The sequence below is a fragment of the Monodon monoceros genome, unplaced genomic scaffold (genome assembly GCF_005190385.1).
Source record: "Monodon monoceros isolate NGI ecotype Baffin Bay Population unplaced genomic scaffold, NGI_Narwhal_1 Super_Scaffold_22, whole genome shotgun sequence".
Lineage (NCBI taxonomy): Eukaryota > Metazoa > Chordata > Mammalia > Artiodactyla > Monodontidae > Monodon > Monodon monoceros.
In genome coordinates this window covers 59,643,576-59,705,507 of record NW_021703779.1, presented here as the reverse complement: position 1 = coordinate 59,705,507, position 61,932 = coordinate 59,643,576, and the positions used below count along the sequence as shown (strand labels likewise).

At 41.1% G+C, this 61,932-nt stretch overlaps 3 protein-coding genes and 1 non-coding gene across 7 annotated transcripts in view; 2 read left to right on the top strand and 2 right to left on the bottom strand.

Annotated features, from left to right (window-relative positions):
- Positions 1-2,358: 2,358 nt before the first annotated feature.
- LOC114906699 lies at positions 2,359-2,463 on the top strand. Its single transcript, XR_003796514.1, has one exon. It is a non-coding gene; the product is annotated as a U6 spliceosomal RNA (small nuclear RNA).
- A 29,264-nt stretch (positions 2,464-31,727) lies between these two features.
- On the bottom strand, positions 31,728-35,918 carry ITGB1BP2 (integrin subunit beta 1 binding protein 2). The gene is made up of 11 exons (XM_029240783.1): positions 35,424-35,918; positions 35,122-35,171; positions 34,975-35,031; positions 34,752-34,897; positions 33,792-33,886; positions 33,627-33,685; positions 33,416-33,486; positions 33,197-33,296; positions 32,813-32,926; positions 32,502-32,564; positions 31,728-32,135 (listed from the first exon to the last, which is right to left on the bottom strand). The coding sequence occupies exons 1-11, from the start codon at positions 35,485-35,487 to the stop codon at positions 31,908-31,910; spliced, it is 1,047 nt and encodes a 348-aa protein (XP_029096616.1). The 5' UTR covers positions 35,488-35,918; the 3' UTR covers positions 31,728-31,907.
- Positions 35,919-36,122: 204 nt separating this feature from the next.
- NONO (non-POU domain containing octamer binding) lies at positions 36,123-49,746 on the bottom strand. The gene is made up of 11 exons (XM_029240782.1): positions 49,641-49,746; positions 44,081-44,240; positions 42,747-42,940; positions 41,208-41,509; positions 40,219-40,314; positions 39,827-40,023; positions 39,399-39,483; positions 38,866-38,968; positions 38,244-38,283; positions 37,906-38,015; positions 36,123-37,169 (listed from the first exon to the last, which is right to left on the bottom strand). Exons 2-11 carry the CDS (start codon positions 44,229-44,231, stop codon positions 37,035-37,037), a joined length of 1,413 nt encoding a protein of 470 aa, XP_029096615.1. The 5' UTR covers positions 44,232-44,240; positions 49,641-49,746; the 3' UTR covers positions 36,123-37,034.
- Positions 49,747-61,094: 11,348 nt separating this feature from the next.
- Positions 61,095-61,932, top strand: part of ZMYM3 (zinc finger MYM-type containing 3) — a 15,219-nt gene continuing 14,381 nt past the window's right edge. Inside the window, exon 1 of one of the 4 annotated variants that reach the window (XM_029240910.1) lies at positions 61,095-61,264. The gene's annotated coding sequence lies outside the window, so the exon portion shown is untranslated. Of the gene's footprint in view, positions 61,265-61,601; positions 61,714-61,932 lie in introns of those variants that run through there. The other 3 variants (XM_029240908.1, XM_029240909.1, XM_029240907.1) reach the window with 3 other exon arrangements.

The following is a 61,932-nucleotide window of genomic DNA, read 5'->3' as shown; positions in this document are numbered from 1 at the left end:
GACATTTCTCCAGAGAACACATACAGATGACTAACAGGTACATGAAAAGATGATCAACACCATTAATCATCACAGAAATGCAAATCAAAACCACAATGAGATATCAACTCACACTTGTTAAAATGACTATTACAAATAAAAAAACAAACACACACAAAAAACCCAAGAAATAACAATTGTTGGCAAAGATGTGGAGAAAAGGGAACACTTGTGCACTGTTGGTAGGAATGTAAATTGATGCAACTACTATGTAAAACAGTATGGAGGTTCCTCAAAAAATTAAAAATAGGACTACCATATGATCCAGCAGTTCCACTTCTGGGTATTTATCCAAAAAAACCCAAAAATACTAATTTGAAAAGATGTATGCACCCCCATGTTCATTGCAGCATTATTTACAATAGCTCAGATATGGAAACAATGTAACTATCAATGGATGAATGGATAAAGAAATATATATTATTCAGTCATTAAAAAGAATGAAATCTTGCAATTTGCAACAACATGGATGGATCTCGAGGGCATTATGCTAAGTGAAATAAGTCATACAGAGAAAGACAAATACCATATGATCTCTCTCATATGTGGAATCTGAAAACAATAACAACAACAACAATCTCCAAGCTTGTTGGAGATTGTTTATTTTAAAAAATAAAAATTCTTTTTAAAATTAAAAAAAATTTTTTTTTAATTTTTAAAAAAATTTTAAAAAATTTTAAAATTTACTTTAAAAAATAAAAATTATTTAAAAAAATGAAAATTGTTTATTTATTTTTTAAAAAATAAATTTTTTTAAAAAAGGAAATTGGAACTTTTGTACATTGCTGGTGGAAAGGTAAAAATGTTTGCAGCTACTGTGGGAAATAGTTTGATGGTTTCTCAGAAAGTTAAACATAGAATTACCATATGATACAAAAACTCCACTCCCAAAGAAATTGAAAGCAAGGACACAAACAGATACTTGTACACCAATGTTCACAGCAGCATTATTCACAATAGCCAAAAGGTAGAAATGACCCAAGTGTCCATCAACAGATGAATGGATAAATAAAATTTGGTATATACATGCAATGGAATATTATTCAGCCATAAAAAGGAATAACATTCTGATATATGCTACAATAAATATGAATCTTGAAAACATTATGCTAAATGAAATAAGACAGAAAAGTTCAAATATTGTACAATTACACTCATATAAGGTACGTACAATAGGAAAATTCATAAAGACAAAAAGGGGGCTTCCCTGGTGGCGCAGTGGTTAGGAATCCGCCTGCCAAGGCAGGGTACATGGGTTCAAGCCCTGGTCTGGGAAGATCCCACATGCCGTGGAACAACTAAGCCCATGCACCACAACTACTGAGCCTGCACTCTAGAGCCTGCAAGCCACAACTACTGAGCCCACGTGCCACAACTACTGAAGCCTGCACACCTAGAGCCTGTGCTCCACAACAAGAGAAGCCACTGCAATGAGAAGCCCGCGCACTGCAACCAAGAGTAGCCCCCGCTCGCCTCAGCTAGAGAAAGCCCACACGCAGCAACGAAGACCCAACACAGACAAAAATAAAGATAAATAAATTTATATTAAAAAAAGACAAAAAGTAGAATAGAGTTTACCACAGCTGTTGGGAAGGGACAATGGAGAATTACTGTTTAATAGGTACAGAGTTTCTCTTTGGGATGATGAAAAAGTTCTAGAAATAAATAGTGGTGAAGATTATACAACATTGTGAATGTACTTAATGCCAATGAATTGTACACTTTAAAATGGTAAATTTTGTGTTACATATTTTTTGCCATAAAAAATGCAAAAAGAAAATCAAAGGCCAAAGGAGAAATTCAGAAAATATATTTCAACCCACATAACAGAGGCCTGATTTACCTAGAATACAAACAGCTTTTACAAAGCAATAAAAAAGAGAAATAGAAATAGAAAACTAGGCAAAGGACATGAGCAATACACACACACACACACACACACACACACACACACACACGAAAAGAAATATATGTGACTTCTAAGTATATTAGAAAACAGGGAATTCCCTGGTGGTCCAGCGGTTAGGACTCTGCACTTCCACTGCAGGGGGGACATGTTCAATCCCTGGTTGGGGAAGTAAGATCCGCATGCCACACGGTGCAGGCAAAAAAAAATAAACAAACCAAAAAAAGCTTAACCCTACTCATGATAAAAAGATTGTGTTAAGATACCACTCTTTTCCTAGAAAGATGGCAATATCAGAAAGTTTGATAATATATTGTTTTGGCGAGGCTGTGGAGAAACACTCTCATATTCTGTTGTTGGATTGTAAATTGGTATATTTTTTGTAAGGCAACTTATCAAAAAAATTTTAAAGTGTGCTCACTTTGGCAGCACACATAGTAAAATTGGAACGATACAAAAGATTAGCATGGCCCCTGCGCAAGGATGATATGCAAATTCGTGAAGCGTTCCATAATTTTGAATGCATGTATAACTGAATCACTTTGCTGTACACCTGAAACTAACACAACATTGTAAATCAACTATACTCCAATAAAAATTTCTTAAAAAAGAAAAGAAATTTTAAGTATATATGCCTTTTTATTGGTAAGTAACAGAAAACCCAACTCCAATAGGCTTAAACAATAAAGAGGATTTAGGACTTCCCTGGTGGCACAGTGGTTGAGAGTCCACCTGCGGATGCAGGGGACACGGGTTCGTGCCCCGGTCCGGGAAGATCCCACATGCCACAGAGCGGCTAGGCCCGTGAGCCATGGCCGCTGAGCCTGCGTGTCCGGAGCCTGCGCGTCCTGAGCCTGTGCTCCGCACCGGGAGAGGCCACAACAGTGAAAGGCCCGCATACCGCAAAATAAATAAATAAATAAATAAATAAAGAGGATTTATCAGTTCAAATAACTGCAAATTCCAGGGGATGAGTGAGCTCTGAAATTGGTTTGATTTTGTGGATCAACAATATCACCAGGGACCTAATTTCCTTCCATCTGTCAGTTCAGTCATCCAAAGTGCGAGCTCCACTGTAAATCTGACTCCCTTCTTGGTAGCAAAAGGGCTGCAGCACTTGAAGTCTTCACATCAGCTACACCATACTGTCCAAAAGAAGAGACAAAGCTGGCTTTTGTTCTCTCTCAGAAGAGCAAACAAAAACAAAAAGAAACCCTTCTTCCCCCAAATACTTCAAAAAATATCCTCTAACATTTCACTGACTTGCATCATTGGCCCATTCCTGAAATTTCCCCTTGACAGGACAATAGTATACATTGATTGGCTAAGGCCTGGGTTGCTTGAACCAATAACTGAGACATGGGGGATGGACTTACCCTGACTGGGTTACATGTGTGGTGCACCCCCTCCAGAAGCTGGGAGTGAGATCAATTCTACCCCCTTCAAACTTTATGACTGCTAAACAATGGGGAAGATATGGAATGGATGTTGGGCAGGGATAACATCAACCACTATATACTTTGATACAGCAACCATACTTCTAGGAATTTATCCTAAAAATATGCTGACCCATGTGTACAAATAAGTATGTTCAGGGAGATCATTTGTAATAACAGGATATTGGAAACAACCAAAATGCCTGGGACTGGTTAAGTAAATTATGATGTAGCCATACAAAAGAATAAGGCAGATATAAATGTATTGATATGACACAATCTCAAAAATATATTAAGTGAAAAAAGCAGAGTGAATAGCCTGCTACCATTTGTGACAAAAAGAGAGAAGAAATGGATATATGGATATGATATATTTTAAGTGAAAAAAGTATGATAAACTCCCATTTTCATCAATAACCAGACAGATAGATATCCAAATGCATGTGCACACACACATATATACCCATTTATACTTGTATATCCATGGTTTGCATAGAATATATCTGGAGGATAAGCAAGAAACTGACAGTGGGGTTCTCTGGAAAGGGAACCAAGGGAACTAAGGAATACGGGTAATATATAACTTTAATTGTATATCCTTTTATATTGCTTGAGTTGTTTTTTACCATGTGCATGTATTTTTAGTTAAAAAACAAAAATATTTATTAGTTATAGGTTTCTATTTTTTACCTGTCAGATTGTCAAAGATAAAAATATTTTTTAATAGTTTTATTGGTCAAGATGGCATAGTAGGAAGACTCTGAGCTCACTTCCTCTCACAGCCACACCAAAATTACAACTATTTACAGAGCAACTATTGATGAGAAAGGCCAGAATCTAGCAGAAAAGATCTTCTACAACTAAAGACATAAAAAAGGAACCACAATGGGGCTTCCCTGGTGGCTCGGTGGTTGAGAGTCCACCTGCCGATGCAGGGGACACGGGTTCCTGCCCCGGTCTGGGAAGATCCCACATGCCGCGGAGCGGCTGGGCCCGTGAGCCATGGCCGCTGGGCCTGCGTGTCCGGAGCCTGTGCTCCGCAACGGGAGAGGCCACAACAGTGAGAGGCCCACGTACCGTAAAAAAAAAAAAAAAGAACCACAATGAGATGAGTAGGATGGGCAGAGTCACAGTACAGTCAAGACCCACACCCCAGGGTGGGCAACCCACAGATGGGAGAATAATTACAATTGCAGAGGTTCTCCCCATGGAGAAAGGGGTCTGAGCCCCACATCAGGCTCCCCAGCCCAAATGTCCAGCATCAGGAAGATGATCCCCCAGAAAGTTTGGCTTTGAAGGCCAGTGGGGCTTACTTTCAGGGGAGCCAGAAGGCTGTGGGAGACAGAGATTCCATTCTTTTTTTTTTTCTTTGCAGTACGTGGGCCTCTCACTGTTGTGGCCTCTCCCATTGTGGAGCACAGGCTCCAGATGCGCAGGCTCAGTGGCCATGGCTCACGGGCCCAGCCGCTCTGCGGCATGTGGGATCTTCCCGGACCAGGGCACGAACCCGTGTCCCCTGCATCGGCAGGCGGACTCTCAACCACTGCGCCACCAGGGAAGCCCAGAGAGATTCCATTCTTAAAGGGTGCACACAAAATCTCACACACTCCAGGACCCAGGGCTGCAGCAGTAATTTGAAAGGAGCTTGGGTCAGACCCATCTGCTGATCTTGGAGAGTCTCCCAGAGAGGCAGGAGGCAACTGGAGGTCACCCTGGGGACACAGACACTGGTGCTGGCAAGTGCCATTTTGGAATACTCCCTCTAGTTTATTAGCCTGGGGACCCAGCCTTGCCCCTGCCCACTAGTCTATAGGCACCCATACTGGGATGCTTCAGGCCAAGCAACTAGCCAGGCAGGGACAGCCCCACCCACCATCAGGCAAGCTGCCTTAAGACCCCCTGAGCCCACAGCTTCCCCTGGACACAGCCCTATCAACAGAGGGCCCAGGACCCAGCCCCATACACCAGAGCACAGGCACTAGACCCAGGACCCCCAGGGCCCTGTAGCTAGAGACCGCAGGACCCAGCTCTGCCCACCAGTGGGCAGGCACCAGCTTTAGGACACCCTGGTACCTGGACCCACCCACCAGTGAGCAATCTCTAGCCTTGGAACCAGCCTCACCCACCAGTGGGCAGACACCTGCCCAAGGACAACTGCAGCCCCACAGCCTGCCATGGCAGGACTCAGACCACCCACCAGCAGGCTGGCACTAGCCCTGGGACCCACTGGGCCACGCCCTTACCCACCAGCAGGCCAACACCAGCTCTGAGACATCTTGAGGGCCTCAGCCAGCTGCTCTAGGATCCATCCTCAATCACCAGTGGGCTGACACAAGCTTCAGGACACCCCAGACCCTGCAGCCATGTCAAGAACTGGCCTCAACCACCAGTAGTCAGACCCCAGCTCTGGGACCCCTGGGCCCTTCAGCCAGAGACCCCAGGACCTGGTTCTACCCACCAGTGGGCTGACACTAGCCCCAGGACCCAGCTTCACCCACTGGTGAGTGGGCACCAGTGGCGAGATCTCCTGGACTCAAACCCCACCAACCAATGGGTGGACACCAGCCCCAGGATCACCACAGCTCCACAGCCTGCCTTGTCAGCTGAAACACCAGCAGGCAGAGAGTAGCCCTGGGAACCCCACAGACCATGACCCTTCCCACCAGCAGGCCAACTCCAGCTCTGGGACACCTTGGGCTCCTCAGCCAGTGGCCCTGGAATCCATGCCAGTGGGCTGACACCAGCTTCAGGACACACAGGACCCTGAAGCCGGAGACACCAAGACCTGGCTCCACATACCAGTGAGCTGGCACTAGCCCTGGGACCCCCTGGGCCCTAGCCACACCTACTAGCAGGCCAGCACCAGCTCTGAGATGCCTTGGACTCCTCAGCCAGCCACCCCAGGATCTAGCCCTATTCACCAATGGGCCAGTACCAGCATTGGGACACCTGGGAACCTGCAGCCAGCAATGTCAGGAACCAGCCCCACTCACCAGGAGGCCAACACTAGATCCAGGAACTCCAGTCCCACAACCACCCACCCTAGAACAAGGTTCTGCCCACCAGTGAGCAAGCACTAGCCTGGGACCCCCCAGGGTCCCTCAGCCAGGATCTCATGACCCGGCCCTGCCAACTAGCAGCTGGTAGCCTCCATGCAATGCAGGGCCTGACAACCGGTCAAACCAGGGGTGAGCCATGCCTATGAGATCACCCACAGTAGTCAGCCCACCATAACAGAAGGACCCACCCAGCCAACATAGGGGGCACCCCTAGAGCATATAGCTCTGGTGATAACAGGGAGGTGTGCTGCTGGGACACATAGGATGTCTTCTACAAAAGGCCACTTCTCCAAGGTTAGGAAACATAACCAACCGCCCAGATACATAGAAATAAAAACAGCAAGTTAGGCAGAATGAGGTGACAGAGGAACATGTTCCAGATGAAGGAACAATATAAAACCCCAGAAGAAAAACTAAGTGAAATGGAGACAGGCAATCTACCCAATAAGGAGTTCAAGGTATTGATTGTAAAGATGATCAAAGAACTCAGGATAAGAATAGATGAAGAGAGTGAGAAGTTAGAAGTTTTTAACAAAGGGTGAGAAAATATAAAGAAGAACCAAACAGATGAAGAATACAATAAGTGAAATGAAAAATACACTAAAAGGAATTAACAGTAGACTAAATGATACAGATGAATGGATCAGCAAGCTGGAAGACAGAGTAGGGGAAATCACTGAAGCAGAACAGAAAAAAGAATAAAAAGAAATGAGGACAGTTTAAGAGACCTCTGAAACAACATCAAGCATACTAACATTCACATCACAGGGGTCCCAGGAGGAGAAGAGAGCGAGAAAGGGTCACAGAACATATCTAGAAGACATAATAGCTGAAAACTTCCCTATCCAGGGAAAGGAAACAGATAGCCAGGTCCAGGAAGCACAGGGTCCTAAACAGGATCAACCCAAGGAGGACCACACCAAGACACATTGTAATTAAGATGGCAAAAATTAAAGATAAAGATAGAATATTAAAAGCAGCAAGGGAAAAGTAACAAACACCATACAAAGGAATTTCCATAAATCTATCAGCTAACTTTTCAGCAGAAACCTTTCAGGCAAGAAGGGAGCGGCACAATACATTTAAAGTGAAGAAAAGGAAAAACCTACAACCAAGACTACTCTACCCAGCAAGGCTTTCATTCAGATTTGATGGAGAGAGCAAAAGTTTTACATATAGGCAAAAGCTAAATGAATTCATCACTACCAAGCCAGCTTTACAAGAAATGTTAAAGGGACTTCTCTAAGTGAAAAAGAAAAGGCCACAGCTAGAAACATGAAAATTACTAAAGGGAAAAACTCACTGATAAAGACAAATATAGTAAAGGTAGTAAATCATCCATGTACAAAGCTGTAGGAAAGTTTTAAAATAAAAGTACTAAAGTAATCTATATCCACAGTAAGTCATTAAAGACTACACAAGACAAAAAGATGTAAAATACAATGTCAAAAAAGCAATAATAGGGAGAAGGGAGTAAAAATGCAGGGCTGTTAAAATGCATTTGAAATTAAGAGATAAGCAGCTTAAAGTAATCACATATATGTGTATGTACATGGATTATATATATATATATATATATATATATATATATATACCTGATGGTAACCACAAACTGAAAATCTGTAATAGAGACACACACAAAAAGAGAAAGGAATCATCCAAACTAACACTAAAGATAGTCATCAAATTACAAGGGAAGAGAACCAAAGAAGAAGAAAGGATAAAAAAAATTACGAAAACAACGCCCAAATAATTAACAAAATAGAAATAGGTACATACCTATCAATAATTACTTTAAATGGAAATGGACTAAATGCTCCAATCAAAAGACACAGAGTGGGGACTTCCCTGGTGGTCCAGTGGTTAAGACTCTGCACACTCCCAATGCAAGGGGCTGGGTTTGATCCCTGGTAAGGGAACTAGATCCTGCGTGCCACAACTAAGACCCAGCACAGCCAAATAAATAAATAAATATTTTTAAAAAATGACATAGCATGGCTGAATGGATACAAAGACAAGACCCATATATACACTGCCTATAAGAGACACACTTCAGATCTAAAGACACACACAGACTGAAAGTGAGGGGATGGAAAAAGGTATTCATGCAAATGGAAATCAAAAGAAAGCTGGGGTAGCAATACTTATGTCAGACAAAATAGACTTTAAAACAAAGACTGTACAAGAGACAAAGAAGGATGTTACATCATGATTAAGGGATCATTCCAAGAAGATACAACAATTGTAAATATATATACACCAAACATAGGAGAACCTAAATACCTAAAGCAAATATTAACAGACATAAAGGGAGAGATTGACAGCAACACAGTACTAGGTGATTTTAACATTCCACTTACATCAATGGACAGATCATCTAGACAGAAAATCTGTAAGAAAATTCTGGCCTTAAATGAAACATTAGTCTAAATGGATTTAATAGATATATATAGTACATTCCATCCAAAAACAGCGGAATATACATTCTTTTCTAGTGCACATGGAACGTTCTCCAGAAGAGATCATATGCTAGGCCACAAAACAAGTTTCAATACATTTAAGAAAACTGAAATCATATCAAGTATCTTTTCCAACCACAACACTATGAGTCTAGAAATCAACTACAAGAAAAAAAAATTGCAAAAAAACACAAACACATGGAAACGAAACAATATGCTACTAAACAAACCAATGGATCACTGAAAAAATCAAGGAAGAAATTTTTAAAATATCAATACCTGGAGACAAATGAAAATGAAAACACAATGATCCAAAATCTATGGGACACAGCAAAAGTAGTTCTAAGAGGGAAGTTTATAGTGATACAAGCTTACCTCAGGAAATGAGAAAAATCTCAAATAAACAACCAAATCTTACACCTAAATGAACTAGAAAAATACGAACAAACAAAACCCAAATTTAGTAGAAGGAAAGAAATCATAAAGATTAGAGAGAAATAAATGAAATAGTGACTAAAAAAAACAATGGAAAAGATCAATGAAACTAAGAGTTAGTTCTTTGAATAAAAACAAAAATAAACAAACGGGACCTAATGAAACTTAAAAGCTTTTGCACAGCAAAGGAAACTATAAACAAGACAAAAAGACAACCCTCAGAATGGGAGAAAATATTTGCAAACGAATCAACGGACAAAGGATTAATCTCCAAAATATATAAACAGCTCATGCAGCTCAATATTTTAAAAAAACAAAAAACCTAATCAAAAAATGGGCAGAAGACCTAAATAGACATCTCTCCAAAGAAGACACACAGATGGCCAAGAGGCACATGAAAAGATGCTCAACATCACTAATTATTAGAGAAATGCAAATCAAAACTACAATGAGGGACTTCCCTGGTGGCGCAGTGGTTAAGACTCCACGCTCACAATGCAGGGGGCCTGGCTTCGATCCCTGGTCAGGGAACTAGATCCCACATGCATGCTGCAACTAAGAGTTTGCATGCCACAACTAAAGGAGCACACGTGCCACAACTAAGGAGATGGTGCACCAAATAATAAATAAATAAATAAATAACTACAATGAGGTATCACCTCACACCAGTTAGAATGCGCATTATCAGAAAATCTACAAACAACAGATGCTGGAGAGGGTGTGGAGAAAAGGGAACCCTCTTGCACTGTTGCTGGGAATGTAAATTGATACAGCCACTATGGAAAACAGTATGGAGGTTCCTTAAAAAACTAAAAATAGAATTACCATATAACCCAGCAATCCCACTCCTGGGCATATACCCAGAGAAAACCATAATTCAAAAAGACACATGCACTTCAATATTCATTGTAGCACTATTTACAATAGCCAGGTCATGGAAGCAACCTAAATGCCTGTCAACAGAAGAATGGATAAAGAAGATGTGGTACATATATATACAATGGAATATTACTCAGCCATAAAAAAGAACGAAATTGGGTAATTTGTAGAGATGTGGATGGACCTAGAGACTGTCATACAGAGTGAAGTAAGTCAGAAAGAGAAAAACAAATATCATATATTAATGCATATACATGGAACCTAGAAAAATGGTACAGATGAACCAGTTTGCAAGGCAGAAATAGAGACACAGATGTAGAGAACAAACATATGAACACAAAGGGAGGAAAGTGGGGGTGGGGTGGGATGAACTGGGAGATTGGGATTGAAATATATACACTAATATGTATAAAATAGATAACTAATAAGAACCTGCTGTATAAAAAAATAAATAAAATTAAATTTAAAAACAATTTTTAATTAAAAAAATAAAATTGTACCCTACAAACTTGCCATAAAAAAAGTTAGTTCTTTGAAAAGATAAATGAAATTGATAAACCTTTAGCCAGACTCATCAAGAAAAAAAAGGGTCCTGGGCATCCCTGATGGTGCAGTGGTTAAGAATCTGCCTGCCAATGTGAGGGACACCAGTTCGAGCCCTGGCCTGGGAAGATCCCACATGCCGTGGAACAGCTAAGCCCGTGCACCACAACTACTGAGCCTGTGCTTAAGAGCCCGCAAGCCACAATGACTGAGCCCACGTGCCACAACTACTGAAGCCTACAGGCCTAGAGCCCATTCTCCGCAACAAGAGAAGCCACCGCAATGAGAAGCCCGCGCACCACAACGAAGAGTAACCCCCGCTCACCGCAACTAGAGAAAGCCCGCGCACAGCAATGACGACCCAACATAGCCAAAAAAAAACAAAAAAACAACACCACAGGAACGAATAGGATCATAAGAGATTACTACAAACAACTATATGCCAATAAAATGGACAACCTAGAAGAAATGGACACATTCCTAGAAATGTACACTCTCCCAAGACTGAACCACGAAGAAATAGAAAATATGAACAAACCAATTGCCAGTAATGAAACTGAATCAGTAATAATAATTTAAAAATCTCCCAAAAAACAAAAGTCCAGGACCAGATGGCTTCACAGGTGAATTCTACCAAATATTTAAAGAAGAGTTAATACCTATCCTTCTCAAACTATTCCAAAAAATTCCAGTGGAAGGAACACTTCTGAATTCATTCTACAAGGCCAGCATCACCCTGATACAAAAACAAGACAAGGATATCACAAAAAAAGAGAATTATAGGCCAATATCATTGATGAACTTAGATGTAAATATCCTCAACAAAATATTAGCCAACCAAATCCAACAATACATTAGAGGATCATACATCATGATCAAGTGGGATTTATTCCAGGTGTGTGAGGATGGTTCAATATCCACAAATCAACCAGTGTGATACACCACATTAACAAACTGAAGAATAAAAATCTTATAATCATCTCAAAAGATGCAGAAAAAGCTTTTGATAAAATTCCACATCCATTTATGATAAAAATAAACTCTCCACAAAAAGTGGGTATATAAAAAAAAGGGAAATTCCATGGCAATCCAGTGGTCAGGACTCTGCACTTTCACTGCCGAGGGCACAGGTTCAATCCCTGGTCGGGGAACTAAGATCCCACGAGCCATGCAGCACAGCCAAAAAAAAAAAATGTAGGTGTAGAGGGAACATACCTCAACATAATAAAGGCCATAAGCCCACAGCTAACATCGTACTGAATGGTGAAATGCAGAAAGCATTTCCTCTAAAATCAGGAATAAGACAAGGATTCCCACTCTTGCCACTTTTATCAGCACAGTATTAGAAGTCCTATCCACAGCAATCCAACAAGAAAAAGAAATAAAAGGCATCCAAATTGAAAAGGAAGGAAAATTGTCATTTTTTACAGATTGCATGATACTATACATAGAAAATCCTAAAGACACCACCAGAAAACTACTAGAGCTCATAAATGAATTTGGTAAAGTTGCAGGATACCAAATTAATATACAGAAATCTGTTGCATTTCTATACACTAACAACAAACTATCAGAAAGAGAAATTAAGGAAACAATACAATTTACAATTGCATCAAAAAGAAGAAAATACCTAGGAATAAATCTAACTAAGGAGGTAAAAGACCTGCACTCAGAAAACTATAAGACACTGATGAAATAAATTGAAGATGACATAAACAGATGGAAAGACATACTGTGTCAATGGATTGGAAGAATTAATAATTAAAATGACCATACTACCCAAGATTATGTACAGATTCAGTGCAATCCCTAACAAAATACCCATGGCATTTTTCACAGAACTAGAACACATAATTTTAAAATTTGTATGGAAAAACAAAACATCCCAAATAGCCAAAACAATTTTGAGAAAGAAGAAAAGAACTGGAAGAATCATGCTCCCTGACTTCAGACTACAAAGCTATAATAATCAAAACAGCATGGTAATGGCATGAAAACAGACAAATAAATCAATGGAACAGAATAGAGAGCCCATAAATAAACCCACGCACCTATGGTCAATTAATCTATGACAAAAGAGGCAAGAATATACAATGGAGAAAAGACAGTCTCTTCAATAAGTGGTGCTGGGAAAATTGGACAGCTACAAGTAAAAGAATGAAAGTAGAACATTCTCTAATACCATATACAAAAATAAACTCAAAATGGATTAAAGACTTAAATATAAGACCAGAAACCATAAAACTCCTGGAAGAGAGCATAGGCAGAACTCTCTTTGACATAAATTGTAGCAATATTTCTTTGGATCTGTCAACTAAGGCAAAGGAAACAAAAGCAAAAATAAACAAATGGGACCTCATTAGACTTAAAAGCTTTTGCACAACAAAGAAACCATCGAGAAAACAAAAAGGCAGCCAACTGAATGGGAAAAAATATTTGCAAATGATATGACTGATTAGGCGTTAATATCCCCAATATATAAATACCTCATACAGCTCAATACAAAAAAAACAAACAACATGATTAAAAAGTGGGCAGAAGACCTGAACAGATATTTTTCCAAAGAAGACATACAGAGGTTCAACAGATACTCAACACTGCTCGTCATCAAAGAAATGCAAAATCAAAACCACAGTGAGATACCAGCTGTCAGAATGGCTATCATCATAGAGACAACAAATAACAAGTGTTGGCGAGGATATGGAGAAAAGAGAACCCTAGTACACTGTTGGTGGGAATGTAAATTGGTGCAGCCACTGTGGAAAACAGTATGGAGATTCCTCAAAAAACTGAAAATAGAACTACCATACAATCCAGCAATTCCACCCCTGGGCATATATCCAAAGAAAACGAAAACACTAATTTGAAAAGATACATGCACCCCAATGTTCATAGCAACATTATTTACAATAGCCATAATATAGAAGCAAGCTACATGTCCATCAACAAATGAATGGATAAGGAAGATGTGTTAAACAATGAAATTTTGCCACTTCCAACAACATGGATGAACCTGGCGGGTATTATGCCTAATGAAATAAGTCAGACAGAGAAAGGTAAATACTGTATGTTATCACTTATATGTGGAATCTAAAACATCAAATAAATGAATGAATATGAGAAAACAGAAACAGACTCACAGATACAGAGACAAAACTAGTGGTTACTAGTGGGAAGAGGGAGGAGAAAGGGCAAAATAGGGGTAGGGGATTAAGAGGCACAAATTAATAAGTATAAAATAAATAAGCTACAGGGATATACTGTACAGCACAGGGAATATATCCAATATTTTATAATTTAAATGTGACAATCTATAAAAATTTTGAATCACTATTATATACCTGAAACTAATATAATATTATAAATCGACTATACCTCAATAAAAAAAAATTGTTAATAGTTGGCAAGGATGTTGGGAAACACATCCTTAAATATACTGTTGGTGGATTTATAAATTAGTACATCCTCTTTGGAAGGCAATTTGGCAAAATCTATTAAAATTAATAACGCACATAATATTTCACTTAGCACTTACACATCTAGGATTTTATCCTACTGATATACATATTGGCAAAGATGCATGAATAAACACATGCAGTGCAGTAGTATTTATAGTAACAAAAGACTGAAAACCATTTATATATCCATCAATAGAGGATTTGTTAACTACATTATGATATATCCATAAAATGGAAGTTCATTTTAAGAAAGCAGACTTCTACACAGCAATGAAAAAGAACATATATATATACATATATATATATATATTTTTTTTTTTTTTTTGGCCACGCTGCGTGGCTTGCAGGGATCTGAGTTCCCTGACCAGGAATTGAACCCAGGCCCCCGGCAGTGAAAGCCTGGAATCCTAACCGCTCGGCCGCCAGGGAATTCCTAAGAACAAACTACTGATATATTCAAAATAGATGAAGCTCACAGACGATGCTGAATGAAAGAAGCCAGATGCAAAAGAGTACACACTCTGTATGATTCCACTTATATGGAACTCAAATACAAGCAAAACTAATCTATGACTATAGAAGCCAGAAAGTCGTTAATCTTGGGACTGAATAATGACTGAGAGAGTTCACAAGGAGCTAGTCTCTGTAGTGCTGGAAATGTTCTGCATTTTGACTTGGGGGAGGTTTCATAGATGTATACATACACAAAAACATATACTTCAGATTTGTACATTTTTCTATATGCAAGTTATACTTCAATCAATAAAAAGAAAGAAATGAGGGGACTTCCCTGGTGGTCTAGTGGTTAAGACTTCACCTTCCAATACAGGGGGTGTGGGTTCAGTCCCTGATCAGGGAGCTAAGATCCCACATGCCTCGTGGCCAAAAAACTAAAACAGAAGCAATATTGTAACAAATTCAATAAAGACTTTAAAAATGGTCCACATCAAAAAAAAATCTTAAAAAAAAATAAAGAAAGAAATGAGGTAAATTATATACTGATATGGAATGAATTTCAAGACATATTTTAAGTGTGTATGGAGATATATATCTCTGTCCATATACACATATATGGTGCACTGGCAGTAAAGCAGAGGAAACAATGAATAATTACAACTCTACTGGGTAATTGCTAGAGCAGACTTTTGCTCTGAAGTCATCTGATCCCTCGTGGCCTACGGCCTTAGTTTTAAAAACCCCATACTTACAGCTGATGTCTAATTGGAGTTCAGGCAAAGAAAGAGAAAACAGTGGAGCAGCAGTATTTGAAAAGAAATAGCTGAGAATTGATGAAAAATGCCAATCTTAAAACTCAGGAATCCCAAACAGGAAAAAGAAAACAAAGAAAGAAATCCCCACCCAGACACATTTTAATGAGACTTAAGAACATCAAAGAAATCTTAAAAGAAACAAGGGACTTTTAGAAGTATACTACTTATAGAAGTATACAATACTACCTAGGACATATTCTTGCCCCTCAATAGAGGAAAAAATAGAACCTAAATCTAAATCTAATCAAGCCTCTAGTTCTAATCAATATTCAGGAAATATAAGGAACAGGGAAACGTTACCACAGGGATGCAATTACTAAAATCCATTTTATGCAAAATGCTATAGGACAAACCACCCAGTTTCTTGAACTAATAAATCCCATGGGAGAAAAAAAAAGGGGGGGGGGAAGAAGGAAGGGGCACCTATAGATTAAGAGATTTGAGAAACATATCAACCAATTGCAGTGTATAGCCTGTATGTGGATCCTGATTCAAACAAACTAAAAATAAACACACAAACATTTATAAGACAATCAGGAAAATTTGAACAATGACTGTACATTTGATGTCATTAAAGAATTGTTAAGTTTTTAGAGGTGGTGGTTTTGTTGTAATGTTTAAGAAAAGTCCTTATATTTTAGAGATACATACCAAAATATTTATGGATGAGATGAAATAATATGATGTGGGATATTTGCTTCAGAACAATCTTGTGTGGGTGGAGGAGCAGGGGTTAGTGAAATATAGATGAAACGAGATTGGCCATGAGTTAATAATTACTGAAGCTAGGTGACAGGTACATGGGAATTCAGTATACTATTTTCTTTACTCTTGTATGTTTGAAATTTTCTATAATGAAAGTAGGGAAAAAGAGCTAAAAAGAAAAGACAGATTGATTACCTACAAATAAATGACTGACAGCTGATTTATCAACAAAAAAAAATCAGGGTTTAGAATAGTGTTTATAGTATGCCACTATTTGTGTAAAAAATAACATATTCACATATATGCTTATATTTGCATCAATTTATCTCTGGTAGTTCACCTAAAAATTGTTAATAGGAATTGCTTCTCGGTAAGGGAACTGGGAAACGAGGGAATACAAATGGGTAACTCTTCACATACCATTTTGTACCGTTTGAATTTTTTACCTTATGCTTGTAGTACCTTAAAAATATTTTCTCAGTAGGCTAGGGACAGGAGAATTTTATAACTTGATAAAGAATATAGAAAACAACTGCAATCATCATACTTAATAGTGAAATACTAGTGGCATTCACCTTAAAGTCAGAACAAAACCAAGAATATTCACCTGCTTTCACAACTATTACTGAACGTTGCTCTGCAGGTTCTAGTCAAAGCATTAAGACAAGAGAAGATAAGTTATAAATGTTGGGCTTCCCTGGTGGCGCAGTGGTTGAGAGTCCGCCTGCCGATGCAGGGGACACGGGTTCGTGTCCCGGTCCGGGAAGATCCCACATGCCGCGGAGCGGCTGGGCCCGTGAGCCATGGTCGCTGAGCCTGCGCGTCTGGAGCCTGTGCTCCGCAACGGGAGAGGCCGCAACAGTGAGAGGCCCCCGCACCACGATGAAGAGTGGCCCCCGCTCGCCGCAACTGGAGAAAGCCCTCGCACGGAAGCGAAGACCCAACACGGCCCAAAATAAATAAAAAATAAAAAAAAAAAAAGAATCCGCCTGCCTACTGAATAATATTCCACTGTCTAGATATATCACAGTTTATCCATTCACCTACTGAGGGACATCATAGTTGCTTCCAAGCTTTGTCAATTATGAATAAAGTTGCTATAAACATTTGCATGGAGGTTTTTGTGTCGCTGTAAGTTTTCAATTCATTTGGGTAAATACCAAAGGGTATGACTGCTGGATTGTATGGTAAGAATACGTTTAAAGTTGTAAAAAAACCACCAAACTGTCTTCCAAACTGGCTGTGTTATTTTGTATTCCCACCAGCAATAAATGAGAGTTCCTGTTTCTCTTAAAAAAAACAGAAAAGAAAAGAATCCGTCTGCCAATGCAGGAGACATGGGTTTGATCCCTGGTCTGGGAAGATCCCACATGCTGTGGAGTAACTAAGCCTGTGTGCCACAACTACTGAGCCTGCGCTCTACAGCCTGCAAGCCATAACTACTGAGCTTGCGTGCCACAACTACTGAAGCCCACACGCCTAGAGCCTGTGCTCCGCAACAAGAGAAGCCACTGCAATGAGAAGCCCACGCACCGCAACAAAGAGTAGCCCCTGCTCGCCACAAGTAAAGAAAGCCTGCGCACAGCAACGAAGACCCAACGCAGCCAAAAATAAATAAATAAATAAATTTTAAAAATGTTGTAAAGTAAGCGTCATAAAATGTCCTTGTTTATATATGATATATCGATAATCTAAGAGAATGAACTGATATACTATTAAAATTAAACAGAAATAGAGTTTAAGTTTTAAATCAATAACTTTTCTCTATAAGAACAATATCCAATTAGAAAATATAATGGGGGGAAAAAGATCCCATTCACAGCAGTGAAAAAAAAAATGATAGGAATAAACCTAACAAGAAACGTACAAAATAATGACATGAATAAAATTACAAAATATTACCGAAGGCTCTAAGTATGAATATTTGACAAATGGATAGATGTATAATATTCCTGAATGAGAAGTTTCATAATTTAAATTTTTTTTCAAAGATGTATAAATTCCTATAACAATCTCTTTGGGATTTGAGAGGATAGGGTGGGAGTACTGAACAAGTTGGTTCTGAAGTTCATCTGGAAGAACACATAAAAAGAGCCAAGAAACTTTTAAAAGATAGAAATGAGGGAAGACTTACCTACTAGATATCAAATTATTATATAAAGCTGTGATATGGTTCAAGAATAGACAAATATATGAATGGAACTGAATAGAGAGGCGGTTACGTGTGAGAATTTAGTATACAACAAATATAGCATTCCAAATCCTGTCTGAGGCACCACTAAAAGTGTACCAAAATAATATATAAAATATGTACAAACCCAAAAGGACAAAAAGTTCTTGGGGTTTTCTAGATGCAAGAGAAATGGTAGCTGAAATAGTAGCCGGGAAGAAATTTTGGTCTAGTACAAAGGATACAGATAAGAAGGGGCCATTTTACCAGTAAAACTATGGAAAGATACAAGACACCAGGTACACCAGAGGATGGACATGACATATGGGGCTGAAAACAGAGTTTAATTGAAATTCTGTACATTAATACAGTAAACCCCCCTTATTTGCAGGGGATACTTTCCAAGACCCCCAGTTGATGCCTGAAACCACCACGGATAGTACCAAAACCTATATATACTATGTTTTTCCCCCTATACATACCTATGATAAAGTTTAATTTATAAATTAGGTACAGTAAGAGAATATCCGAATTGCCAGCATCTACTCTTGCACTTTGGGGCCATTATTAAGTAAAATAAGGGTTTATTGAATACAAGCACTGTGATACTGAGACCTCTGATAACCTCCAGGAGGTTACTAAGTGATTGATGAGGGTAGTGTATATAGCATGGATATGCTGGACAAAGGGATGATTTACATCTGGAGTGGGATGTCACAAGATTTCATCTTGCTATTCATAACTGTGTTCAATTTAAAACGTATAACCCAATCAAAAAATGGGTGGAAGACCTAAACAGACATTTCTCCAAAGAAGACATACAGATGGCCAATAGGCACATGAAAAGATGCTCATCATTGCTAATTATTAGAGAAATGCAAATCAAAACTACAATGAGGTACCACCTCACACCAGTCAGAATGGCCATCATTAAAAGTTCTACAGGGCTTCCCTGGTGGCGCAGTGGTTGAGAGTCCGCCTGCCGATGCAGGGGACGCGGGTTCGTGCCCCGGTCCGGGAAGATCCCACATGCCACGGAGCGGCTGGGCCTGTGAGCCACGGCTGCTGAGACTGCGCGTCCGGAGCCTGTGCTCCGCAATGGGAGAGGCCACAACAGTGAGAGGCCCGCATACCGCAAAAAAAAAAAAAAAAGTTCTACAAACAATGAATGCTGGAGGGTGTGGAGAAAAGGCAACCCTCCTACAATGTTGGTGGGAATGTAAATTGGTACAGCCACTATGGAGAACTGTAGGGAGGTTCCTTAAAAAACTAAAAATAGACCTACCATATGGCCCTGCAATCCCAATCATGGGCATATACTCAAACAAAACTATAATTTGAAAAGATACATGCACCTTTATGTTCATAGCAGCACTATTTATAATAGCCAAGGCATGGAAACGACCTCAATGTCTATCGACAGATGAATGGATAAAGAAGTAACATGGATGGACCTAGAGATTATCATACTAAGCAAAGTAAGTCAGAAAGAGAAAGACCAATACCATATGATAAAACTTATATGTGGAATCTAAAATACGACACAAATGAACCTACCTACAAAATAAAAACAGACTTACAGATATTGAGAACAGACTTGTGGTTGCCAAGGGGGAGGGGGGTGGGGGAGGAAAGAACTGGGAGTTTGGGATTAGCAGATGTACACTATTATATATAGGATGGATAAACAACAAGGTCCTACTGTATAGGACAGAGAACTGTATTTAATATCCTGTGATAAACCATAATGGAAAAGAATATATATATATATATATGTATATATGTATAACTGAGTCACTTTGTTATACAGCGGAAATTAAACACAACATTGTAAATCAACTATACTTCAATAAAATTTTTTAAAAACTTATGAATTGCTTATTTCTGGAATTGTCCATTTAATATTTTCAGACAACATTTGACTGAGGGTAACTGAAACTGTGGAAAGTGAAACCATGGATAAGGGGGACTACTGTATTCAGTAAAAAATGCTTACCCTTTCCTGTAACCAGAGGAAGTGCAAAATAAAAATGAGATACCATTATTTGCATATCTGGTTGGTAAAAATATTTTTTAATGATAACATAAAGTATTGATGAGGGTATTAGGGAAAATGGTACCTCATACACTGTTGGGTGACCATATAAATTGAAACAGCCTTTGTGGAGGGAAATTGAGCAGTATCTATTAACACTTTAGATGTGTAAAGATGTATATACTTTCCTTCCAGCAATCCCACTTCTAGGAATCTATCCTCAAAAAATAGTAGCACAAATATTCAAAGATACATGCAAAACGATTTTCATTGCTGCATAATTTGTAACAATAAAAAATTATAAACAACTTGTGTTCACCAATAGGGGAATAGTTAAATAAATCATGGCATATCCATACGATAAAGTACTATGCAACACAAAAAAGCATGTCAGAGATCTATATATATTGACATGGAAATATCTTAAAGTACAATAAAGTGATATGCTTAATGATTAAGTAAGTTACAGAAAAGTATTATAGAATGATTCCAAATTGGCCAAAAAGAAAAAACAAATTTCTCCATATAAATGCAGGTATCTGCTCAGATTTTTACTATGTCTGTACATGTTATATGCCAACATCTGTTTGTAAATATATAGAAAATATTTGTAATGATACACACCAAACTCCTAACAGTGACTTTCCCTGAGAACAATTTAAGTGTTCAAATATTGTATTTTCCATTTTTTTCACATCTGCGAGTTTTTTTGTTTTTTTAAAGATGAAGGCAGCTCATACAAAGTAAGTTGAATGTTAACGTGTCACATTGAGGCAGATGATACTCAAATCTATCTTCAGCGCTGACTTTTCTCATGAACTCTAATTTTGCATTTACAATTCACTGCCTGCTAGCATTTCCACTCTTATGCTTTGCCATCATTTCAAACTCGTACCTAAAATAAAATTCATTAGCGGATTATTCAAATAATATTAGTTCTAGTTCTCGGTTTTCCTGTTTCTGTTAAAAGTACTAGCCTTCTACCGTTACTTAAGTTTGAAGCCTTGGAGTAATTATTTTATACCCTTCCCTCCCGTATCAGAAAAAAAAAATCAAGTCCAAGTTTTTTTCTTCCTTTTAAATAATAACTTTTGGGGAAAAACAAAAGACCCCAAATAGCCAAAGCAATCTTGAGAAAGAAAAATGGAGTTGGAGGAATCAGGCTCCCTGACTTCAAACTATACCACAAAGTTACAGTAATCAAGACAGTATGGTACTGGCACAAAAACAGAAATATAGACCAATGGTACAGGATAGAATGCCCAGAGATAAAAAACCCACACACATATGGTCACCTAATTTACGACAAAGGAGGCAAGAACATACAATGGAGAAAAGACAGCTTCTTCAATAAGTGGTGCTGGGAAAACTGGACAGCTGCATGTAAAAGAATGAAATTAGAACACTACCTAACACCATACACAAAAATAAACTCCAAATGGATTAAAGATCTAAATGTAAGACCAGACATTATAAAACTCTTAGAGGAAAACATAGGAAAAACACTCTTTGACATAAACCACAGCAAGACCTTTTTTGACCCACCTTCTAGAGTAATGGAAATAAAAACAAAAATAAACAAATGGGGGGACTTCCCTGGTGGCACAGTGGTTAAGAATCCACCTGCCAGTGCAGGGGACATGGGTTCGAGCACTGGTCTGGGAAGATCCCACATGCCACGGAGCAACAAAGCCCGTGCACCACAACTACTGAGCCTGTGCTCTAGAGCCCATGAGCCACAACTATGGATCCTGCATGCCTAGAGTCTGTGCTCCACAACAAGAGAAGCCACTGCAATAAGAAGCCTGAGCACCACAATGAAGAGTAGCCCCCGCTCGCCACAACTAGAGAAAGCCCGTGCGCAGCAACGAAGACCCAATGCAGCCAAAAGTAAACACATAAAATAAATAAATTGATTTAAAAAAAACAAAAAAACAAATGGGACTTAATTAAACTTAAAAGCTTATGCACAGCAAAGGAAACCATAAACAAGACAAAAAGACAACCCTCAGAATGAGAGAAAATATTTGCAAATGAAACAACAGACAAAGGATTAATCTCCAAAATATACAAACAGCTCATGGAGCTCAATATCAAAAAAACAAATAATCCAATTAAAAAATGGGCAGAAGACCTAAATAAACATTTCTCCAAGGAAGACATACAGATGGCTAAGAGGCACATGAAAAGATGCTCAACATCACAAATTATTAGAGAAATGCAAATCAAAACGACAATGAGGTATCACCTCACGCCGGTCAGAATGGCCATTATCAAAAAATCTAGAAACAATAAATGCTGGAAAGGGTGTGGTGAAAAGGGAACCCTCCTGCACTGTTGGTGGGAATGTAAATTGATACAACCACTCTGGAAAACAGTATGGAGGTTCCTTAGAAAACTAAAAATAGAATAGAACTACTTTTTTTTTTTTTTAAATGATGTCTTTCTTGGTCAGGACATTTCAGCTGGCTGCTTTTTTTTTTTTTTAAGATGTTGGGGGTAGGAGTTTATTAATTAATTTATTTATTTTTGCTGTGTTGCATCTTCGTTTCTGTGCGAGGGCTTTCTCTAGTTGTGGCAAGCGGGGGCCACTCTTCATCGCGGTGCACGGGCCTCTCACTATCGCAGCCTCTCTTGTTGCGAAGCACAGGCTCCAGACGCGCAGGCTCAGTAATTGTGGCTCACAGGCCTAGTTGCTCCGTGGCATGTGGGATCCTCCCAGACCAGGGCTCGAAGCCGTGTCCCCTGCATTAGCAGGCAGATTCTCAACCACTGCGCCACCAGCAATCCTACTCCTGGGCATATACCCTGAGAAAACCATAATTCCAAAAGAGACATGTACCACAATGTTCATTGCAGCACTATTTACAATAGCCAGGACATGGAACCAACCTAAATGTCCATCGACAGATGAATGGATAAAGAAGATGTGGCACATATATACAATGGAATATTACTCAGCCATAAAAAGAAATGAAACTGAGTTATTTGTAGTGAGGTGGATGGACCTAGAGTTTGTCATACAGAGTGAAATTACTCAGAAAAACAAATACCAAATGCTAATGCGTATATATGGAATCTAAAAAAACGGCACTGATGAACCTAGTGGCAGGGCAGGACTAAAGATGTAGATATAGAGAATGGACTTGAGGACACGGGGTGGGAGGGGGAAGCTGGGGCGAAGTGAGAGTAGCATCGACATATATACACTACCGAATGTAAAATAGTTAGCTAGTGGGAAGCAGCCGCATAGCACAGGGAGATCAGCTCGGTGCTTTGCGATGACCCAGAGGAGTGGGATAGGGAGGATGGGAGGGAGGCTCAAGAGGGAGGGGATATGGGGACATATGTATGCATATGGCTGATTCACTTTAGTGTACAACAGAAACTAACACAGTATTGTGAAGCAATTATACTCCAATAAAGATCTATTAAAAAAATAATACCTTATATGTTTCCTTCATATCTTTCTTTGCCACCATAATTCAGGCCCTTCATTCAACAAACATTTATTAAGCACATATTATATATGTGCTAGGCAGTTTTAGGTGCTGGGTATAGTGAAGAAAGACATATGCTAGTCAAAGAGAGAAATAATGTATAAGCAAAAAAATAATTATGCAATAATATTGTTAGCATTTATAATGCTTATCCTGTACTAGGCACTGTGATAAGCTATGAGATAGATATGTTATCTCATTTAATATTCCTAATGACCCTATGATATAGGCACTGTTATTAATCCCATTTTATAGTTGGGGAAACTGAGGTCCATAGCTCTTAAGTAGTTTAAGGTCACATAGCCAGTAAGTAGTCAAGATTTGAAACCAGGCAGCGTGATGTTATAGTTTGTCCTCTTAACTGTTATGCTATATTGCTTCTCATGTAAGGAAACCTCAGTTGATGATAAGGGATATGGGGAAAATAAAATAGGGTAATGTGAGAGCAACTTGGAGAGTGGGTGCTTATTTAGAGAAGATGGTCAAGAAAGGTTCTACCTTTTTTTATGGAAGAACTCAAGTTTGACCTGTGAAACTTCTCACTCAGCAGTTTGCCAATTGCGTAGGCATCATGCAGTTACTATGTCTGTATTTCCTGCAAATTGGCAGTTGGATCCAAAGACTAGATCAAACTGAGGTTCCATCCCTTTCGTATGACTACAGGATAGACATAATGTCTGATGTCTTTTTATAATCTTAGAAGCTGCTGATGCTCACTATCTCTATTTATCAAGGATTGCAAAATGGTGATATTCTAAGTTCATTTCTTTTTATTAATTGGAATCGTTTTGGAAAACATGTCCTTTCATCTACTATTTTGTTACCCAGTTCATCTAGGAAAGGAAGGATAAATGCTTGATTCTCTCCCTTTATTGATTAAATTTTGAAATAATGAATTGTTTCTCTATCATGAGTGGTGATATTTGAGCTGAGACTTGTGAGTGACAAGAAAGAGCCAGCTATTCAAAGACCTGGAGGAAGATTATTCCAGGTAGGGGGAACAGACAGTACAGGGGCACTGAGGAAGGAGTGAGTTGCATAAGCTCAAGGAACACAGAAGACCAGCAATGGCCACATTACTTTCACTCCTACCTGTGTTATGGACTGAATGTTTGTGTCCCTCTAAAATTCATACATTGAAATCCTATCGCCCATTGTGATGGTATTAGGAGATGGGGCTTTGGGGAGGTAGTTAGGATTAGATGAGGTCATGAATGGGATTAGTGCCTTTGTAAGAGTCATGAGAGAGCTTGCTTCGTGTCTTTGCTCTCCACCTGGTAGATGTCCCTCACCAGAACTTGACCATACTGGCACCCTAATCTCAGACTTCCAGCCTCCAGAACTGTGATGAATAAATTTATGTTGTTTATAAGCCACCAAGTCTATGGTACTTTGTTATAGCAGCCTGAACTAAGACATACCTCTTAAATCCATTATTCTCTCCTCCATTCTTACTACCACACCCACTTAGTCTGAGGTCTCATCTTTCTCCCCTGCACCACTGTGATTATCTTCAACTGGTTTCACTGCCTCCAAGTATCTATCTCTTCCACCCTAGTCAATTAACTTCTTACCTACCAAAAGCTTTCAATTCAGTGTATAATTCTTTTTGGTGTGAACACATCTATAATTTTATTAACGGATGTCACTGGCAAAATAACAGTGATTTAATGGAAGGAGGTGTTTGCTGGAAAGTATGCTGGACACCAAAGAGCACAGGCTTTCTACTCAAACCTGGATTTGTGTCCCAGCTCTGACACTTGATAGCTATGTGACCTAGAGAAAATTACGTAACCCCCCTGAAGCTCAGTTTCCTCATCTATTAAAAAAATAATAATGCTTTTAATACATTGTTGTGAGAATTAAATGAGAATATAAAATCTCATTTGATATATATAATATAGAGAGATAACAGAAAAAATATGTATATATATACATATTTTATTACAGTGCTTAGATCATAGTAAAGAGTAGTGTTTTTTTTGTAATTACTCCTCCCACCATGTGTCTTGCAGAATTTCCAGCTTTAGTGATGAATTCCACCTGTTTAAACTTCAGTCATTGCTAAGAGCTGTCTGACAGCCATCTGAGAATATCCAAAAGCTAAGGACCCAACGGGGATCTTAGAAGAGGAGCTTGATATCCCATCCCTGTAGCCTAGCAGAGTCCCTTCGACAAGCCTATCTGGGAACCAGCGAGGCCCTTAGTTGATCAGTGATATCTCACACTGATATAACGCTTTCCCAACCACTTTTTGTCTCTGATCACCTCATCCTTAACCTAAGTGGGACCCCTGGGTACTTTACCTCTCACTTCATCCAGATCAGTAATTATCTCCCAGTTACACCAGATTTAGTGTTACTGACTCTGGGACCCCTGCTTCCACTGTCCTCTTTTTCCCTTTCTGCTCCCAAAGTCCAAAAACACTGCTAGAGGGAGAACCAAGCAGACCAATAGGAATTCATGCTGTCCAATTTCAACTTGGCCCTTGCAGCTGCTCAGCAACCCTTTTATTTGTCTCATACATTCCCTGGCACTCTCCCCACAGAGGCTGTTCCAGACCTTCCTCTTCTCATATTCCAGCTCCTCCTGTTCCACTCCTTCAGACTAGTACACAAACCTTCATCAGATGTTTGACAATTCAGTAACATTTTAAAAAGCTTTTTAATGGAGAATTTAAAATATGTAAAAAAGTAGACTGGATAGTATAATGAATCCCCATTTACCAAACACTCAGCTTCAACTAGTATCAACTCTTGGGCACTCTTGTTTCATCTATTTCTCCGTCCTGTAATATTTTGGAGCAGATCCCAGACATGACATCATTCCATACCTAAATATTTCAGTATGTATCTTTAAAAGTTAAGGATCCTTTTAAAAAAATCATAATGGTAATATCATTAGCACACATAAAAAAAGCAATATTTCCTTAATATCATCAAATACCAAGTCAGCATTTAAATTTCCAATAGTTTCATAAATGTCAAAAGAATTTTTTACAGCTTTTTTGGTTTCAATTAGTATCCATATAAAGCCCACACATTGTGATTGGTGGATATGTATTATATGTCACTTTTAAACTGAAGGTTCCCCTTCATCTCTTTTTTTCCTTGCAATATTTTTGTTGAGGAAGTTGGACTGTTTTTCAGTAGTTTCACAGTCTGGGTTTTGCCAATTCCATCTCTGTTGTATAGATTAACATGTTTCCTTGACCTCCATTTGTTGTATATATTGGTAAGATCAGTAATGTCTGTACAATGCATATTCTATATTCATTGTCCTGCTTTCAATGGTGTGAGGAAATTGTCCATGTGACCAAAGAAATGGAAGGTGTCTGGCCCGGAGACTTACTTAGGAAGGAGCTAGGACCTCTTTAGCAGGACTGAAACAGATGGCTCGATAAATAGTAACGGAGGTCCAGGCAAGATAGAATGGGTGAGGGGCCATGTAGTGTCAGATTTCTACTCTGCTGGTATGTAGAGCAGGACAGTCAGGGAAGCAGATCATGCTGAAGTCAGAACTAGAAAAGGAGAGGTAGCACTTGAGGCAGCAGGTGGGATTATTTCTCAGGGGATTACTCTACTTGCTATATACCCTGTTTTCTAAATATATTGTACTCATTTCCACCTCTGAGCCTTTGCCCCGGATGTTTCCTCTGCTTGGAATATCATCTCCTGTCTCTCCACCTATCCAAATCCTACTTATCTTTAACAACCAGTGCAAGTTCCCTCCTTTCCGTATTTTTGCTTGTAGAGTCATAAAGTATCTCTGAAAGGATAAATAAGAGATCAAGAACATTGATTGCTTTCCCAGGAAGGAAACTGGATGGCTAGAGGACAGGGCTGGAAGGGAGAAAGATATTACTGATTTGCTGCAGGAGGGACAGTTAATCAGATGAAAGTATCTAATATGAAATCTGTGTAAGTAGAAGCAGGGAGATTGGAATTTGTAGTCTGAGGAGAAAGAAGAAGTTCTGGAACAGCCTCTGTGGGGAGAGTGCCAGGGAATGTATGAGACAAATAAAAGGGTTGCTGAGCAGCTGCAAGGGCCAAGTTGAAATTGGACAGCATGAATTCCTATTGGTCTGCTTGGTTCTCCCTCTAGCAGTGTTTTTGGACTTTGGGAGCAGAAAGGGAAAAAGAGGACAGTGGAAGCAGGGGTCCCAGAGTCAGTAACACTAAATCTGGTGTAACTGGGAGATAATTACTGATCTGGATGAAGTGAGAGGTAAAGTACCTAGGGGTCCCACTTAGGTTAGGGATGAGGTGATCAGAGACAAAAAGTGGTTGGGAAAGCGTTATATCAGTGTGAGATATCACTGATCAACTAAGGGCCTCGCTGGTTCCCAGATAGGCTTGTCGAAGGGACTCTGCTAGGCTACAGGGATGGGATATCAAGCTCCTCTTCTAAGATCCCCGTTGGGTCCTTAGCTTTTGGACATTCTCAGATGGCTCTAGAACAATGACTGAGGTTTTAATCAGTAGCCATGTGACCTCAGGCTAGCTATGTCCTTCTCTGAGCTTTGGTTTCCTCATCTATAAAAATTGAGGATAATAATACCTACCCCACAGAGCAGATGTGAGGATTAAATAAAATAATGTGGGTAGAAGTGCCCCACACAGTGGCATTCTATACATGATACTTTACTCCCTCAGCAGGTGAATACAATCTTCCTTAATCCTAAAGTTGATGCAATGGTATGGTAAATATGTTATCACTTTATAGACTAGCAAAACCTGACTGTCAAGAAAAATCCTATTTTCAGGGAATTCCCTGGCGATCCAATGGTTAGGGCTCGGTGCTCTCTGCTGGGGCCCAGCTTCGATCCCTAATAGGGAAATTAAGATCCCACAAGCCACGAGGCAGCTGAGGGAGTAAATCTGACTCAAGCGAGACTCAAAAAAGAGATATCAGTCCCCTAATTAAGAATCTACATTTAAGGGGATTCCCTGGTGGTTCCGTGATTAGAACTCGGCGCTTTCACTACCACGGGCCTGGGTTCAATCCCTGGTTGGGGATCTAAGATCCTCCAAGTCACGTGGCGCAGCCAAAAAGAAAAAAATCTACTTTTAAAAAGAAAAGTCCGGGCTTCCCTGGTCGCGCAGTGGTTAAGAATCCGCCTGCCAGGGCAGGGGAAACGGGTTCGAGCCCTGATCCGGGAAGATCCCACATGCCATGGAGCAACTAAGCCCGTGCGCCACATCTACTGAGCCTGTGCTCTAGAGCCCGCGAGCCACAACTACTGAGCCCGCATGCCTAGAGCCTGTGCTCCGCAACAAGAGAAGCCACCACAGTGAGAAGCCTGCACTGCAACGAAGAGTAGCGGCCACTCGCCGCAACTAGAGAAAGCCCGTGCACAGCAATAAAGACCCAATGCAGCCAAAAATCAATTAAAAGAAAAAAAGGGCCTATAATGCCTTTTTTTTTTTTTTTTTGCGGTACGCAGGCCTCTCACTCTTGTGGCCTCTCCCGTTGCAGAGCACAGGCTCCGGACACACAGGCTCAGTGGCCGTGGCTCACGGTCCCAGCCGCTCCGCAGCATGTGGGATCTTCCCGGACCGGGGCACGAACCCGTGTCCCCTGCATCGGCAGGCGGACTCTCAACCACTGCGCCACCAGGGAAGCCCTATAATGCCTTTTTAACTCTCTTTTAAATCATGTTCAAAATCCTTGATCTAGCATTTTAGGCTCTTGCCAATCTAGCGACACTTCACTTGACTTTTTTGTTCCCTTGCTTAAACATACCCTTCTGAGGGAATTCCCTGGTGGCCCAGTGGTTAGGGCTCTGCGCTTCCACTGCAGGGGGTATGGGTTCAATCCCTGGTCCCGGGGACCAATACCCTCTGATATGTTAGCAGTGATTACAAACAGCAAAAGGACTAAGCTTGGAGAGAATCTGAAGAGGAGCATTTACTTCTTACTCCATATACTTCTGCATTGAGTCTTTTACACTGACAATATGTATTGCTTTGGAATTTATAATAAAACACAAAAAGTAAAATAGAACAACTTCCTACCCAAGACTGGCTCTCCCTACTCTTCCATATCTATCCAAATTTCTCATTCTTCAAATTTCCATTCAAAATATATTTCTTAACCCTCACATTTATGGTTAAGTGGTTTTCAACTAGGGTGCTAGGACAATTCAATGGGGACAGAATAGTCTCTTCCACAAATGGTCCTGGGACAACTGGATATCCATATGCAAAAATGTAAAGTTGGACCCCTACCTCGTACCACATACAAAAACTAACTCGATGGATCAAAGACCTAAATGTAAGAGCTAAAACTATAAAACTCTCAGAAAACATAGGAGTAAATTTTCATGACCTTGGATTAGGCAATGGTTTCTAGGATATGACATCAAAAGCATAAGCAACCAAAGGAAAAATGGATAAATTAGACTTCATAAAAATTAAAAACTTTTGTGTATCAAAGGACACCATCAAGGAAGTGTAAAGACAACACAGAGAATGGGAGAAAATATTTATAAGTCATATATCTGACAAGAGACTTGTCTCCAGAATATATTTTTAAAATACAACTCAATAAAAAGACAAACAACCCTATTAACAAATGGGCAAAGGATTTGTGTAGACATTTCTCCAAATAAGATACAAAAATGGCCAATAAGTACATGTAAAGATGCTCAGCATCATTAGCCATCAGGGAAAGTCAAAGTAAAACCACAATGAGATTCTACTTCACACCCACTAGGATGGCTGTAATAAAAAAAAACAAGTAACAAGAGTGTTATTGAGGATGTGGAGAAATTGGAACCCTCATACACTGCTGGTGGGAATGTAAAATGGTGCAGCCTCTTTGGAAAACAGTCTGGCAGTTCCTCAAAAGGTTAAAAGTTACCATTTGACCCAGAAATTACATTCCAATTACACTTGGTATATATGCAAGAGAAATGAAAACATATGTCCACATAAAAACTTGAACATGAATGCATGGGAGCATTATTATAGGAGCGTTATTCATAATAACCAAAAAGTGGGAACAACCCAAATATACCTCAACTGATGAAGAGATAAACACAAATGGTATATCCACACAGTGAAATATTATTTGGCCATTAAAAGGAATGAAGTACTGATACATGCTATAACATGGATGAACCTTGAAAACATCATCCTAAGTGAAAGAAGCCTGTCACAAACAACCACATATTGTATGATTCCATTCATATGAAATATCCAGCATAGGTAAATCCACAGAGGCAGAAAGTAGATAAGTGGTTGCCTAGGGCTATGAGTTTGGGGGGACAGTGGGAGTGACTGCTAATGGGTACAGAGTTTATTTTTGGAGTGATGAAAACATTGTAAAATTGATTGTGATTGTACAACTCTGAGTACACTAAAAAAAAAAACCCTGAATTTTACACTTTGAACGGGCAAATTGTATGGGATGTGTATTGTATCTAATTAAAGCTGTAAAAAATGTACTTCTTCCATGGAGCTTTCCCTTTCTACTACAGTCCACATTAATCACTCCATTCTCTCAACTCCTACAGCTTTTCAAAACTGTACTGCACAATTTAGCACTCAGTTAAACTACCTGATAATGTTTATTATTATCTTATGTAGAGCCTTGACTTGTCAGCCTGACTACAATTTTCCTGAGAGGAATGAATGAGTCTTCTGTTTCTCAGATACCTCTAAACCACCTAACATATAACTGGGCACATAGTAAGTACTCAGTAAATACTTGGTGGTTGTGAAGAATTGATTACATGTGCTTTTTTTCACACACGTGTGTTGCACACACACGGAAGTTGGAGGGAACGAATACAATCTTAGATAGTGAGGTGAGAGAACGACACTATGTGAAACTGCAGAATACAAGATTTATTCAAGGGAAAAAAACAGAATGGTTGGGACACTTTTGTTCTCCCCTCCTTCTGCCTCCTGCTGCTCAATGACACCACATGGCCAACCATATCCTGGTCTCTGAGATCCTAAGGGAGTCACTGAGGTCCGATCTAGACACTTGACTGTCTGGTGTCACTACTCCCCCATCACTTCCTCCTCTTCCTCCTCCTCTGTCCAGCTCAGGTCATCATCTGAATCCTCAGATTCTTCCTCATCCATCTCTAACCCAACCCCTGCCTTAGCCTTCTCAGCCAGTGCATCGGGGTGCTCCAGCTGGGCCCAGGATCCTGGGTCAGCCTTGACCAGGGAGATTTCAACCCGAGATGGCATCAAGGAGACAGAGCTCTGCTCCACGTTTATGACCTGAGGAGGAGGGAAAGATAGTGGAACACAGAAGAGAAAATGAGGAAATCAAAGGGATTGGAGTCAGGGTAGGATGGTGATGAATGACAGGGAGAAAAATAAAAAATGCAAGGTGGGGAAAAACATAGGGAAGAAATAAGTAAGGGAGAGAGAGAAAGAGGAAAGAAAGGGGAGTTGGCGGGGGGGGGGAGAGGGAGAAAAAGAGGGAGGAAGAGGGAGAGAGAGAGAATATCAAAGCAAATGAAGAGAAAACCTCCACTTTCCCACTACAACTCCTTCCCTCAAGACACCCTCTATTCATTCCAGCCTGGCCCTTCTTTTTACCCTATCTGCCTCCCCCTCCTGTGCCCCCTTATCTTCACTTACCCCCCAGAGCTTCATCTGTGCTTGGAACACACGGTTACCATCAAAGACAATGTGGACATGAAGCTGAGAGAAAAGAATTACAGGGGTAGTAACAATCCCAGAAGGTCAGAACAAGTAATTACGACAGAGAAGCAGGCCAGTGGTGTAATCCCTACATCCACGGGTCAGCCAGATAACCCTGACCTAACAGCTCTACCTTCTTCTCAGAGGACTATGGAGCCTACATGTTTACTGCCTACGACGACTCTGCCTGTAAGATTATAATATCACCCAATTCACTGGCTTCCCATCCAGCATCAGACATTCCTCACCTCAGTTTGACTGGCCTTCACCCAGTTGAACGCAGGAAGTGGAATCTGGCCGTACACAGTCACCACTACTAAGGAATCTGTCTGGTGCCAATCATGACGGCAAGACGCTGGCAGCTAAAAAGAAGACGTGAAAAGTGGGTGGTAAGAATGAACTCTTAACCCAAGGGGCGTTCTCATGGTATATGTGGAGAAGAGACAGAGAGTGTCAGAAAGATTAACACTACCTCATATTGCAAAACCACTGGGCTGGTAAAGGATAAGGAGCAGAATCTTATTTGGTCCATGCAAAAGGGAGAAGATACAGAGCTTGGCCATGAGGTACAGGGAGAAGAAATTATTTTGGAATTGGGTTCTAATCAAGAGTTCAGGAAAGTCGGGACTTACCTGCTTCCCCCAGTCATGTCTACCAACTCTGCACCCTGGCTGTGCCAGGAATGCCCCAAAATCCAGGGTCTGGATACCACAACAACTCCAAGATTTCATCCTGAGGTAGGAATAGAATTCAACTGACTCTCCTTTCCCCTCCCCGCAAGCCCCCACTTCCATCTTAAGGTCAACATTGGGAGAAACCTGTCTCACAGCCCACCCAGTCCCCTCCATCACCCCTCATGGAATCGAGGTGCTCCTGGGTGGTAGGTACATGGAGTAGCATCACTCTCCGGGCCTTGGTAAACCTAAGACAGATAAAGGAGAATCAGGAAAAGAATTGGGTCACTTAAAAATGTACCCTATGCAGCCTCATATCTATACCCAGTCATCCCTCAGGCATGGCATCTCTCAACCACATGCTTGAGTCCTCCACAAACTCACTCACAGCATCACATCCTGGGTTCTGGCAGCTGGCACCAGTCTGGATCAGACTACTGTCAAGTCCTGGGCAAAGGAAACAGAGTCAGGAACCCTATTCATTTCCTCCACCCAACTGCCACTTTCACTAAATTCCTGCCTGTGAAGCCTGTCCTACTAAAGACCCACTTACCTGCTCCAGGTTCTTGGTCTAATTCCTTCTGTTCCAGTGCCATTCCCAGGGCTTGAGATATATTTAGCGGAAGCAGCTTTGGAGGCAACTCTGACCTAGGGAGTATGGGTGGGGTGATTTAGTCCTGACCCACTAACCGTGATCAACAGCGCCAACCTTCCCACCAGTAGTAATGGAATTAAAGAAGTCTGGTGAAAGTGGAGCAGAGTTAGAGAAGATGGGTAGCAACCCCATTGCCAATTTTCTTCTCTGTGGACATGCCAAATCCTTGAACCCTGGGGAATTCCCCAGGGCTCCTCTTGCCCATCTATTCAGTTGCTCTAAATCCAACCATATTTCTCTGCAGAACTGCATCATTCCCTCTTCTTCTTCATCTAATTAGTTGTAGACCTAATATGACTTTCTTCTGTTGCTCATACTATTTCCACAAAATTAACTTATTCTTCTCTGCAGTCTCCTGGCTGCCAATACTACTACATCCTTTTCTTGATGCAAAACTTGTTTTAAAGCTCTTTTCCAAAAAGAAAAAAAAAGTAATTCTCAACAATCCCCCTTATATTATAACTAAGTATGTATTCACGAGAGGCTATTTACTCTATTGATTCAAAATACCTATCCCAGGGCTTCCCTGGCGGTCCAGTGGTTAACTGTGCTTCCACTGCATGGGCACGGGTTCAATCCCTGGTCAGGGAACTAAGATCCCACATGCCAGACGGAGCGGCCAAAAAAACCCAAAAAAAAACCCCACAGAATACCTATCCCATCACCCCGTACCATTTTAGCACAAAGGACATTATTTCCGGACACAAATTTCACCTAAGGCACCAAAGATACACCAAGCCTTGACCCTTGGGTCTCCTCACATCTCTAGTGACTAGTCCCCAAACCTCAATGACCCATTAATCATCCCTAGTAAGCTCTGTTAATATAGGAAAAACCCAGGGACCTCCTCCTCTTTACTTGGGCCTCTCCCGGCGCAAAGTCTCTGCTGACTTTGGAATCGTATTCGGAGGTTTTTGCTCCTGAAGTGAACTGCTTGTGGCAGGGCCCTCAGGTTGAGGGGTCTCAGGGAGCTTCTCAGCACAGTGTGGTCCCACAGTACAGCCCTAGTACAGATAAGGAGAGAGGATTAGGGATAGAATCCTTCTGTTAGGGGCAGAATCCCAGGAAGTAAAGAATTTACCTTGATGTTTAAGAACTCAGAGAAATCTACAGTTCGCTTCCGGCAGCAGGACCAACCCTGATAACAAGAGATCCAGCTCAGCTTAGATTCCTGGCTATATTTCTTTTGCGAAATGCTCTTGCTATCCCCCCCTTGCCTATTCCTCACCTTAAGTGCATCATGGAAGATTGGGACCCCAGGGTGATGGCAACAGGAATCTGTGGATACCGGTAGAAGGATCAAGGAAGGAAAGATACTATACCAAACATCACTTCTTACCTTTTTTCCAGGTTTATATGCTTACAGTCTTTCCATATGATGTAAAAAAAATCAGTAAAGACTGAAAATCACTCAGACCAATTAACTATGGCAGGTACACTAAATTTTTCTTTTCTTTCTTCAACAGACTGCCCACAGCTGACAACTCCCCCAGCACTCACAGAGCTCCTGACAAGGTCAGGATTACTCACCAGGAAGGTTGGTTTGGGGGTCAAAGTGCTGCCCACAGCCTTTGTTACGGCAGAGTAGAGACATGGAGGCGTTGGTAGAATTATTGAAAGGGTGTTTCAAGGAGTCTGGCTGCCGAGTGGGGAACACCTCTTAGTCTGGAGGCTTTTAGCTGCCTGGAAGGGCCAGCTGTTTCTATCTTTAGTTCAGGAGGCGTACACCTCCTAACATGGGCAAGGGAACTTCAATTGGTCTGCCCAGCCAATAGGAAAGAGCTCAGGAACATTTTAGCTCTGAGGCTCAAGAAAAAAGGATCAAGCAGAGTAGGGCTTGGAACTTGGGTGAGGTCAGCTAACCACTGCTGAGACGGTTTTAGATTTACCATGCCAATTCCAAGCCTCTGACATACCAGCAGCTGCTCAGAAATGAATACCAATTTTGAGCCCCCTCCCAGCTTGAAGGTATCCCAATTCCTCCCGCCCATTTTCTCCCTTTCAGAGCAGCAGCTTTCCTCCCATCCTCATTACTTCTGTGTTACCACCAATAGCCCCGGATCTTTGTCAACCACTTCAGTCATAGCATGCATCCAACCTCCCCATGTTTGCCTAGATGGGTGATTAATACTTTAAGCAAAAGGTCATAAAGGATTATTCTTATAGCCTTGTGCTCATCTGAGGCAGAACTCCCCTCCCTCCTTGCCCCTTCAAAAACAGCACAGAAAATTAAAAGGCTTAAAATGTATTTTAATAAGTTGATGTTGCATTACTGCATTTCTCAGAAAAACTCCAAAGGTATCAGGGACAAATCAATCATGGTACACCAATAAAAAATGCACAGCATAACTACCTAAGATAGGCAAAGCTAAGAGCTACTGCCTGACCTTCAGCATACAGCAACCCTATTCTCAAGATTGTACTAGGCCTATCAAGAAAAGCTGTGAACAGCAATATCATAGACACAAAAGGGCCATTTCTGAGTTGTCCTTACCCAAGAAAAAGATGGAGGCAAGTTTAACACAACAGTTTTTTTAAAGATAAACTAAATGAAAATCTCTAAGAGAAAATGTCTTCCTTAGGACACAAAGGCATAATATATGGGATATAACAGAACCGTATGTATGTTGCCTGTGACCTCTGTGGACATCTGCCTGAATTCCCACCTGGGAGTGAATGGAGCAATGGGGCCAAGGTCATTGGGGGATGTTTGGTTTTTGTGGTATATGTGGCAGTGTCTCTGGGATGGGGGGTGTAAGGACAAGAAAGCAAATAGAACAGGGTGGACAAAGAGTGGAATGATTAAGATTAATGGCCCTAACTGGATCCATTTTGTCATGGCTCCCCGCCCCTCAGGCTCTCAACAATCACATGAAACTTTAGGAATGCACCACACAGAACTGGTTAGTTAAAGGATATACCACACAGAACTGATTTGTTAAATATCGCCCCTCCCTTACCCTCTGCCTCCAGCATACTCCCTAGAGTACTACAGGCAGGGAAGACCTAACTATCGGGAGGAATCCCTAACACTTTTCCAGGGTAGAATTCACCTAGTACACTTTTCCAGGGTAGAATTCAACTAGTCCAAAAAGGGTCCTTCTTTTAAGGGTTTTGGGAAACTAGACACTGCAATTTTTATTAGTATCGGCGACGTTTGTTTGGAGCAAATTCAGCTCCAGGAGCTGCACGGTTGAATGCAGGAGGGGTTCCACCAATTGCCCCAATTCCTTCCATTGTAGCAGCTTGGCCAAAGCGTTCAGTTGTTGGTGGAGTCTTAAAGAGAAAGAGAGCAATGTTATAATAGAACCTATGCCCTAGCTTCCCACCCATCTGTAGTCCCTCCCCAGAGGCCATTTCCACCCAACTATTCAAGGCTCCTGATGGTAGGGTTGACCAAGCCTGTTTAGAACTCTAGTGGCTATCCCTAAAAGGAAAGTAGCCTGAAATACAGTCCTACCCAACCATCCTACCTTTAACTTTTTATTCGTATTTCTACATGCTAAGCAATATTACTTACTAAATTCCTAGGCTGGATAAGTGCTAGCCAAGTCCTTTTTCCTGAACCAGGTATATGGACGAGGGCAGGCCATCACTCTTCAGCAACCTTAAGCCTATCTAACTGAAACATTTTGACAGTAGAACTAAAACCACCTCAGGATTGTATGAGCCATAAAGCTTTTGGACTCACACATCTATTTTATGTGATAATGCCTAGCCTTCGTTGCCTTCCCTCCAAAGAAGAACCTGTTCACCCAGGGTAGCAACTAAACAGTCAATCAAGACTACCCAGTCAGACAGTTATTTGCTTAACTCCTGGGTAAAATATAGTTTGAGACTGGGTTTGCACAAGACTCCAAACAAAGATCTTGAGGTAATATTTTATGGATAACAGTGATCCTAAAAACTGTTATCTGTAGCAAAATTGTGGCAGGCCCAGGGATCACGAAGGCAAAGTCTTTCCTCCTCCTATTACCATTTAGAGTTACTATAAGGCCCTGCAGTTTATTACCAATCCCAAGGTTCCATCTGGCATCATAGTGGCAGGTCCTGGAGGAGCTGGGGTACCAGCTGGCACAGGAGCAGGGGGCATAGCGCCTCTGTTGTTTATGCCCATAGCACCTAAAGCAGAGCAGTGTGATCAGTATAGGAGACAGAGATTGTCAGTCTTTTTCTATGCCAAAGGAAATAATTCAAGATCTCTGGGCTAAGACATGTTACCCTCCCACCAAAATGATGCTCCCAGAAATGTCAAGCCTCTTAAATTTGGGCTAGGTAGGAGAAGCTACCTAGTTTACCAGAGACGAGACAAAAAAGGAAATCAGAGCCATTAACCCCTTAAGTCCTTACCTCCCATAGCCATCTGGCCCATTCGTATCTCCTGCTCTCTCTGAAAAACAAAAAATACTCAAGACAGTCCACGACAGCACTGCATTCATTCTACCACAATCCACTGAGGCCCACATACTAAGGGAAGTAGACAGTGATAACACATCCTAAGTGCACTGAGACCAAGCTGAGGAAGAACATCAACAACAGCTCCTTGAACTCATTACAGCTGTACAATGAATTCAAGATTAGAGCTACTAGGACACAAGTCAGGGTTTCCTATTAGGAACAGAAGGAAAGATGAAAGAAAAGGAGAGACATAGCTGATTTCTTCTAGGGCTCCAACCTGTACAACTGCCAAGGACATCAGAAGACCAGTCAAGGCTGCTACAGGACTGGGTCTATCTGATCCTGCAGTCACTGAGTTTAAACAGCATACAATGGCCTCCCAGCTTTTCATCCTAAATTGCCTGTGAGGCAAGAAGAGTTCCTCTTCAAACCTTACCTTTCCTTCCTATGAATGCTTCTTTCTATAAGGAGTGTCATAGAATGGAAAAATTGGTCATAGCCTAGTGTGTTTTAATAATCCTAATGGATAATTCATGATGAGTTTTTCATATCATGGGCACATGGGAGATAATACCGCATCAGGGAATGTTCCCTTGAATCCTTCCTGCTGTCGTCGCATCATTTCTTCTTGTTGCCGCCGCATCTCTTCCTCACGGCGCCTGCGCTCCTCTTCCTGCCTAACAGAGAAGTCACCAAGATATTTAAGCAGAGGCATTCCAAAACTCGAACAGATTATCTTAATAGGGGACTCAGCCAAGGAGATCAAGAGCCTACTGAAAACTATCATAGCTCTCCAGGAAACTCACTGTTAAATGTGCCCAGCCCTAAAACAACCCAGATGTGTCCTTCAGGGAAAAAAGTTCTTTCCCAAAGGAGCCAGTCTCATAAGACCAGCACTCAGCTGCTTTCCTCTTTAGTGCAGTCCCAGGAACTCCTAGAACCATGGGTACCTGAAACATCTCCCATCTAAAGGGAGAACTTGAGAAGCAGCCAGGAAATATTTGCCAACATATTTACAAATGCATGAGGTAGCATGGTGGTAGGAAACAGGAGAGAGACATTACATTTTTAAGTTGTCAGATAAAAAGGGTTGGAGAAAAGAGTTACCTGAGCTCCAGCTGCTTTCGTTTTTGCACTTCTTGATTGTGCAGCTCTTCCATCCTCCTAAGTTCTTCTTGACGCCTCATCAAATCTATGAAAACAACAGACTGATTGAGAGTATTCTTCATGATCCTCATATAGGGCCAGTAATTTTCCATAAAGATAGATCCAGAAAGCAAAGGGGATATTTAATCCCTGAGTGGCCATCCGAGGTATCCAGATTCCAAAAATGAAGTCAAACCTATTATTTCCTTCTCCACAGAATCCAGTATCCTCTGCCACATCTCCAAGCTCATTTGCCTACCAAGATCAACAAAATATTTCAGAGAATAAAAGTTGAAGTTTAGGCCTTTCTCTACTGATTGATAAAGAAACTCCTGAAAAAAGTTACTCTGTCCTCCTTCTAGTTATAAGACTTACAGGCCGATACTCACCCTGCCTCATTAGCATGACCTGGTGCTCATGGCGAGCGGCCTCCATCTCCATCTCCAGCTTCTCACGAGCTTCCTTAATGTTTCGGTCCACTTGGTCCTGCTGCTGCTTCTCCATCTCAATAAGTGCCTTCCAGCGCATGGCATACTCATACTCAAAGGAGCCAGGCTGTGCAAATCTGGGTGGCTGCTCTCGCTCCCTATACACAAGGTTCCTAGGTTACTAAAACTTTTGTCCAAGATTTTCCCAACGAAACACTACATTCCTCCCGAGGGCCAAGACGATGGCTGCCAGTGAACACATACAGCAAAGATGTGCCTCTTTTACACATCTCTTTACAAGCTTCCTTAAGAACAGGCAAACACCTAACAGGGAATCTATCAGGACCACATACTTGTGAAATTGCTGGTTCTTTATAACCAGCTTCTCTGGGAGTCCCTCTTCATCATCTAACTGGTCCATGGGCTCCACAGTCACAGGTCGAGGAAATCTGGGAGAGAGACGCTCAGTGTTAATCAAATTATACCAGCACAGTGAACTAGTTAGGGGTCAGGACTGGACAATTAAACATACTTCTGAAGGGGTTTTTATACCCAGTCCTAAGTAACCATGCCCTTTTAATGGCATTATGTGGAATCTGGGGTTGACAGGATAGAGTCACGTTTCAGATCTCTGAATACAGTCTTTAAGTAGGTGGAGGACTTAAGTGCAGCCTTTATTTATTTATTTTTAAATTTTATTTATTTTTTTGGCTGCATTGGGTCTTTGCTGCTGCGCATAGGCTTTCTCTAGTTGCGGTGAGCAGGGGCTACTCTTCGTTGTGGTGTGGGGGCTTCTCATCATGGTGGCTTCTCTTGTTGAAGAGCACTGGCTCTAGGCACACGGGCTTCAGTCGTTGTGGTATGTGGGCTCAGTATTGTGGCGCATGGGCTTAGTTGCTCCGTGGCACGTGGGATCTTCCCGGACCAGGGATCAAACCCATGTCCCCTGTATTGCCAGACAGATTCTTAACCACTGGGCCATCAGGGACGTTCCAAGTGCAGCCTTTATATATGGTATCTACAGAACTCAAGGTAACAACTTGGGGTAAATACTAAGAGAGATGCTACATGCACAAAACAACTTTTTAGAGTTCTAAAACTTCACCATAAGGGGAGACTTAACACTGATTAAATGACAACCTACTGAAAGACTGCAAAGGTTTATTTTTTAATCCTCATACCATTTCCATTAATTTAAGAGTACACTGAAAACTCTACTAGAGCTGATTTATATCAAAAGTCTTTAAATGAACACAGGAACATGGTTCTTAAAGGCTAGCTCCCCAGACCACAGAAGGAAGTAGCATTTAAGGTATGTTTCTGAAAATGACCCCTCACTCACGTGGTTAGCAGGAAGGAGCCTTCACTGCATCTGTCCAGAGCTTTCCGAGCCGCTGGCTTCCCTGAGAATTCAACAATGCCTTTTCCTGAGGGCCTTCCTCGATCATCCACAATGACTACAGCCCTCTCCACCTGGCCGAACACAGAAAAGGCTTCCTCCAGCAGTTCATTGGACACATACTGAGGAAGGTTTCGGACTGTAAGGGATGCACTATGGCAGGCAAAGCGCACACGCAGCTGCTTTCCACGGAGCGGCATGTTGTCCAGTTCCACTTTGGCAATCTCTGCTAGGGTTCGTGTTTCCTAGGAAGCAGAGGAAAGTCAGAATAACTCAGTTGGACGAAGATCACCTACACAGCCATCAAGAGCCTCAAGAAGAATAGCTCAATGTCTCCAAAAAAACCCAAAAAACCCTTGGCAACAAGCATACAAAGAAACATGGATAGAACTGGAAGAATGGAGTCAGGTGTTTCAGATAACTCTTTGGTTAGCCTAATTTCTCTGATGGTCTTGCAATATATCAACTGGAAATTCTAGAGTTAATACCACTTACATGGTCACTGGTATCATAGGCTATTCTCTGAAGTGTTAACAGATCATCTGGACAAGAATGACCATCATAAAGCCTACCCTTAAAATACAGCAGCCAGAATTATTTTAATTTTTGCTAGCTACATACAAGTTTAACCAGAATCACTACGCCCTACAAGAGGCCTCTTTAGAACCACAGACCTTGATGGGACCCTCCACATTACTGAAGAGGAAGCTGAGCCCTAGAAAAAATGACTTGCCTATATAGTTAGTGGTAGATCTGGAATGAAGACTAGTTCTGACCGTAACATCCAGTGATCTTGCTAGCACATTATGTCCCTCATTTATGGAGCTAGATAATGCCCAGAAAGGTTTCCCCCATGCACTTAAACAAATTTCCTAAATCAAATCAGATTTTTTAAAAGACCTACACTTAAAATTTTTTAAAAAATAGATACAAATAAAACTGTTCCCTCAACGTTTTGACGAATCTTAAGTGAGATAACATATGTGTGTAAGGGCTTTGGAAATAAATTATATAAACCTTGATCATTACTAAAATAAAAACCTTTTTTCATTTTTTTTTGGGATAAAGTCTAATTTATTAAAATATTTGTGGGGAGCAGTAAATAGAAGGGTAGAGATAAAACAAAATTAACTATGAGTTGATAGTTACTGAAGCTGGGTAACGAGTACATGCAGGTCCATTATACTATTCGCTCCACTTCTGTATGTTTAAAATTTCCGAATTAAAACAAAAAAAGTTCCAAAGGGCATACTTTATCCCCAGAGTCCTAGGCAAATAAACCTATGTTGTCCTTGAAACAAAACAAAAACCTATGAGGAAAAATTAAAATAAAATCTGCATTTTTGTCCTGTTCCACCAACTATAACTATAAGCTTTTAATATCATCTGAGAATTATTTCTACTGCCTAACTTTCCATATCCATCATTGCCCAGCTTCCCCACCTTTTAGAGCACATGCTCTAAAAGCCCACAGTTGCTCACCAAGCGGATAAAGCCAAAGCCCTTGTCCTTATGAATGAAGACTTCGCCTGCCTTCCCATATTTCTCAAATAGTTTCCTCATTTCCTCCTCAGTGATGTCAGGAGGAAGATTGCCCACAAAGAGCCGGCTACGCTGGGTGAAGGTCTTCTCTCCTGGTTTCCTAAAATTCTTCAGGTCAATAGTCAAGCCTTCATCTGAGAGAAGACACACAGTCACATTCTCAAAGAGTTACAACTGCCGCTAGATGGGCAATATAATTGCTGTAGAGAAGTCAAACACCATTTCCCAATGGAATCTATCCACTAACCACTTATCGGTAAATTGCACCTTAGAATGTGAAAGCAGTAGGCAGAGATCTGGGGAGACTTCTCAACAACTCTACTATGGGCCAGGAGCCACCCCGGACTAACTCAGAGAGAGAAAGAGAAAATTAAGCAAGTCAAGGAGCCCTAGATCAGAAGGGATCAGATTTTTACATTTAAAACATAATTGTTCCATTTCCCAATCCCTCACTAATCTTCATAACCTTAACAGTTCCCATTCTTTCAGGCTTGGGGTAATGGAATGAAAAGAATGAGTTAGGGAAGAGTATTCTTTGTAGGAATCTCTGGAAATAAAAGAGGGTTGAGGTTGGTTGTAGTCTTAGAGGCACACAACAGGTGCTCAAAATTTGCTGAATGGATGGAAACATACCTTTAAAGACCTTTTACTCTGATTAAAAATGGAGTGGCACACAGACTTCCCTGGTGGCACAGTGTACAGGACTCCGGGCTCCCAATGCAGGGGGCTCGGGTTTGATCCCTGGTCAGGGAACTAGATCCCACATGCATGCCAAGGCTGGGAGTGAGTTCGCATGCCACAACTGGGAAGCTTGCCTGCTGCAACTAAGACCCGGTGCAATCAAATAAATAAATAAATATTTTTTAAAAAAATGGGGTGGCACAGGCCCCAAGATAAAAATATAATACTTAATACCAGATTTCTTCTCCATTAAGTCTTAAAGACCTTTTCTATATTTTCTCTATGTACTAGTCATCTGATGATTACCTCTAAGAACCAAGCTCTGAGGTAAAGCATGCAGCCATCTGTTTATCAACAGAATGTGCCAATGCAGCAAAGCAACCTGTACTCAACTGCTATCCTACATGTCTGCTCCTTATTTCAGAGAATCAGCCTTTTTCTATCCTAAGTATTAAGAGGTAAATAGAGAAAAGAACAACAAAGGTGTGCTACAAAGGCCCATTACTTTATAATCCCAAGAATCTAATCTAAAAATCAAGAAACTATTCCCAAGAAGGGACCTATTTCTACCCCACTACCTAGCATGTACTCACTTTGGCTGCTGGCTTGTTGCCCATTTGCAGGTATTGGTGGAGGTGGTGGCTGCTGCTGTTGCTGCTGGTGGTGCTGCTGATGGTGATGCTGATGATGTTTCCTTGGAGTGTGGTTTTGTTTCTCCAAGTTAAAAGTTTTATTGCTCTGCATTTTTGCACCCTAAAAAGAAACGGTAGAAGGTCAAATACATTCAGTGCTAAGAGCACAATCAGCCATCTTCCTGATGACTTGTATGTCATTAATCACCTTTGGTATTATTTTTAACAAGTATGGCAAAGGAGTACAATTCAAAAATCTAAAAACCACCAGCACTAGCAGTTATGTTGTACATAGAAACTAGACAAGTACTAGATAAGAACAGCTTGCACTAGAATGACTTGAGGAAACTTCCAGTTCAGTAACTATATGGATTAATAGGAAACTACTTTCCCAAAAGAATCTACTCCCTAAAAATTGGCCTTATCATAATATTAAAGCACACTTTAAAACACAATGACTAAAACAGATTCTAGTTATCACAAGGACTAATAATAAGTCTTGTTCTTCTCTGGTACCTTGCAGTCCTAGCTTACAGTAGATACTGTGGAATGAACAGCAGGAAAAGTATGGGCTGTGGAGTTAGATATACTTAGATTTGAAGCATGGTCCTAATACTTACTTACTAGCCATGTACTACTTAGTAAATTACTTCTGCACCAGTTTCTTAAGTTGTTATAAAGGGAATAATAAAAATACCTACCTCTCAAAGTAGCTATAAAGATTAATGAGTATGTGAAAACACTAGTTCTGTACTGGCATATACTAAACACTTGGTAAATACTGCTATTAATCACAATGGAAAAATAAACGACTACCAAAGCAATAAAAGCAGCAAATACAAAATTATACACTCATAAAATCTTAAATTCTGTCATTTAAAAATCAACATAAGGGAGTTCCCTGGTGGCCTAGTGGTTAGGATTCTGGGCTTTCACTGCTGTGGCCTGAGTTAAATCCCTGGCTGGAGAACTGAGATCCCATAAGCCACACAGGTGTGGCCAAAAAAAAAAAAAAAAAAGCAGCATAAGATTAAATGAAAACTCCTGGTATAATCCAGACTGAATACACAAGTTGATGGTTTTAAAATGGAAATTTCCTAATGGATCAGGTTAACAAAGTGAGGACCATCTTCCTCATCCAAAGGCAGTTCTCCAGTAAATTAAAGGGCAAAATCAATCCTGAATCTTTTCCCCTCAACACAGGACCCTCCAGTCAGATTTAACTGAAGGAAAGATGCAGAAAAGGACCTTTTCCCTGAATACTCTATTATTAACATCATGATTCCTTTAAAATAAATTATATTCCTCAGACAAAAAAAATGTGACAAAGGCTTAGTAACTGTTGATTTTGGATTATGGGTATATAAGAATACTTCTATGTGTATAAAAACTTTCTAATACATTTTATATCATATCCCACCAAAACTGAAAACATCAATGCAATTAAGTTCTGTATCCAAAAGTTGTTTCATAAGACAATAGATAACAAGAGCTATCAAGATGTTCCTATTCTTTTAACTCAGGAATTCTACTTCCAGTAATTTATCCTAAGAATATCATTTTAAAATTTAAAACTACATCCAAGAAATACTCACTGTTATGGGCTTTCTGGTAACAAAAATGATAAAAATGACTTAGGTACCCAAAATTAGGGGCAGTGTTTTTAATAAATTGTGGTACATCTATACAACGGAATGTTACATGGCATTAAAAATTATAAAGACCACGTAAACATTAAAAATGTTTGATGCTTTAAGAGGGGAAGTGTTTTTTTAAATGCATGAATGTAGATAAGAAACAGAAGGTGGGCAAAAATGAAATCTGTCCTGCTTGTAAATTGGTAATTTTTTTTACTAATTTTTTAAACTAATTCATTCAACAAATATTCACTGAATGCTTACTATTTGCTAGGCACTATTCTAGGTGCTTGGGATGCCTCAATGAACAAAGCAGATTCTTGCCTTCAGCAGTGATAGCCTTCCAGTGAGAGAAAACAATATATATAATAATTAAATTACACAGTACTTAAGAAGAGGTTAAGTGTAGGGGAAAATAAAGAAAAGGGGGTGGAGGGGGGGAAAAAATGGACAGGGAGCGGAAGGGGGAAGATTGCAATTTTAAACAGACCTGTGAGGTTAGCCTCACTAGAAACCTGACATTCAAGCCAAGACTTGAATTCTCATTTGTATCATTTCATCAATCTTTTGTTTCTCATTAATAAGGTACAAAATACATCTTTAACATAGAAAACGTAGAAATAAAAATAAAGAAAACCCCAAAGACCCACCACTACAAAAGTCACTGTTAACATTTTGGTATACCCTTTCAGTCACTGATTTATAATTTGTATGTATTCTAAATGGTATATTCCATGTCACTAAATCTTCTACATTTACTGTTAGCAGACAAAGTATTCAGCTGTCAACCAAGCCCCTATTGTGTTGGGACACTTGGGCTGTTTCTAACTTTTCACCATTATAAACAATGCTCACAGCTAAATCTTGGGGCACCTCCATGACTAAATATTCCTCCCACAATTTCCATTTTTGCTTATTTACATTCAAAACATACACTATCATTTCAAAACTGCAATCATAAATGCATTGTTGTATATTCACCCTTTCCCCATTTCTATAGTGTCAACTTAATTATACTTGTTAATGGCTACATAAAGTCCAATTGGATGTACACTAATTTACTAAACTACTCCCTATGAGACATTTAGGCTGTTTTCAGCTTTTTCCTATTACAATGCTGAAATAAATACCTTCTTGCTTATAGCTTTCTGTTTATTTCCTTAGGATAAATTCTTAAAAATAGAATAATTAAATGCCTTTGTGACTCTTGCCACATAGTGTAACAACTTTAAGCACCATGAATAAGTGTACCAGTTTCACAGCAAATGGGATACCTTAAAAAATGTTTTTAAAAACAAGATATAAAAGTAGGAAATTAAAACACAAAATTTAAAGTCTACTCCAGCTACAGGTGAGGATAGGTAAGTGGGCATTAGAACCAGATCTTTTCCTATTTGAATCCCATGAATCAAACACCTCCATTCCCCTGACCCCAAAGTGACCTACAGCAGAAACTTGAATTATCCACAGCCATTTCTCCAACTAGTTCTTACCTCTGGCTAGAATCCAAGGAGCCTCTTTTTTTTTCCTCCAGCCTTTAATATAAGAGTCAGTGGCCCCAGCCTCAATACCCTGCATCCCATTCAGGAACCCACAATGTATATGTTAACAGAAATCCTTATAGCGATCCACTCAAAACTGAAATATTAAAAACTCTATATTTACATCCTAACCACACCTCACCACTCCATTTCAAAAAAAGCCATTTTACAACTTAGTAGAAATGATCTTGAGCACTGGGATGTCCTAAACCATTTAGAATTACTTCAAGGGAGGTTATTTTTGGTTTTAGAAAGTGTAGCCTGGTAGTTGAGATGATAATACCAGATATTTATTGACCACTATATGTCAGGCACTGTGCTAAGTCCGTATTATCTCATTTAATGCTCATAACTATCATTCTTCTGAATAAGAAAACTGATGCACATCCAAGGTCACACAAAAATGTGATGGAGCATGGAGTAGAACTCAGGTCTGTTGAACTCTAAAGCTCATACTCATCCCTATGCTACAAACTGTGTAATCAAGCTCACCTTGATTTTAGAGTTCAGAATCCAAAAAACTAAAATGTCACTTAACTTCTGAGCCTCAGTTTCCTCACCTGTAACATCTATCTCACAGGGCTGGTTATTTTGACTAAATGAGGTCACTTGTTCCTGCTGGCAACCACTACCCTTATTTCTACATATGGTGGGTGCTCCAGTTAGACAAATGTCATCAATTACATTCTTCCCCTGCTCTTCTGCATTCTAGCAAAAATATTTTTACAACCAAACTGCCTACCTTTTTGTGTTGAATAAATGTCTCCATACTGCCAATCTTTATAATCTTTCCTTTCAGTTTTTTATTTCCCAAGCAGGCATTCAACGGTGAACACTAAATATTGTATAAATCACCTAAAACAGTGCCCACAAAGTAGCAAGTAGTCAGTAAGTGTTGTCCCTATAATGTACTTCTGATGATGACCACCAATATAATTTGTAAGTATGTGCAGGTATCTTGGTAATAAATTCACTGCCCCCTAACCATGGGCCTCTGAGAAAAGAACAAAGCATAAAGATCATTACTAAGGATTTCTGTCTACTTATCTGCCCTTAAGTCTAACCCTGATGGACTTTCTTGAGAGAAAACACATATTTATGTTAGAAAAGCTGGTGCTATTTGCAACACAACTGCACAAATGTTGTTCAGGTACAGACCAAACACTACATCACATATATCTGAAATCTAAATAAATGTCCCCTTAATTTTCAGGAAAAGGATCAACTTTTTAAGTGGAAACTGTGGGGGTATATCTAGTAAAAGTCTACCAGACGGAGATGGCTGCCTGGATGTGCACCAGCCTGAAAGCTGTAGGAGACACTGGCATGGTAAGGTCCTTTCCTAAGAGTCTCTTAACACCTTTAGTAATAAGAAGTCGGACAAAGAAACAATGTAAGTGCAACCAGCACCCTCCCATTAGAGTTGCCAGACGTATCAAATAAAAACACACTACAGTTAAATTTGAATTTCAGGTGTTAAAAAATGAATGATTTTTAGTATAAGTCCCATGCAACGTATACTAAAAAATAATCTGTTGCCTACGTGAAATTCAAATCTAACGAGGTGTCCTGTATTTCATCTGGCAACTCTACCCCCTACATCTACCTCAACTTCCACCGAAGATAGCAAAGTGCCTCCCAGTCCTCTCTAACCTCGACTTCTCTGTTAAGAACACAAAGAAAAGCATCAACTTACGACAATAATTTTTCCAAATGTAAAATACCCGATAGAAAATCCATAACATTCATTTTCATTTTAAAAAGTGATGTCATAGATGGGTCGAGTAGCTAGGCAACAAGACCCAAAAAAAAAAAAAGCCTCCAGGAACCTGCCTAGGAAAGCGGCGAGGTCTGGACTAGCAGATGAACTTCCCAGCTAAGAGTTTCTACAAAAAAATATCGCTGGGAGGGGGGGCGCTTTCTCCTCCGGAATTAATGGCCTCAAGAGGTCGAGAGGAGGAGCACCCGACAAAGCGCCTCCTCCTGCAGCCGCGACTTCAGGGCTCTCGGATAATAGACCCCACACCCTCAGGCCCAGGTCGGCTCAAGGGCCGGGGAACTTACTGACAGGGCTCAGATTCCAAGATGTGTCGCACAAAGAAAAGAGGCGGGAAGGGAAACGGGAACCAGGTTAAAGCCGAAGGCGAGGCGAGGGGAGAGCGATGGGCCTCCGCGGGTGGGCTGAGGAGGCCGTGTGGCGGCGGGGACAAGGCCTCAAGAGGCCTCGGAACGAACGGCCCAACTCCCTCCAAACCCAGCCTCGCTCTCGCCTCTATCTTCACCGACTGTCGCGAAAAATCCTACTCCCCTCTCGAACAAGAACTAAGTCGTCCCCAAACTCACCCTCTACCGACTGTTTTCTCCTCAGAGTAAAGGCGACGCTACACGGCCTCCACCGTCCCGAGAAAAGAGCGCGCGACCGCCGGAAACCAGACGACGGAGCTCTGTGGCTCCCAAGGGCTACAAAGTGGCGTTCTCTATTGGTTATCTTACCTGCCAATCAACGTTTATCTCCAGAGGCGGAATCGGTTTTCCACGATTTCTTCGATCTTATTGGCTACCGAATGCGAAAGACTTGAGTTCGTGTGAACGACAGTTGGGGACAAAGAGCGAGGCTTTGTACCGAGTGCGCATGCGCAAGTTGCGTCCGCTAGAGGCGGAAAAGGAAGGGGGGAGGGGGATAAAGGGTTGGAAGGAGAGACGTCAACGGACTGACTGAAAGACCGAAAGACCAAGTGATGGGAGGGCGAAAGGAGAGGGGAAAAAAGGGGGAGAGGAAAGTGGAGAGTGAAACAGAAGGGGAGAAAATGTGCGCGTAGGCGTGCTCTGAGAATTCCTGCACTGCGCCTGTACAAGAAGCTAGAGTAACAATGTCATTGTATTCAGTGTAGTAGATCTAGACTTTGCCTACTGAAAAAATGCCCCGCCATGTTTCTTTTTTCACACTTCCTCATTAGGGCTTGCACTCTGACACTCCTTACTTAATCTGATTTTCTAGTTGCTTCTCCTGCTGCCGGGTTTACTCCTAAAGCCCAGCTGAAATAGTCATCACTATGGCTATGGTTATAGAAAGGGATGGGGGAGGGGGATCGATACTTTAGTCTCTGTGTGATTACAAAGAACTGTAACCAGTACCCTCATTTCCATGGTAACCAGGGAACCCAGCAGTCCAAACATCACTATTCTCATGATTTACAGAGAGACTCAACAGGTGTCATCATTGCCATGGATACATTGTAGGCCTCCAGATCAGACTGATTCTATATTCCAAAGGATGCCAATTAGGTAATCACCTTCATTTTTCAGTAACGCCTAACTAGCCCTGTGGTTAATCAAGGGCTACAACACTCAAGTGATAGGTGTTTGTAGTTAATTCCCACTAATTAACTAATTCACACTCAAGGTTTCAGGGTGTTCCGACTGGCTCCACCTTACGTGGGGACACAGTGATCTAGAGCCTGTCTAGAACCTTCTGCAATGACAGAAATGCTCTATATCTTCTCTGTTCAGTACAGTAGCTACCGGCCATATGTGGCCATTGAGGGCTTGAAATATGATGAGTGCAAGTGAGGAACTGAATTGTTAATTCCATTTCATTTTAATTAGCTAAAATTAAGTAGTCTCATATGGCTAGTGGCTACCATATTGGACATATCTAGACCAATGGAATTGTTATTTTTGAGAATAAATAACACCTCTATTATGAAAAAAGAATTCCTCTATTCTGAAAAAGCCATTTTTTTCTTGCTTACAGAAAAAAAAATCAAACAATACCCAAGAGTAAAAAGAGAAAAGTCTCTCCCTCTATTCATCCCAGTGATTACAATTATGACATTATTGCTTTTCTATTTTCTATGTTTGTACTGTCCTGGTCAAAGGGAAAACTTCATACCTTTTTATACATGTAGGATTAAGCTATACATATTTTTCTGAGCCATGACTTTCTCACTTAAAATACTTTAGCTATCTTTCCATATAAATGCATAAACATCTATGAGGACTTTTCATATCTAATATTTTAGAGACTCCAGCATGATGGTTTCTAGTATCTGTTAAGTGAAAAAATACATAGTTACAAAAAAGCTACTATGGGACTTCCCTGGTGGCACAGTGGTTAAGAATCTGCCTGCCAATGCAGGGGACACGGGTTTGTGCCCTGGTCCAGGAAGATCCCACATGCTGTGGAGCAACTAAGCCTGTATGCCACAACTACTGAGCCTGTATGCCACAACTACTGAAGCCCACACGCTACAACTACTGAAGCCTGCACGCATAGAGCCCATGCTCAGCAACAAGAGAAGCCACTGCAATGAGAAGCCTGCACACCACAACAAAGAGTAGACCCCGCTCGCTGCAACTAGAGAAAGCCCACGTGCAGCAACGGAGACCCAATGCAGCCATAAATAAATAAATAAATAAATAAAGCTACTATGGATTCAATACCATTTTAATGAACTTATACTTTGTTAATCACGACAGCTGTTTACACCATTGAAAAACTAAAATAACAAATGAAAAGAAAAATTGTTGTACTTTTGTGTAGCTCCTCAAGGCAATCACAACATAAGCAGAGAAATGTTAATGTAAACAAATAACTTCAATACTGTAGGCAAATAAAATAATAGTATCATATTAGAGGTAAAGGTAGCTCTGCTTGAGTGGATCAAGAATGCCTTCACAGAAAAGAGCACCTTTGAATTGGGTCTTAACTAAGAAGCTGAAGTCAGAGAGATCAGTGTGCAAAGGGTCAGAGACAGAATGACCTATGTTTTAGGTAATTTGTCATGGCTGAAGAGAAGTGGGGAGGCTGAGTGACAGGAAATTAGCCTAGAGAGATAGACATAGGCCAAACAATTAAGGGCCTGTGCCATGCTTAGAATTTTTTACTTTAATCTGTAGGTGATGGAGAGATATTGAAGGGTTTTGTAAAAATAATGGGTTTTTTTTCTTATTTTAAAAGTAATATATACTTATTGAAGGAAACATTCAAAAATACACAGAAGTATATTGGGCTTCCCTGGTGGCACAGTGGTTAAGAAAAAGAGAATAACTTCCGGGTTAAATTCCCTGAGAGCCTTGTCAACAAGGTGTTGAATTTTTTTTTAAACTAGTCCCTTATCAGCTCTGTAGATGTGGTCCATGAGTTTTGGTGGACGTGTTTTCATGCCTTCTTTTAAAAGCAAAATAAAGTTAGTCCCTTCTGGCCACTGTTAACTTCCACTGAGAGGCTATAAAAGTGCTAGCAACTACAGATACTTTTTTAATGTGCACTGACTGAAATCCCAAAGAATAGCAAGCCCTTATTTTATGAGGCTTTCACTGATGCTGGGTGTGCCCCCACCAAATGCACACTTTATGTTATGAACAAGATCCTTTGCCTGGTGTGGATTCATTGCTAATCTATGCTAGGAAAAAAAGATACCACTGGAAAATGCATTGAGGAAGTCAGCTGAGAATAATATACTCATACTTATGGTTTTTCTTTTCATTACTACTCAGTACACTGAAGCATATTGTTCATGTTGAGGACGAGTAGATTGGTAAAGAGAATGAATTAAAAGACATTTATAGGTCTCATATTTTATCACTGGTAAATTATCTCCATTTAAAATCATATGCTTTGTGGCCACCTTGAGGGGTGGGATAGGGAGGGTAGGAGGGAGACGCAAGAGGGAGGAGATATGGGGATATATGTATATGTATAGCCGATTCACTTTGTTATACAGCAGAAACTAACATACCATTATAAAGCAATTATACTCCAACAGAGATGTTAAAAAAAATCATATGATTTCATGAAACAGATTGCTTTTTTTTTTTTTTTTTTGCTGTACGTGGGCCTCTCGCTGTTGTGGCCTCTCCTGTTGCGGAGCACAGGCTCCGGACACGCAGGCTCAGCGGCCATGGCTCACGGGCCTAGCCGCTCCGTGGCATGTGGGATCTTCCCGGACCAGGGCATCAACCCGTGTCCCCTGCATCAGCAGGCGGACTCTCAACCACTGTGCCACCAGGGAAGCCCCACAGATTGTTTTTTTTTGTCTTCTTTTTTAAGTTTTATTTTTTTATTTTTTAAAATAAATTTATTTATTTATTTTTGGCTGCCTTGGGTCTTCGTTGCTGCCTGTCAATTTTCTCTAGTTGTGGTGAGCGGAGGCTACTCTTCGTTGAGGAGTGGGGGCTTCTCATTGCGGTGGCTTCTCTTGTTGTGGAGCACGGGCTCTAGGTGCACAGGCTTCAGTAGTTGTGGCACATGGGCTCAGTAGTTGTGGCTCGTGGGCTCTAGAGCACAGGCACTGTAGTTGTGGCGCATGGGCTTAGTCGCTCCATGGCACGTGGGATCTTCCCGGACCAGGGATCGAATCCATGTCCCCTGCATTGGCAGGCAGATTCTTATTGAAGGAAACATTCAAAAATACACTGTGCCACCAGGGAAGTCCTGCCTCTCTCTTATAACAACGCTTGTCATTATATTTAGGGACCACCTGGAAAACCTCCGCATCTTAAGATCCTTAACCTGGGATTGCCCTGGTGGTCCACCAGTTAAGACTCCATGCTCAGTGCAGGGGACCCGAGTTCGATCCCTGGTCAGGGAAGTAGATCCTGCATGCCACAACTAAAGATCCCGCACGTGGCAGTGAAGAGCCCACATGCCACAACTAAGACCCGGTGTGGCCAAAAGATAAATATTAAAAAAAAAAGATCCTTAACTTAATCACATCTGCAAAGTCCTACTTTTTTTTGCCATATAAGGTAACCTTCACAGGCTCTAGGAATTAGGACATGGATATCTTTTCTTTTTTTGGGGGGGGCGAGTATTACTCAGCTTACCACAATCACCCTGGCAACAGTATGTAGAAAAGATTGGAGGAGATAAGCTAGAAGATAAGGACACCGGCTAGAATACAATCATAATAATTTCAGGTGAGGGACTTCCCTGGTGGCGCAGTGGTTAAGAATCAGCCTGCCAATGCAGGGGACATGGGTTCGAGCTGTGGTCCGGGAAGATCCCACATGCCACAGAGCAACTAAGCCCGTGTGCCACAACTACTGAGCCTGTGCTCTAGGGCCTGCGAGCCACAACTACTGAGCCCACGCGCCTAGAGCCCGTGCTCCGCAACCAGAGAAGCCACCACATTGAGAAGCCCATGCACCACAACAAAGAGTAGCCCCCACTCACCACAACTAGAGAAAGCCCGCGCACAGCAACGAAGGCCCAACGCAACCAAAACTAAAAACTAAATAAATTTATAATAAATAAATAAAATAAAATAAAATAATAATAATTTCAGGTGAAAGGTGGGGAAGGCCTGAACTAAGACAGTGGTTGTAGGGATAGAGAAGAGGAAACCAAATCTAAATAATTAGAAGGTAGGATCAAGGGGACTTAATCAATTAAACGTAGGAGGTAAGGAGTAGAAGACTAGAATGATTTGAAGGTTTCTGGTTTGGGTGCCTTGTTGTCTGGTTATAACCAGGATAGGAAATAGAGGCAGAGGGTAAGTCAATTAGTGCATTTTGGTTTAAGGTGAGAGGAGCCAGCCAAGCAACAGACGAAAAGGGTCAAAGCAAGGCTCTGAGAGGTCAATTTTTTTTCTAATTATCATTATCAATCACATAATACTTATTGAATATTTTCAAGATACTGAACATAATAATATGGGGTTTTTCAGTACTAAGGATGACTTCTGTCCTCAGTAAATTACCAAGTAACTAGATAAACAGGTAACATCAATCAAAAAAAAAAAACAAAAAGGGAATGGCCTAGTGTACAAGAACTATAAGTGGATACCACCTGTATTCAACATTGTACTAGAGGTTCTAGCCAGGGTAATTGGCAAGAGAAAGCAATAAAAGGTATCCAAAATGGAAAGGAAGAAGTAAAACTATCTCTGCTTGTAGATGACATGATCTTGTATACAGAAAATCCTAAGGAATCCACTAAAAAAAGATTAGAACTAATAAATGAGTTCAGCAGGGTTGCATGCTACAAGATCAATATACAAATGTCAATTGAATTCCTATTTACTTGCAATGAACAATTTGAAAATGAAATTAAGAAACAATTCTATTTACAATAACATGAAAAAGAATAAAATGCTTAGGGACAAACTTAACAAAAGAATGCAAAAATATACTCTGAAAACTATAAAACATTGTTGGAAGAAATTAAAGAAGAGCTAAATAAATGGACTTTGATTAATCAAATAAGTGTTAGCAAGGATGTGGAGAAACTGGAACTCTGCTGGTGGGAATATAAAATAGTGCAGCTACTTTGGAAGACAATTTGGCAGTTCCTCAAACAATTAAACATAAAGTTACCATTTGATCCAGAAATGCCACTCCCAGTTATCTTTTTTTTGGCTGCATTGGGTCTTCGTTGCTGCACGCGGGCCTTCTCTAGTTGCGACGAGTGGAGGCTACTCTTCGTTGAGGTGCGTGGGCTTCTCATTGCAGTGGCTTCTCTTGTTGCGGAGCATGGGCTCTAGGTGCGTGGGCTCCGTAGTCGCAGCGCGCAGGGCTCTAGGGTGCACGGGCTTAGTTGCGCCACGGCACGTAGGATCTTCCCAGACCAGGGCTCGAACCCATGTCCCCTGCATTGGCAGGCGGATTCTTAACCACTGCACCACCAGGGAAGTCCCAACTCCCAGTTACCTACCCAAGAGAACTGAAAACGTGTTCACATAAAAGCTTGTAAAAGTGAATGTTTATAGCAGCGTTATTCATAATAGCCAAAAGGTACATCAAATGATGAATGGTTAAGCAAATACGGTATATCTGTACAATGAGATATTATTCAGTCATAAAAAAGTAATGAAGTTCTGATACATGCTACAACATGGATGAATCTTGAAAACATGCTAAGTGGAAAAAGCCAGTCACAAAAGACCACATATTATATGATTCTATTTATATGAAATGTTCAGAATAGGGGAATCTATGGAGAAAAGAAGTAGAACAGTGCTTGCATAAGGCTTTGGGAGATGGAGAGATGGGGGAAGATAGCTAAAGGGTACAAGGTTTCTTTTTAAAATGATGAAAATGTAAAATCGACTGTGGTCATTAATGGTTGCACATATCTGTGAATATACTAAAATCCATTAAGTTGTATACTTTAAATGGGCAAATTGTATAGTATATGAATTCTATCTCAGTAAAGCTCTTATTAAAAAAAAAAGAAAGTATAAGTGGGACCTAAAGAAGTAATAATAACCTAAGTTGATTTCCCAAGGGACAGCACCATAGCAGAAAGTCCTGCAGAGATCCTGGAACCCATATAGACCCTAGGGTGTGTGTCTCATAAAGTCAGTTGACCTCCTGTGGAGTGAATTAGGATATGTTGCCTCCCAAATTGGGAGAGATGTTTGGACAGGAGAGAGTGAATGTTAAAGAGTGGCGTGTAGTCAGAATCACACTAAATCAGACTGCCACCGTTGGACTTGCTGACAAGGAGGAATAGGCGCGCTTTTACTACATTTCACTCATTTTTCTTCTTTTTTTTTAAAGTTTCAAATAATATTGTGTTTTAAAACTTTCTTAGCAATACTAAAAGAATTTTGCTCTCAATAGAATATTCGTTTGATAATTTTCACTGAAGCAGTGTTATTGACTCTCTGCTTAATTTTTTATTGAAGTATAGTTGATTTACAATGTTGTGTTGATTTCTGCTGTACAGCAAAGTGATGCAGTTATACATATATACACACTCTTTTTTATATTCTTTTTAAAATTATTTTTATTTATTTTTGGCTGCGTTGGGTCTTTGTTGCTGTGCGCGGGCTTTCTCTAGTTGCGGTGAGCGGGGGCTACTCTTTGCTGCGGTGCACAGGCTTCTCATTGCGGTGGCTTTTCTTGTTGTGGAGCATGGGCTCTAGGCACGCAGGCTTCAGTAATTGCAGCACACGGGCTCAGTAGTTGTGGCACGCAGGCCCTAGAGCACGTAGGTTTCAGTAGTTGTGGCTCGCGGGCTTAGTTGCTCCTAGGCATGGGGGATCTTCCCAGACCAGGGATGGAACCCATGTCCCCAGCATTGGCAGGTGGATTCTTAACCACTGTGCCACCAGAGAAGTCCCTATATTCTTTTCCATGATGGTTTATCACAAGATATTGAATACAATTCCCTGTGCTGTACAGTCAGGAGGGCCTTCTTTTTTATCTATTCTATATATAATAGTTTGCATCCACTGACCCCAAACTCCCACTCCTTCCCTCCCCCAACCCCCTCCCCCTTGGCAACCACAAGTCTGTTCTTTATGTCTGTGAGTCTGTTTCTGTTTCATAGATAGGTTTGTTTGCATTATATTTTAGATTCCACATATAAGTGATATCATGTGGTATTTGTCTTTCTCTTTCTGACTTACTTCACTTAGTATTATCATCTCTAGGTCCACCCATGTTGCTGCAAATGGCATTATTTCATTCTTTTTTATGGCTGAGTAGTAGTATTCTTTTTAAAGATAAAGATGAAGATTCCTTATCTTTGCCTGCCTGCCTTTGCTCCCCTCTTGCTTCACTCTTACCTCTTTCCTTATATTATAGAAATATTACTACAATTTGAGTTCATTGAGGCTTTTTTCCCCCTCTCTCTCCCTTATTCATTCATCCACCAATTCATCCAACAAACATATCAAGGACTATGCTAGATGCTGGAGACAGAGATGAGTAAGAACTGGTCCCTATTGCTGAGGAGCTCACAGTCTAGCATTTCCCCAAAGTCTCTCTAAATGGATATTTCCTTTTCTTCATTCCATGGTACTTTAGAATGGTATAAGACATTAAATAAGAATCCATATGTTTCCAGAGTCGGTTCTAAAGAGTGAACTTCACTCTAATCAAATGGCTGCCAAATAGAATAGATCCAATTGTTTGATCAAGTTACATGTAGCCTTGCCTGTCATAAAAAAATAATAAAAGTTTGACACCCAGCGTAGTTAAGTAAAGCAGGGCACATGCAAATGATGGAATAATATACAGCCATTACAATTATGTTGTAGAACATATTGTACAAGATAATTCCAATTTTGCAAAAAAAAAAGTATGCAAAAAGAAAACAAAGGACTGGAAGGATATACATCAAAAAGAGTAGTGGTTATCTCCAGGTATGATGGATAGGATAAAAGTGATCATTGCTTTCTTCTTCAGACCTTCTATGCTTTCCAAAACTTTTACAGTGAACATTTATATTTTTGTAATCAGAAAAGTATATATATAATTAAAATGAAAGAACTCTCATGAAGACAGGGACTGAGTTTTTACCTGTCTTATAGTATTTACAGAGCTTTAGGAGTGCTTTATAAATGGTGAATAACAAGTAACAGAATTGAGTACTATGCCATAAATGTAACAAGGCTGAAAATGAGAGTGTTGAATTGCAGGCCATACTCTTACTCAACACCTTCCCTGTCATCCCCCATCAGCCCATTTATGTTAGAGCTTTTCATCTGTGGCTGATACATACTCAAACCTATCAACTATGGGCACTCTTGGCTTACTCAAAGAGAAAAAGTAGATATTTATTTTAAGGACATGAAGGTTCCTGGGTGTGAAGTCCCAAACCTTTCATAAGTCAGCTCTATTTCTCTTATAATAGTAACAAGTATCTATTAAACACCTGCTATATGTCAGGCAAGTGCACACCTCAATCTTAGTAGCATTGCTATGCGGTATCATTATCCCCAGTATTTCTTTCCAGTCTTTTTCTAAGTATACATGTATATAGAATTTCTCTACAAAGTTGGTATCATATTTTAACTCCTGTAAAAAATGTAACATTATATCTGGAGCGTTTTCATGTCTCATTTGCTTTTTTAATAGACTTTATTTTTTGTTTTTTTTTTTTAAAGAAGATGTTGGGGGGTAGGAGTTTATTAATTAATTTATTTATTTTTGCTGTGTTGGGTTTTCGTTTCTGTGCAAGGGCTTTCTCTAGTTGTGGCAAGCGGGGGCCACTCTTCATTGTGGTGCTCTCGCCTCTCACTATCACGGCCTCTCTTGTTGCAGAGCACAGGCTACAGACGCGCAGGCTCAGTAGTTGTGGCTTACGGGCCTAGTTGCTCCATGGCATGTGGGATCCTCCCAGACCAGGGCTCGAACCCGTGTCCCCTGCATTAGCAGGCAGATTCTCAACCACTGCGCCACCAGGGAAGCCCCTGCAGACTTTATCTTTTAGAGTAGTTTTATGTTTGCAGCAAAATAGTAATTTGTAGTAACGGTTGTTAATTACTACATCCATTGTATGAATATAACCAAAATTGATTTGACCAATTTTCTACTGTACATTTAGATGGTTTTCTTATCTCTGTTTTAAAGATGAGAAAAATAAGACCTGGTGACTTGACAAGAGACAAATCCAAAGTCAACTGGTTAAAAAGCAGGCAGAGTTGAGATTAGAATTCTGGTCTATCTGTCTCCAGAACTCACACACATTGCCTCTGAATACACCATCAGTCCCCTTTAGATTGTCTCCCCTCAGTTTGAAACCAGGCATTCTCCACAACCAGAGCAGTCAAGGATCCAAGCATGTGTTGAGAAGGGCAGGCAATACAAAAGAACGACGTGACCCAACTGAGATGGAACAAATTGAAAATGCAAAAGGAGGTACAGGGACACAGAAATAAGCAGAAGGTGTGAGATGGGTGCACAGTATACTGGTTAAGATAAAGAGAAAGCTGCGTTTGGGAAACCTAAAGGGGAAAACTCTTGCTTTTATCTCTGTATATAGGAGAGAGCAAAGATAACCTCAAGGCCATGAGGGGAGCCAGGAAGGATAAGGTTTCTGAGAAAGTGAATGAGATAAGGGAGGATAAAACTCCGGGGGACTACAAGGCTAGCAGAGGCTTAGTGTGGGAAGGAAGAAAGGCCCAGGTCAAAGAGGCAGGCCAGAGCAGGCACTGGACACCAAACCTAAAAATGTGATGGGACTCCTTTCCAGCCTGAGCCTCTTCTAGTATCTCAGATACTAAATACCCTCCAGCATTTAGGGGTCGGAGTGGGAAAGTGGAGAGAGCGGGGATTGTAAAGTGCTCTAACTCTAATGGGGACTGAGAATGGATCCTGGCACACATTTTTTAAAGCCAGTAGGCCTAATGCTAATGCCTCCTCCCCCTACCCCACTTCCCTAGCTTCAACCCCAGCCACACCCACACGCTAAGGACCATCCAGGAGGGGGAGTGTGTGTGTGCGCGCGCGCGTGCGTGCTCTTGCCTAAGAGAGCCTGAGAGACAGAGACGAGACAAAAAGAGACCGGGAGAGAGAGAGAGTGCGCGCCAGAGGGGGGGGGGGGGGAGAGAGAGAGGGACAAGGACAGAAAGAGGTTGGGAGGGAGACAGAGACAGAGAGACAGAGAAAGGAGGAAGGAGAGCTGTCGGCATCGGTGAGGAAAACTACTGAAGAGATAACGCTGGGGGCTCCTGCGCGAAGACTCAGGGAGAAGATCTCAGAACTTACCCTAAGACCGTGGAAGGAGTGGGGGAATGTCTTTGCAGGACCTGGTTTTGGGGTCATCAGGCAGTAACGGTTACTGCATAGGCGTTGTCACTGAGCCAGAGCCATTTAACTCGCCCTGGGTGGCTGGAGACCAGGCTTAAGACACCCCACAACTCTGAGTCTCAGAATGGTTGGGGGGCCCGAGGCTGCAGACAAGGGGAGGAGGGGCACGTGAGGGTTGGGTCACTGCCTCCCCCCACCCTTCGCTGTCACTCATTACCCCAACAGTCGCCCAGGGGGCGGGCCCCGGAGAGGTGGGGTTGGGGGGGAGGGTAATCTTGGCAGGCGCCTGCGGCATGGCGTAGGTAGGGACTGTTGAGGGGGGCGGACGCCGGGGGGTTGAACACGAGTGGGAAGCGGAGAGAGACACGGGGAGGGGGAGGGGACCGGGAACCATTTGAATGAGAGGAGGGGATCACGGGTAGAGTGGGCTCCAGGAGGTAGGGCGGGCACGGGTGTTGACGGGGGCCAGACTCTCAAGCCAGGTAAGGGAAGCAGGTGCGTAGATCTGTTTTTTGTGGGTTAGTGTACTCGGCCCTTTGGTGGAGAGGGGGTGCCGCCTTCCCCGGGGGCGGGCTTCCAAGCTCCGGAGGCTAGCTTTTCCTCCTCAACTAACGGGGCCCCGGGCGGGGGCTCAAGCTCCATCTCCAGTGCCGACGTTCCACTCCACAATTTCCAGGCATCCACTGGGCTGGGAGTCTCGCGCCGGGGGCCGGCGCTGTCTCGCGAGCCCCCTCCTCGAGCCAGCCAATGGGGTTGGTTGCTGGCGCCGCCCGCCCGCCTGGTGCAGAGCGCTGGGCGCTGTGAGCGGCGCTGCCATTTAAAGGGGCCGCGACCCCTGTCCCGGCTGCTAGGGAGGGAGGTGGAGAAGGAGCGCGGGGCCGTCGCTGTCTGCAGTTCTAGGCTTGTAGCCTTTACACTAACCCTGCCGCAGGTAGGGGTCGAGCCTGATAAAGCCGAACCGAACCTGCAGGCGGGTTCTCGCAGTAGCCGGGAGGGGGGTCTAAGGAGAGATCGTAGCTTCAAAATGTCTTCCTGTAAATGCCTGAGGTGGGGGGTGGGCAACAGGAGAAGGAGGACTGGGGGAGCAATAGGAAAGGGGGACTGGGCTGAGGAAGTGGGCGACCCTGAAAGGTAACTGGGGGGGGAGGGG

Excerpts from the sequence above, each read along its gene's own strand:
- ITGB1BP2 (XM_029240783.1), bottom strand. The coding sequence starts at position 35,487 with ATGTCTCTACTCTGCCGTAACAAAGGCTGTGGGCAGCACTTTGACCCC. Across the intron at positions 33,487-33,626 it reads AGAACCCAGGATGTGATGCT|GTTTACCAAGGCCCGGAGAG; the intron begins GTGAGTGAGTTT and ends TATCTGTCTTAG. Across the intron at positions 32,136-32,501 it reads CACAGATGAAGCTCTGGGGG|GTCATAAACGTGGAGCAGAG; the intron begins GTAAGTGAAGAT and ends CCTCCTCCTCAG.
- NONO (XM_029240782.1), bottom strand. The coding sequence starts at position 44,231 with ATGCAGAGCAATAAAACTTTTAACTTGGAGAAACAAAACCACACTCCA. Across the intron at positions 42,941-44,080 it reads GCAACAAGCCAGCAGCCAAA|ATGAAGGCTTGACTATTGAC; the intron begins GTGAGTACATGC and ends GTCTTCTCTCAG. Across the intron at positions 41,510-42,746 it reads GCTTTGGCTTTATCCGCTTG|GAAACACGAACCCTAGCAGA; the intron begins GTGAGCAACTGT and ends TCTGCTTCCTAG.